This window comes from Brachycentrus maculatus, unplaced genomic scaffold, assembly GCF_059751285.1.
Source record: "Brachycentrus maculatus isolate JH-2025_06_01 unplaced genomic scaffold, ASM5975128v1 h1tg000459l, whole genome shotgun sequence".
In the NCBI taxonomy this organism is placed as follows: Eukaryota; Metazoa; Arthropoda; class Insecta; order Trichoptera; family Brachycentridae; genus Brachycentrus; species Brachycentrus maculatus.
The window spans coordinates 1,598,130-1,669,236 of record NW_028281206.1 but is presented as its reverse complement, the minus strand read 5'-3'; the positions used below and the strand labels follow the sequence as shown (position 1 = coordinate 1,669,236).

General features: G+C 35.3%; 8 protein-coding genes across 9 annotated transcripts in view; 3 read left to right on the top strand and 5 right to left on the bottom strand.

Moving 5' to 3' along the window:
* The window catches only part of LOC148302376 (uncharacterized), a 4,661-nt gene extending 323 nt beyond the window's left edge, over positions 1 to 4,338 (bottom strand). The window contains exons 1-2 of the mRNA XM_088271725.1: positions 4,141 to 4,338; positions 1 to 2,939 (exon numbers count right to left, since the gene is read on the bottom strand). The exon at positions 1 to 2,939 is cut by the window's left edge and continues 323 nt beyond it. Coding sequence (XP_088127851.1) covers positions 609 to 2,939; positions 4,141 to 4,290 — 2,481 coding nt within the window. The 5' untranslated portion in view covers positions 4,291 to 4,338 and the 3' untranslated portion in view covers positions 1 to 608. The remainder of the gene's footprint in view (positions 2,940 to 4,140) is intronic.
* Positions 4,339 to 5,560: 1,222 nt separating this feature from the next.
* LOC148302375 (uncharacterized) lies at positions 5,561 to 14,694 on the bottom strand. The gene is made up of 4 exons (XM_088271730.1): positions 14,344 to 14,694; positions 11,376 to 12,343; positions 10,348 to 10,557; positions 5,561 to 7,647 (listed from the first exon to the last, which is right to left on the bottom strand). Exons 1-4 carry the CDS (start codon positions 14,485 to 14,487, stop codon positions 7,398 to 7,400), a joined length of 1,572 nt encoding a protein of 523 aa, XP_088127856.1. The 5' UTR covers positions 14,488 to 14,694; the 3' UTR covers positions 5,561 to 7,397.
* Positions 14,695 to 15,474: 780 nt separating this feature from the next.
* Positions 15,475 to 20,750, top strand: ScsbetaG (Succinyl-coenzyme A synthetase beta subunit, GDP-forming). The gene is made up of 4 exons (XM_088271793.1): positions 15,475 to 16,299; positions 16,792 to 16,947; positions 18,432 to 18,666; positions 19,724 to 20,750. Exons 1-4 carry the CDS (start codon positions 15,634 to 15,636, stop codon positions 19,915 to 19,917), a joined length of 1,251 nt encoding a protein of 416 aa, XP_088127919.1. The 5' UTR covers positions 15,475 to 15,633; the 3' UTR covers positions 19,918 to 20,750.
* A 4,581-nt stretch (positions 20,751 to 25,331) lies between these two features.
* On the bottom strand, positions 25,332 to 39,037 carry LOC148302373 (mitochondrial-processing peptidase subunit alpha). The gene is made up of 13 exons (XM_088271789.1): positions 38,875 to 39,037; positions 36,854 to 37,101; positions 35,972 to 36,051; positions 35,006 to 35,146; positions 34,116 to 34,253; positions 33,104 to 33,241; positions 32,817 to 32,951; positions 31,596 to 31,668; positions 30,722 to 30,854; positions 30,075 to 30,240; positions 27,850 to 27,982; positions 26,500 to 26,606; positions 25,332 to 25,456 (listed from the first exon to the last, which is right to left on the bottom strand). Exons 1-13 carry the CDS (start codon positions 38,931 to 38,933, stop codon positions 25,397 to 25,399), a joined length of 1,611 nt encoding a protein of 536 aa, XP_088127915.1. The 5' UTR covers positions 38,934 to 39,037; the 3' UTR covers positions 25,332 to 25,396.
* A 906-nt stretch (positions 39,038 to 39,943) lies between these two features.
* Positions 39,944 to 41,906, top strand: Trmt6 (tRNA methyltransferase 6 non-catalytic subunit). Its single transcript, XM_088271737.1, has 2 exons — positions 39,944 to 41,347; positions 41,760 to 41,906. Exons 1-2 carry the CDS (start codon positions 40,061 to 40,063, stop codon positions 41,838 to 41,840), a joined length of 1,368 nt encoding a protein of 455 aa, XP_088127863.1. The 5' UTR covers positions 39,944 to 40,060; the 3' UTR covers positions 41,841 to 41,906.
* Positions 41,907 to 49,986: 8,080 nt separating this feature from the next.
* Positions 49,987 to 66,294, bottom strand: LOC148302371 (RNA-binding protein RO60-like). Its single transcript, XM_088271729.1, has 12 exons — positions 66,076 to 66,294; positions 64,035 to 64,374; positions 63,342 to 63,507; positions 61,373 to 61,534; positions 60,435 to 60,658; positions 58,838 to 59,091; positions 56,785 to 56,906; positions 55,483 to 55,623; positions 54,487 to 54,612; positions 52,773 to 52,915; positions 51,516 to 51,712; positions 49,987 to 50,475 (listed from the first exon to the last, which is right to left on the bottom strand). The coding sequence occupies exons 2-12, from the start codon at positions 64,371 to 64,373 to the stop codon at positions 50,334 to 50,336; spliced, it is 2,016 nt and encodes a 671-aa protein (XP_088127855.1). The 5' UTR covers position 64,374; positions 66,076 to 66,294; the 3' UTR covers positions 49,987 to 50,333.
* A 1,005-nt stretch (positions 66,295 to 67,299) lies between these two features.
* The window catches only part of Nup54 (nuclear pore complex protein Nup54), a 26,114-nt gene continuing 22,306 nt past the window's right edge, over positions 67,300 to 71,107 (top strand). For both annotated transcript variants that reach the window (XM_088271709.1, XM_088271710.1), the window contains exon 1: positions 67,300 to 67,468. In XM_088271709.1, the coding sequence (XP_088127835.1) occupies positions 67,402 to 67,468 (67 nt within the window). In that variant the 5' untranslated portion in view covers positions 67,300 to 67,401. The remainder of the gene's footprint in view (positions 67,469 to 71,107) is intronic.
* Positions 68,068 to 71,107, bottom strand: part of LOC148302370 (uncharacterized) — a 6,198-nt gene continuing 3,158 nt past the window's right edge. Inside the window, exons 2-3 of the mRNA XM_088271732.1 lie at positions 70,923 to 71,107; positions 68,068 to 69,622 (exon numbers count right to left, since the gene is read on the bottom strand). The exon at positions 70,923 to 71,107 is cut by the window's right edge and continues 279 nt beyond it. Coding sequence (XP_088127858.1) covers positions 69,246 to 69,622; positions 70,923 to 71,107 — 562 coding nt within the window. The 3' untranslated portion in view covers positions 68,068 to 69,245. The remainder of the gene's footprint in view (positions 69,623 to 70,922) is intronic.

Below are 71,107 nucleotides of genomic sequence, written 5' to 3'. Positions count from 1 at the left end.
CTCTACATATTAGTAAACCGCAATGATTCGTTGTTTGCAAAACCCATGTTTCAAAAACAGATGGCACAAAATTAATCACCCTCTAGGAAGATGTTATAATTTTTGCAAATGGCGTCCTACGTTAATTATATTTTTAACGTAAGACGCCACACGTTAATTGTTTTTGTGTCACCCTGTACATCTAAAAAAAAGAGTCATCGGGATACTGTCAGTATCGCCAACTTGAGGATGCTATTGAACCTTTTATTTGCCTGTGTGATCGCCAAAATGAGACGTAAAACTAGTTACAGTTAAAGCAGTGACATTGCAGCATCCCTTATATAAAACAATAACTTTTCTGAGTACCCTTTGGTGTCAATTTAGCCAATAAACTTTGCATACTATGTATAATGCAGCTAACCAGGAGTCTGTAAAGCAATTAGGGATCATAAACTGTCCGCACAAAAGCCAGGGGCTACTTGGCTACATTTCTTCGAAGGTGGGGCGTGGCCACAACATGATTAAATATACTGCGCACAATAAAGAATTCCACAACCTTTTTGGTTCAATCAATACATGAAACAATCACTTTGTTTTATGATAAACATCTAACTGGTTCGCCCAATTTGTCACGTATCATCTGGATTCAGGAACGTGAATTCATCATTATCTAATACATAAAATACTCCTCCGTTATCATCAGTAAACACCTGGACTCCGTTTAAATTCAAAGGGTCATTTGTGACATCGCCTCCGTTTGAATCTTCTTCAATGATGATGTAACTCTCCTCTTCATCGTCTTGCAAGTTATCCAGTCCTATATTGTTCAAGACATCGACGGAGACGACCGAATTGGAGTTTGTGGCACCGTCCTCTAAAATCTGTATGCTATTGTTCACATTGTTATTTGCAGGATTCAGTTTTGTGAATTTCGGGGTGACTTTGGTTCTGGAAACTTTCGGGACGATGTCCGATGGTGGTTTGTCGGAAAAACGGTTCTTGTTGTGCATTTTGAGATGTCTCGTGAGCTTCACTCTGGTCGGGAAGCCCTTCCCGCAGACGTCGCACACGTACGGTTTGAAGTTGGTGTGGGTTCGCATGTGAATTGTCAAATGTCCCGATTCGTAGAACGCCTTATCGCATTCCTCGCACTTGAATTTCTTGGTTTTGAAGTGGTAGAGAAGATGGCGTCTTCGCTCCGCATTGCTGTAAAATGCCTTGGTGCAAAAGTTGCAGGGGAATCGACGGATACCGGAATGCGATTGGATGTGACGCTTCAACTGTGTGTTGGAGAAGAAGGCTTTATCGCATTCGTCGCAGTTAAACGTCGATCCTTGGATGTGACGCTTCCGATGCATTTTCAACGTGACGATATTAGAAAAAGTTTTGTTGCAAGTCGTACAGACTAATGGCACCGAACTAACGTGACTCCTCTCGTGACTCAGTAGTTCGTGCTTCTTCTTGAATATCGTTCCGCAGTAAAAGCACGGATGCTGTTCGCTGGCGGCCTTAGCGTGATTCGCCATATGTTCTTGCAACTTATCTGTCTTGGCGAAGGTTTTATAACACATCGTGCAGTGGAACGGCTTCAGAGACAAATGCTTCCGCTGATGCGTTACGAATAGATATCTATCGTTGAAGTTTTCGTGACAGAATTCGCATTTGAACAACGGTTCGTTCTGCGGGATTCCGATGGCTGGGATTTTCCCGAATGAGAAGTGATGGTCCGAATGAGCCACCAGGACGTTCATGTCGCACTCCCGGAACTCCATGAGGCAGAGATGGCACAGGTAGGTTTTAAACTTGAGCAGTTCATTTTCCGTTTTGCCGTCGATGATCTGAGAATGGTTTTCGGGGTCGAGTTCGATGGAATAGATCACGGTGATTCTCGGAGCGATTTCCTCTTGATTAAGAGCCCGAGTGTACACATCTCTGTCTTTGGAATGCAGTTTGGCGAATATAATATCCGGGGTTTTGCTGTCCGATTTCTCTACATCGTTCGATGCTTTAGTTTTATCAGAAGGCGGTACAGATTGATCTCTAGTATTTTCCACAGGCATTGTACCGGTAGGGTTAGTTTGTTCGAACGAACCGTTCTCTAAATCAATCAACTCTTCTTTCATCAAGAAAGTGACACCTCGACTGGCCAGCTTCTCCATCAACCGATCCGGGTCTATTTCCGTCTCGCAATCGTTCTTCCCATTCTTATCTTTGATATTCTTTATTTCTTCCTTGAGCTTCTTAAAATCGATGCTCTGCGACGTTTTCAAGAACTTTGTGATGTCGTCAAAGCCGTTCTGAGATTCTTCTTCAGTCTCCAAGACTTGGAAAATGTCGTGAAGCGCTTCGGAATTATCCGGATTATTATCGGAGAAGGAGATGTTGTAAATCTTAGTGTCCGCAGAGCCATCGTGCAATTTGATGTTGAAATTATCGGAGATATTATCGGCGCCCGATAAAACGGAGTTCATGTCTTTGGAAAGTAGATTAATCTGCTGCGGGTCTTCTTGGGAAAGAGCGATGGACATGTAGTTCTCGTTGGTTTTATAGACGTCCGGATCTTCGTTGATGTTGGAATAGTTGATGTGGTTGACATTGATGTATCCATCTTGCGGATTGACGAGAAGATCCGCGTTTGAAATTCCGGAAACGAGATGGTCTTTGAATAAAGAACTGAGAGAGGTAGTGACCTGATCTTTGGAATTGTCTTTGCTCTTTGCGTGGGATATTTTGGTGGGCGATTTGTCTTTAGTTTTGGGTGTTGCGTAGACGGTCTCCGCTGCAGAGGTGCCGGCAGTGTCTTGTGCGTAGCTGGTGGCTGTGTCGTTTGGATCTATACCGACACATTGACACAGGACGTAGTAAGAGTTCTCGATCTGCTCCCGGAATTTGATAAACTTATCGAGCTTGTCCTGGCAGCTGTGACACACCAGCCCAGGAAGACCATCATCTGGTAAAACCTGAAAAAAAAACAAAATCAACAATCAATAAGTATTTTTCCATACACTTACGTGTAAAATTGAATGTTGTGTAGTGTAGTTTAAACTAAACATGATTTATTTTTTTAATTTCACAATCGCAGATAACAAAAGTCCTGATTTTTTTTTACCCTTATCTGCACCGCATTGGATCGACGTGAAATATGATAATATGGAATAGACTATGTGGGAAATGAAATGGAGAAAAGGAATAGAAGGTAAGAATAGCAGCGATGACTGGGCACTCCGGGTTGAACACGCATTCGTACAATCTTGCGTGTATACAACCCCGAGTGCAACACAAATGTGAATGAGTTCCTTGAGGTTAATGAAGATGGTTGCAATGAAATACAATCAAAGCTGGAATTTTAATTGTGTTGGGAACAGGAGGGATAATCCAGTATGGGCCAATCAGGAACTTCTCAGCAAATGCTCATTGCTGGGAGGAAACATGTAAAACTCCTCAGGAGAAGGCGGACTGTTGACTGTCGTCAGCAGACCTTCCGTTCCACTAGAAGAGGGTTTGACATTTTGTGTCCTAGCTTGGTTTATGGTACCAATGTCCTTCACTGGTATCATATATGATATAAGTAGTGAAGTAAAGTCAAACCTGGATATAAGAGAGCCAAAGGGACCGAGATATTTATATTTCTCTTATGAAGGGGTCTCTCTTAGGGGCTAATAGAGGGTTAATATAATAGAACATTCAGCCAGCTCTCCTTTAAAGAGGTTACTCTTATATCCAGGTTCGGCTATAGTCGTATGGTATACCATTAAATCATAATTAGCAGACATTTTGGGATGTAAAAATAACATAGTTGATATGAGGGAACCATTTTCAACAACAACAAAAACACATATTTTATTCTTTATTAAATTTTGGTTGCACGAGATATTTTTGAGAAATTGATTATGTTACTTATGTCGTTCGTGTTTCCAAAAAAATAATTTAAATATTTGTTGTACAACTATATAAACGAAATCAAATAATATTTACAACAACAAAAAAACAGCAAAAATACAATTACAAGAAAAGATCAATTTTAACAAGCCGAACTAACGATCAATACTCTGATAAGACAATTTAATTAACGTTTTTATTAACGCCGCTAAAGATTAAGAGAAATAAACACATTTAAATAATAATAAATGGCAATTTTTAAAAATAACCTCATTTAATTACCTGTACTGATGCTAGGGATAAAATGCGTTCGCTCAGTAAAGATTGGCCGTTGACGTCGTAAATACTGGTCATTTCGCCATTTTGGCCCAAGCAGAGTCGGCAGACATTATCAAAATTTATATCTAGTATAATATCCAACAATTTCGCCATGAAATTAATTGACAGAAGCGAAGCTAAGGAAAGCAAACGAAACGTCAACAAAATGTTTATTTCTAAAAACTCATAGATATTGAAAGGCAGTTTTGTCATAGACATTAGGAAAAGTAGAAGTCGAACTAAAAGTGTGACGTATAAAGTGACGGTTTTAGATCGTAAAGAAAACAAAAGGGGCCTCTAATGATTTCTGTAGCCCTTCATAAATGTATTTTGATGCATTCCATACATAAATTAAGACAGGCGTCGTGGCGTAGACGCTCGACTGCGAAACTGGCGTCGCGTGTTCGATTCCCGCCAATTTCAAAATAAATTCAAGAAAGATCTATTTTTAATTGGTCTGGGTGTTTGTGATTTTTATTTCACATTTACCTTCCCTGTCCTACCTACAAACAAGCCTCTCAAAGTAGAAACTTTGCGGGTTATTCCTTTAAAAATATAAATAAAATAAAAACATCCTTTCACAGTGAAGCGCCCTTCATTCACAGTGAACAATTCATTCACAATACATTCACATTTCACATTCACAATTCATTCACAATTCATTCAACAATTCATTCACAGTGAAGCGCCCTTGAGGTATTTTTTTACGAAAATGGCGCTATATAAGTTATCCAATTTTATTATTATTATTATTATTATCCTTATGAGAAAAGGACAGTAAGCAATCTATTTAGACTGGCAAAATATTTTGAATTTAAATTTAGCGTTTCAGACTTGAATGAAATAAAAATCAAGGTGAAGACAGTATTTATTTAGAATAGTTGTCAAATTATAATTACTGATCTTATTTTTAACATGTATGGTTTATAATTACTATCTACAGTTGGTACTTTGCTGTCGCCATTCATTTTAAATATCACTCAATAATCTATTATTATTATTATAACCCTTATCCGCACCTAATGGTGCATAGGGCACTGCATCAAATTGACGCAGTGTTATCTTGATCATTACTTACATGAAGGCAAGGTGATCACTCTTGTGCTTCAGGAACCAGTCCAGGGTAATATTAAATAAATATTACAGTGTTAAATCACTAATATTTATTTTCACCCCCCCCTGGGAATCGAACCCGGGACCTCCAGCACGGTAGCTAAACACGCTGACCATTACACCACGGAGGCGGACTTAATAATGAAAGAAATTATTTTTAATAATTCAAAACAATATTTCTCTCAATTAGGTTATGGACATCAGGCTTAGACACAGGTGTGCGTAGCTATGCAAAGTGAATATGGAAGGGTTGAATAGAAAATACAACACAACAATTATACAATATTTTTATTATGAACTGCACAAAACATCCAATCATGTGTGACACAAGTGTAACATGTACAAAGACATAACAAATAAATTAATAAAAGTTTTACATTCTTACTTAAAATGCAAATTAAAATGCAAAAAATCATTCCATGATTTTTCCTTATCTTCTACTGTTAAAAAATGTATTATAAATGCTTCATTATTTTTATTATATATATGACTCCATACGCTGTTCAACCATTCGGGGACTAGTTTGACTTTCACTCAACAGATCATATACTTATTACAATATATTACACATCTACCTTACGCTGTTCTACAATCAAGGGAGTATGTTGATTTTTATTTCTCTCTAATGATTCACCTGTATATTATGAATTACGTGATTAGTCAAATGGATATCCATAATTTGTTCAAAGAGGTAAAAAAAATGCTCTTTCCAAACTTTTCATACACAAACACTGGATTTAATCTCCAAAGGATTGTAATCAAGATTTTTATAGGTATCTCAGTAGAGATGAAGAGGGCAGAATGTTGAATGTTACCACAGTACATAAAGTGATCTCTCTAACTAGCCAGTGATAAGCCGTAATACCTCTAAATGCCTGGATTTTCAAATCCCCTTTTCAAATAAAATTAACAGAGGTTAAGATATCCAGAGTAATCTTGATTTCATATGTATTTAGTAATGCATATAAAATAATAATATAAGTAGCATCATTTTCGTAAAATATTATCTCAAAAGCGCTTTGATTGAAACTGTAAAATAATTCAATTAAAGGAAAATAAAATAATTTAATCTTGATAAATATAGGTCATCTGAATATAATGGTATATAACGGTGGTGGAAGATGATTCCATGCTATTGGGTAAACACAGTGCCGTGCACAGTTTTTAACGAGTTTTTAATCAGGGCAGGCAGTAGGGTTGGGTAAGGATAAGGCATAGTAGGCACTGGTCGTGTTTCTATATGGAACGCGAGTAATCCAGGGTAGGCACTGCTTTTCTGCCTATATAGAATGCACGCCTCTGTGTGCACAGTAAAACAGTAAAAGCACTCTATCCAAATTTAGAGCACTGGCTGTTGTTGTAGCCAATATGTCTATCAGCTAATTTGTCTAGAATGGGCAGCCCTTTTTAGATACTTTGGAGGTGTATTATGCATTGATTCATATGCATATAAGCAGAGTTTACTTTGTACCCAGTGTAGTTATGAGGTAAATTATAAACAAAACGCTTGTTTTTCACCACCTGAGTATTATGTATACTGTTACGACTAGTTTCGGATGCTATAGATGTATCTACGGGATCGAATATATTTTTTTTCTATATAATTTTTACTTAGTAAATACCACTATTCCTTTAAATCTATTGTAACACGTGTTTCGATGCATTATGCATTTTTTTTGCATAAAATAACTGCCAAATCAATTGATGAAATTATTAAATATCAACAGTTTATATTCAGACCTGTAGATGGAAGCATCTGTGGCTTCCGAAACTGGTAAAAAAACAAGCATGTTATTTATAATTTAATCGTATCTTACCACAAAGTGAATCCGGAAACAAAAAATAATATTATTTTGAGAAATAACAAAACTTCGTTTTTTAATCCACTCACATTCATCAAAAAACAAGGTCTTTTAATTTCTCAAAATAATATATCAATATGATCCACAAAGTTAATGCTTTCAATATTCAAAACAAAAAATAATATAGTCGTGAGGTAGCGAAATGATGTGACTGAATTTAGAGATTCCAAAAACAGTCATATTGCAACGTTGGATGACGATTACAGTCGGGTTATTTTTTATACCCTAATACTTTCAAATTTATGATTACTGGTCCATATGCTCCGGAATCATATCCACGATGAAAAGCTGTTGCTGTTCGGCAGAGTTGACAATGATCCCGTCGATCCTGTGTTCATCCAATGCGGAGGCGTCCAGCCCTTCTTCTTGCTTCACGGAACTCACCAGCTGATCGAAGGCGCCCTGAGGCGCGTGCAAGTTGGCCCCTGACTCGCAATTTGTCAAGTGCTTTGTTAGGGAATTCTTCACGTAGTAGCCTTTTTGGCAAATATGGCATCTGTAATACAAAGGTACAATAAATTTGAGAAATTCAATTACTGCTCTTAACGCATTGTTTACGGGAAACGCTTAAAAGCGTATTTTACATAATGTTAGTGGAGAGCGGGAGACGCTTATAAGCGTTCTATTTGCTTACTTTTGGTAGAGTGGGAGACACCAAAAAACATTGTACAGATGGGAATTAGGTTGGCAGTTGAGTCACTTGTGATTAGTATCCGTGCCTATTTAGTATACTAATTAGGGTCAGGGTTGATAAAAAACCCGTAATGTTAATATAAATAGTGTACCTTGATTTTACAACATTTTGAGTGTGTCCAAATACTTATTCACAAAATCTGGATTATCTCCAATTACAGGAGTTATTTTCATATTATTTTTTAACATCTCATCAAAGATGAAGAAGATAAAAAGCTTCTTTTCATCCCACCAATAGATGTCTCTAGTGAAGTTCTAGTGATTCAAGAACAAGGTTTCTAAATTGGTTCATATATATAGAACTTCCAAGAATTTGAGTAGTGTGGTTGTCAATAATGGGTAGAATTGGTGAATGTTACACGTGTGTAAAGTGATCACTTAAACCAGCCGATGACGGTCGTCAGCCCCGTAAATGCCCAGACTTCCATATTCTTCTTCATCTTTGATGAGATGTTAAAAAATAATACCTTGATTTTACCTGTCATAGGTAAATTATTTTACCTATGAAAGGTAAAATCATGTTTTTATTTAAGAACAGTTTTTTAACTGTGATAGCAGTGACATCTGTTGAATGTAACAGCAACACACGCAATACTAAACATTTATTATGGCAAACAGCATCCTTCTTGACAGATGCTCTCATGTAAATAAAACTGTGAATGCACATGTACATATTTGTATGTTTCTAAATAAATAAGGTGAATAACAGCATATTGAAATTCCGATCTGTGATGCGAGTTCATTGCGATCCGAAAATGCCATCCAAATTAAAGGGAAAAGTCTACCAATCAGTTGTCAGACCCGCATTTCTGTACGGCAGCAAATGCTGGACGAATTATAGCACCTTCTCTAGGCACCTAGAATCCGCTGAAATGCGAATGGTCAGATGGTCAGCGGGAGTGTCCCTTAGAGATAAAAGAAAGAGTTCACGCATTCGTGGAAGCCTGGCTGTAACAGGCATCAATAGTAAGGTAGAGGAAAGGCAATTGAGATGGTATGGGCACATAGGACGCAGAGAACCCGAGCATGTCGTAAACCAGGCAATAGAAATGGATCTTGCTCAAAAGATATCTAGAAGAAGACAAAAAAATTCATGAATGCTGCAAACAGAGAACATGGTTCAAAGCATGGCCTAGGTGACGTTGTCCATGACAGAAGGACCTACAACCTGAGGACGAGGAGAGCTGACCTCAGCAGAGTACAAAGACGATAAGTTAGGATATAGCCAGGAAGAAGAAGAGACTCTTTTATTTGTCATCAATTTTCATTTGTATTTCATCTTACAACGGTGGTAAGCCCACTGTAAATGTCCAGACTTATATATTCTTCTTCATCTATGTTGAGATGTCAAAAATAGTGTGAATATACCGTTATATATACTGCTCAATGAAAAAGTTTTTTTCATCTCACCAATAGATGTCTGTAGTGAAGCTCTTATGATTCAAGAACAACATTTCGGAATTGGTTCATAAATATAGAACTTCCAAGAATTTGAGTAGTGTGCTTGTCAATAATGGCAAGAATTGGTGAATGTTACACGTGTGTAAAGTGATCATTTGAACCAGCCTATGACGGTCATCAGCCCCGTAAATACTCAGACTTCCATATTCTTCTTCATCTTTCATCAACTGAAAACTGACAATTATTGATTTATGACGTTGTTGAAAGGAGTGAGCGATATGAGATACCATTTTTCCCACCTACTCACATAACTATGAATATTTTACAGTTTCAAGTTTAGTACATATCTATCCCTGAAGACGCAAGGTGCTTGTCAAAACCGGTTGTAGAAAATAACCAAGTGGTTAAAAACTACCATTACTTTATTAGCGTATTTTACGAAAATTACAATATGTAAATTATCCAAATTTATGATTATTATTATTATTATCGACCCATGCGTAACATCTTTCTAAAATTTTAAATTTTCCTCATTGAGATTGTTTGATTCTCATCGTTTTTATATTACCGTTTTGTACTTTATAGAAAGCGATTATTCATATGTGTGTTAATTAAATCAAGATATACAAAGAGTTCGGATACGTCCATAGAAATTTTCTTTAAGAACAATAGATTTTGCTTCCCATGCAAACCCCTTTCCTGGAGATGATCCAGATTTGTGGACAAGTATTTGGACACACTTAAAATACATCTTTGACACCAGCTCCTGCAGGTCTTCTCCGCTATCGGCAAGAAGCACAGCATCAAAGGGCATATTATGAAAAGACGATAAGTTGGGAGTAGCCAGGAAGAAGAATAACAGCAAATTGAAATTTTGGGTACAAGGGCGCATCGTGCACCTTGTGCGTGAAGTCGGGCTGCTGGTGCGTGCTATGTTTTCATTTAGTAGTAAATTGCAATCTCTGAGGAGATAGTGGACGTGTGTGCCCGTGATCAGTGCCGTGTACTGTGGTACACGGCACTGAACGTGTACCCACACTGCAAATTGAAATTTTACGTACCAGGGCGCCATGAGGAGCGAGAGTAAGAGATATGAACTCACTTGTACGGGTACTCGTGCACCTTGTGCGTGAAGTCGGGCTGCTGGTGCGTGACGAGGTGGCCGCGCTCGTGCCTCACGAGAGCCGCGCGGGAGAAGTAGGCGCTCGGGCACGCGGCGCAGCGGAAGCACTTCTCCCCCGTGTGGATGTTGCTGTGGCGGTCCAACTCACTCCGGCTGAAGTAGCTCTTTGGGCAGATGTTGCATTTGAACCTGGAATAAGATTGAAATGAGGATATCACAATTACATAAATGCATACTTTAGTACAGTCTTGCTGACTAACTGAACTAACTAAATACTAATCCCTTTCACTGCCTATACCGGGGTACTTCTAGAAAATTTGGTGGTGGATTCACAAACTTGTATATATTTAGATTGGCAGTGACAGGGAAATTGAAAGCTTTTAAATGTAAATTCACAGTAAAATCGGGGTACAATTTTGTTTCACATTTTCAATAAATTTCGCAACTTACATCTGACATCTCAACATAGATGAAGAAGAATATGGAAGTCTGGGCATTTACGGGGCTTATGACTATCATAGGCTGGTTTATGTGATCACTTTACACGTGTAACATTCGCCAATTCTACCCATGATTGACAACCACACTACTCAAATTCTTGGAAGTGTTATATATATGATCCAATTTCGAAACATTGTACTTGAATCACTAGAATTTCAATAGAGACATCTATTACTGAGATGAAAGAAGCTTTTTATTGATCAGAAACTCTTTCATTTGTATGTGAGGTCTAAATACTGGATTATAATCACATACATGAGAAACGCCAAAAAATATCCTTATTATTTTAGCTTATAATTTGACCGGCTAATTTATTTACAACATTTTGAGTGTGTCCAAATACTTGTTCACGAATCTGGATTATCTCCAATTATAGGAGTTATTTTTCAAATTTTACTAAATGTCAAAAAAAATATGAAAAATAACTGCTATAATTGGAGATAATCCAGATTTGGACACACTCAAAATGTTATAAAGCAAAGATCAGTTATAAAATAATTGCTTACTTTGGTTGAATGCAATGCTTCCTGACATGAGCAGCCAACGTTAATCTATTCTTACATATGAGTTTACATATCGGACAGTTGAATTGCATTCCCGCATCTTGGTGAATAATCTCGTGAGCTCTTAAATCAGATTTTCTTTTAAACCCCACGGCGCAAATGGAACAAATAAACCTCTTATCTCCGTGTATCGGCAAATGTTGCCGCAAGGAAGAATTGGAATAGAAAGCCAGATCACACCCTTCGTAATGGCATAAGAACGGCTTCAATTTGAGATGCTCTCTTTGGTGTGTTAAAAAACTGAATCTGTATCCAAATTGTTTGTTACAGACTCTGCATACGATATTTCTTTCTCCCAGCTTGTAATAAGGTTCCAAATCAGTCCCTGTCAAATGGTTGTCCACGTGTTCCTTTAAATGGTTGGTGTTGCTGCATTTTTGTAAACAGAGTAGGCACTGATTTCGCCTACTCGCCGTGAGCATGGACGGGTATTCTTTCATTTTGACAAACGGCGAAATTGTTTTTTTCTTCTCAGTATATCTATGGGCATGTTTTTTATGATTTATCTTTGGCAAAGCTGTATTGTTTTCGTTTGGTTCCTGCACAAATGGCTGAATGGATTCGATTTTATTAAAGTCTGTGACATCATTCTCGTCGTGTAGAAGGAAAATGTTTATATTGGGATCCATCTGTTCCAGTGTGTTTGAAACTATGTAGTCTCTCTCCGCGTTTGTTGCGTATTCCGTTTGCTTGCTTTTTGAAAGGCCATTTTTATAGTCGACGTTATCAGATTCGAAACTCGTGTCCAAAGTTTCTACGTTGTATTTGTTTTCCATTTCATTTTCGTCGTTTAGATTATTCGTGAGGGCTTTCTGAGTTCGTAAAATCATTTCGCGAAAATCGAAACAAAACTCTATTTTGAATCGACATCTGTGGCATATCTTTGAAGGGAAGCTGTCACCGGGATCAATCTAGAAATAAAAATACAGCAAACATTAATAAACCCAATGAATTATACAAAACAGAAGGCATATATTGCTAGTTGTTTAGACACGTGTCTGGGAAACTGTCATGTGTGAATGTCGTCTTGAAGAGAAGGGCCACATCGACAACCCCTACATAAAGTACTCTATCTGAAAATCTGTTACTTTACAGGAGAGAGCTTAGAAGATTATTTCAATGTTTTTTTTATTATTAATATTCTTTCATTTTTATCTGAAATTCTAAACCAGTATTATACATTCAAAACACGATAAAATAATGTATTAAATCATTTTAAAACTTTAACCTTTGTCAAAATTAAGTAGTTAGCGTTTTAGGAGTTTAGTTCATTTCGAAAATTCAATGTAGATAGCGTCTTATACGCCTGAAAACTAGGCGTAATTTATTTTATATTTTTTTGGTTTGTTTATATTTGTAGATAACGGTCATTTCGCTCACTCCTTTCAAGAACGTCATAAATCAAACTTGATTTTTCAGGAGAACGTTTTTAAAGTTTAAAAATATAATACAATGTATTAAAAATAAATATCAAGCCACTTATTGAACTTTTTACTGTCCAACAGATCTTTTTAGGTAAAACCTGAAGGTGTTTTCTCCATTTGAAAAATATTAAGTATATTTAAAAAAATATTTAAACAATACCTTTTCATCAAAATGCAAAAACAACACTTTCTGCCCTGTAGCGAGTAAATATTAAGTTAAAAATATGCCTCTTTTGCTGGGATAAAGTACATTTTTTGGGCATTCCGAAATCATGTACAACTGAAAATTGACGATTTTCGATTTGTGACGTTCTTGAAAGGAGTGAGCGATTTGATAACATACACCAAATATCTCAAAATGGACAAAAATGTAGTTAGAGGACTTTATGTAGGGCTCATCAACATGTTCATTGGTTGCGTGTTAAATGACGGCTGCTTGAGCATCCTTTCAGACCTTTCCAGCATTGACATTCCATTTCCCACTAACATCTAAACCTTATTAACCTCCCCTAACAAACTTGTAAATTAAATCATTTGTAAATTTCTAAAAATAAATTGTATAAATTTGTAAAGGTGTATATCAAATGTAAAATAACTAGTCAATATAAATAACATAACAAATAAAACTAACCCCACTAGCACAAATACTAATATTTTAAATACAAATGTCAAAAGTGTAAATAAAAAATAACTCAACACTGGTTAGAACACCCTAAAAGAGTGAAAAGTCATAAAAAAGAAGGTATATATTTTGTTTATGTTTAGGTAAAACTGTGTAGCGAGTGTTTTTGCCTAGAATTTTCCATGAATTACATTTTTTTTCAAACCCTTATCCACACCCCGATGGTGCATAGGGCACTGCATTATATAAACGCAGTGTTATCTTGATCGTTAACACACGAAGGAAAGGTGATCAGCCTTCCGCTTCAGGTACCAGTCCAGGATAATATTAAATAAATATTAGAGTGAAAGAATCAGTTATATTTATTTGACCCCCCCTGGGAATCGAACCCGGGACCGCCAGAACGATAGCCGAGCGTGCTGACCATTACACTACGGAGGCGGACAATTACATGAAATTATAGTTACTTTAAACATAAAGAGTAAATCCACTCACGAGTAGGCATAGGCTATGAAACTTAAAAAGTTGAAGCCTGAGTAGGGTCATGATAAGCGGTGTTGCATAAGCCGTAGCTAGATTTCAGAGTCACTTGGACGATAGGTAATTCAAAGTAAAACTGTGCATACTTTTTGGATTCCTTACCAGGTAAAAGTAAGATTAAAGTTATCACTAGCACTTAAAATATAGGCCTTATCTGTTAGCTGCCACATCGGCTGTTGCATCAATTCAATGCACTACCTTTTGCATCATTAGTCGTAGATACGTGTATAATAATAGTAAAAATATGCATTTTTAAGCAACTAAAAACATTGTAAAAAAGGAAAACGGATTATAGCTCGAGTATTATATATTTTAATACACCAACCTTTATATCGGCAAAGCACTCAATTTGAGAGGACACTAAACTTTTATCTTCACCAGAAAATATCGAAGAAAGAGCCCCATTTGACTGAAGACAAAATCTGCACACGGAATTAAAATCTACAACTAATATAACGTCCTCCGACATTTTGGAATTAAAAATGTGCTCCAGTGTATAAAATTAAAATATATCAGATATACACTACTTTAGGAGCACACAATATTTTGACTGAGACTTATTTTTTACTTAAATTAATGAAGACCGACAAAATGACAAGCCGTCAAACAAATTTGATGAAAATTGGCCCATGTTCATAGACGATGAATTTGACAGCAGAAAGTTTTATTTTTCTATGGTACCGCTGTATTGCCATATCCATGCTATACAAAATATCTCGTAGCAAATAAAAAGGATTGGCAGTTTATAATGGAGTCCTGGTTCCAACCCTAGCGTATGGAAGAGAAGCAGGGAGTTGGTAAAAGAAGGATGAAAGTTGTCTGAACGCGGTTGAAATTCAATCTCTCAGGCGAATGGAAAACGATGAAGGATGTTCGAATGGTGAAATAAAGAATGAATGCAAGGCTGAGATGAGCAATATCGTTAAATTTAAGAAAAGTGTGTAGAGATGGTTGAGGCATGTACATACGAATGAGTAAAGAAAGGATAGTAAAACAAATTTCTGAAGCGAATATGGTTGGTAATAAAATCAGAGAAAGACAGAGGAAAACTTGGCGCGATCGAGTATTTCTAATACTTACAATGGTCAGGTCAGGAGTCACAATAATCGGTGGGTATGTACGAGGAGATCCACGAATGTGCAGATTGTTTCCAAAAACAGATTGGATTGGCGTTTTATTCTCTCTGCCTATCCTCATGGGGAAGAGGTGTGATGGTTAGTTAGTTTGTGACGTTATATATGGGCTAGTTTTCCTTTATGCAAGTTTTTTAACAGTAGTTATATTCCATAAAATTTCATAAACGTCTAACAAAATAATTTAATCTGAACACACTGAAGCGTAAGACTGAAGAATTTGTGAAATAACTACGATCAAAATAATACTGCATCAATCGATCCGCGAAATGGAAAAAAAAACTGGAAATTGTTCAAATGTTATTGCAACACTGAAATTTGTTACTTGTCAAAAAGTACGTGCGTGTACGGAATTCCAAAGTCCGTCCAGTAACAATAAAAATAATAATTTCTGACTGATAACAGAACAGATAACCTGTTTGGTTTTTGTTTTATTGAACTGCATTAGTTTTGCTTTAGTTTACAATAGAAACTCCACCGAAATGGCGGCGATGAGGAACTCCTTCGTAAAAACCAACTTCCTTAAGTGCTTGGCGCCGAGACTTGTACCGGTTAGGAATCTTAACCTCCAAGAGTATCAGAGCAAGTCCCTGCTCCAACAACACTCAGTCAACATCCAAAAATTCCGACTTCTGGACGAAACATTCGACACCTCGGCGCTCAAAGACTTCAAAGCGGCGGAATACGTTATCAAGGCGCAAGTCCTCGCGGGCGGGCGAGGAAAAGGACATTTCGACAATGGTTTCAAAGGCGGAGTGCATCTCACGAAGAATTTCGACGAAGTTTTCAACCTGGCCAAGAAAATGGTGGGAAATAGGTTGATCACAAAACAAACCCCGAAAGACGGTATCGTAGTTCACAAAGTAATGGTCGCGGAAAGTGTTGATATCAAACGTGAAACTTATATTTGCATTTTGATGGACAGAGAACACAATGGACCCGTGCTTGTAGCATCTCCCGCGGGCGGAATGGACATTGAAGCAGTCGCAGAAAAAACTCCAGAATTGATCAAAACGGTCGCTATAGACATTTTTGAAGGTATTTCGGACGCCACAGCGGATGATGTGGCAGCCTTCTTGAAGTTTGACGGCCCCCTGAGGAAAAAGTGTGCAGACGAAATCAAGAAGCTCTGGCAACTATTTTTGAAGGTAATTTATCATTGACAACAAAAAAATGCTTATTTGTTGTAACTGCAGACAGTTGGTAGAATTCCACATTGAATTGTTGGGTAATATATCCAAAATTAAACACGGTTATTGGATTGAATTCTACTTTTATTTACATATATATATATATATATATATGATAATATGTGACGCATTTCGTCTTACAAAGACATTATCAAACACGCATGTGCGGCAGTCCGGTTTTAAAAAATGAAAGCGACTTAGACAGTTTAGCGCGATCGAATTTACGCGCAACGGGTTCACACACCGATCCGAAGAAAGATGGACAAAAACACAAGCCAATCATCCGTTTTATATACTAACTGATGTGCCGGATGGTAAAATTCCATGTAATCCGTGTAGTGCACAAACACCCTTACTCTTACCTCTAAAATAGAGGCTTTTTGGGTTATTCCTTTAAAATAAAAATAAAACTAACATTTTGTAAAATTATTTGTTTGTTCTTACTCCCAGGTGGATGCTGTCCAGCTGGAAATCAACCCTCTTGTGGAGACTGCAGATAGCCAGGTTATATCGGTGGATGCCAAGATTAATTTCGATGACAATGCCAAGTTCCGACAGAAGGACATATTCGCTATGGATGACACTTCCGAGAGTGACCCAAGAGAGGTAACAAGAAGTGTAAAAAATATTAGTATTTGCAAGATTTGTGATTATTACAGTGTCATATTTACCATTATGCATTAAATAATTCAGAATCTCACAAACAAAAATGAGCGCTATTTTATTTGTGTCAACTTCAACAGATAGCGCTTCAAACACACATCGCTCACTCCTTTCAAAAACGTCATAAATCAAAAAACTTGATTTTTCAGGAGAACGTTTTTAAAGTTTAAAAATATAATACAATGTATTAAAAATACATATCAAGCCACTTATTGAACTTTTTACTGTGCAACAGATCTGTTTAGGTAAACCCTGAAGGTTTTTTCATCATTTGAAAAATATTTAGTATATTCAAAAAAATAATTAAACCTTTTCTTCAAAATGCAAAAACAGCACTTTCTGCCCTGTAGCAGGTAAACATTAAGTTAAAAATATGCCGCTTTTGCTGGGATAAAGTACATTTTCTGGCCATTCCGAAAACATGCACAACTGAAAATTTATGATTTTAGATATATGATGTTCTTGAAAGGAGTGAGCAACATGTAAAACATACCTAAAATTCAAGAAAAAGAAAGATTTATATTTTGTAACAGCCGTCAATTTGTCAATTAAAAATAATCAATAGTTTGTAACACCAGGTTTATTCCCAATATAAGCGCCATACGATTTTATATATGATCTACATTAGTCTCGATCCAGGGAAGAAGTGCGGGTTGCCAACGGTTGTTTTCCAGTACACATGCTCCATGCAACCTGGCGGGTATCCATTGGCTGTCATCATTCCCCACTCCTTGACATCAATGTTGCCATGTTACAATTTAATTCATCTGGGTGTTTCTGATCAACCTTCCATAAGTATCCTATGTAAGGTTTTGTGGGTTAATCCTTTAAAAGAAAACAGACATTTTTTTAAATATCGCGAGTAGAGTAGAGGTAGAGGATTTACTGTATTGATCGTCCAAAAATTACGCATGATCTGAAGCAGGGTACCAAAAGACCCCAGTGATTTGATTTTCTTCACTATACAAACCACGTTTAAAACCAGTTCTTGCGATAATGTCTTACAAATTAAATTGTTGAGTAATATATCCAAAATTAAACAAAGTTTATTCGGCTGAATTCTACATTTATTTATGTATATTTTAATACGTGACGCGTTTCATCTTCTTAGGACATTATCAAACACTGACTAAAATTATTTACAAAATGTCCTTACATACTGACAATAATTGCTATTATTAGGTCTAGGAGTACTCCTATTCCTAATATACATAAATAAATGTAGAATTCAAGCATTTGGTTGTTTATTTAAACCTTGTTTAATTTTGGATATATGACCCAACAATTCAATATGGAATTCTACCAACTGTCTGCAGTTACAATAAATATCTTACAAATTATCTCGTATTGAAAGTCGCAATTTGTCAACTGAATTTTTGTCAACTGAATTTTTGTCAACTGAATTTTTGTCAACTGAATTTTTGTAGGTGGAGGCGGCCAAGTATAATCTCAACTACATCGGCATGGACGGCAACATCGGGTGTCTGGTGAACGGAGCGGGGCTGGCCATGGCCACCATGGACATCATCACCCTGAACGGCGGCAGGCCCGCCAACTTCCTGGACGTGGGTGGCTCCGTAGGCGAGGCGCAGGTCAAGGCTGCCTTTGAACTCCTCACCTCTGACCCCAAGGTCAAGGCCATCCTCGTCAATGTCTTTGGAGGTAATTTATTTTAAATCAATTTTAGTTTATAATTTTTTTTCCCTTTATTAACGGCTGTAGCCAATTTGTACATAGTATATTACATGTATACTTTATGATAAAATAATGTTTTCTCTTTTTAAGTATATATTATTGGTTCGAAAATTACTTATCGAAACAAGGACAAACATATACATGTTGGCCAATGCTTTTGAAAGTATAGATTTATAAAGTTTGTACTTTCTCAGCATTTCTTCTCCATGTTATAATGGATAAATTTAAACATTGTGTTTCACTCTCCCTCGCTGCTCGCTGATAGTGTGTGAAGGAGACGTGTATTTACCAGTGCTTACTATTTGTTATTTTATGTTTAAGACTTTTTGTTTCTCTATTAGTGTATTTTTATATTAGATATTGTATATATGTATTATGTTAAAGGCATTAGCCGTTCAATAAATATATTATATAAAACAAAATAAAAATATACAAAAAACAAGAAATTATGCATTAGCCTGAAATATTGTAATTATTACTGCTTTTTAGTAAGGATGTGACATATTCCAGATATCGATGTGGTCTGCGAAATCATTGCCGAGGTTTTGCATTCGGTGTAAAGAAGTATGTATTGAACTGGGACATTGTCCGGCTGTTATTACAATAAAATATATGACGGTTTCTCATGTTTCTTACATAGTACCATTTTCAAAAGTAAATTTTAAGAACATTTTCAACAACAAAAACTGAACATATGGCAAGAGCCATATTCAATAAATATGCTCAATGTCTGGGGCTGCTTTACTCGACAAAAACCAAGTGTCGCCTCTTTAACGCCTGCATCCTAACAGTGCTGCTGTACAGATGTGAGTCGTGGCACCTTACCCAAACTCAAAAAACTGGAAAGTTTTGTGACTTTGTCAGGAATGAGGACGTGAGGAGAAGAACCCGACAGCCCCTCATGCTGGAAGTCCTGAAGAAGAGAAGGTGGACACGGTTGGGACATGTCATTAGGATGCCACCCGATAGCATTAACCCTGCATATCTCCAATCTCCAAGATTTTAAGATGGTTTAATTTTTCAGGGATTGTGAACTGCGCCACGATAGCGCGCGGCATCATCGGCGCCTGCCGCAGCATGGAGCTGCGCATCCCGCTGGTGGTGCGGCTGGAGGGCACCAACGTGCTGGAGGCGAGGAGCCTGCTGCGGGACTCACGCTTGCCCATCCTGGAGGCCGGGGACCTGGACAAGGCGGCCGCGCTTGCCGTCAACCACTGACAACCAACAAATCCCCAGAGTGGTGCATTAATCTCTAGATCTTGTAGACAACAATTGTACGTTCCTATGTCTTAACCTTCATTTAGTCACCATGGAGACATCTAGCAGGTCTTTATGTAGATAACGTGCCGATCAGTGCCATAGCTAGGGAGAAAGGGGAATCCTTTCGCTGACTTCTAGATATAATATATCAAGGCAAGAGTGTTTTTTTGTATCTTTATTTTAGTGTTGGGATGTCCCGTGGATAGTGTCACGGACTCTCGAGTCGAGTTTCTGGGTTCGAACCCACTCCACCACGATTTGATACCTATTTTTAACAATGAGGCTCACAGAAATAGTGTGAAATTGAAGTGTTTTTGTAAATAGTAAAAACACAAATATTTCTCTTTTAGAAAAATACAAAAAGAGTGAAATTGGCAAACATGGAATTACAGTAGAACCTCTCTTGTCCGCCCTTGGCTGATCCAACACTCCAGTTGATCAGACTGCTCCAATTGACTTTAACTAATTTTCTTTCCTTTAGTATTAGTTTAGTATTTTCTTTTACTATGGGCTGGCTACTTTCAATTTTTATATGTATGTACATATTATTGTTTCGGCATTCACTTTGTGGTAAGACACTTGTTTTTTTACCATTTGAGTATTATATTATTACGATTAGTTTCGGAAGCAACTGATGCTTCCATCTATGTGTTAGAATATAAACTTATATTCAAACCTGTAGATGGAAGCATTTGTAGCTTCCCAAACTAGTCGTAATAATATAATACTCAATTGGTAAAACAACTAGCGTTTTATATATAATTAAGTATTATAATTTTGGTTTTAAAAAATAATAATAACAGGTTTTGTGCGGCTTATTGCAATGTTTTTAGTGTGAAGAACAATACATAGTCATTTCTGAGTCCAGAGAAATAATTAATTTCATTGTAAATCTGTGTTTTTCTATATTTTTTGATAATCTTACCATTTTTGCATTTTGACCATATCCTATAGTCCTAAAAGTGACGGATTAGCGAGATTCTACTGTAATTAGTTCCTGTTTGGCATCAAATTTGTCTCTGTGACTAGATGAGGTTTAGAATACTAAAAAGACAATATTTAACTAATAGGTGGCATACATGCCAACTTACCAAGGTATATATTGTGTTCCATTAAATAGTCTCTTGAGATGATTCCTTTAGAATGTAGAATTCACGGCCACTTGAAGACTTACGGTTTTAGTTGTTCATCGATTAAAAAAGTATCGTAATAAAGATAAAATCATATCTTATATCAATATCCTATGGTGGTCTACGAACAACACTTTTGTAGTGTACTTAATATTAAATCATCTGTTTACACATTTTTTAAAGGCTGCTGTGTACCGACATTAAACATGTGAAATTAAACGATACATTTATGTGTACTTAGTCTTATGTTTGACATTCATAAGTTGTCTAAAAAGGGTAAAAATGACTTTGCACAAGATAATATTATAAAAAATAGTGTAAAATTAATCCAAAATTAAACATTAATTTTATTGATAACATCATGAATAATTGATTTTTATTCTTATAAATATTGTTAGTAAAAAGATACAGTTCCATACCTGTGCATGTACCAATTTATTATTTCAAAGCCATTTTTATAATAAAAAAGTAATATGCAAAATAAAATAAAAAACTTGAAAACACCAAAATAAGAAGTATTTTTAGGGTGAAATTAACACATTGTTTGCGGGAAACGCTTTAAAGTGTCTTTTACGTACTGTTTACTAAGTTTATGTAAAAGGCGCTCTACTTGAGAGCGAGAGACGCTTATAAGCATTCTATTTGCTTACTTTTGGTACAGCGCAAGACGCCAATTTTTTTTGTACAGATCGGACATGAGTTTGCGGTTACTTGTGATTTGTATACTAATTAGGGTCAAGGTTGATGAAAAAAATACATGCAAACAATGTGTTAGTAAAAAAAATAAAAGCTGCGTGATATATCTTATTTGAAAAAAGACTTAGTAATTGTTAAAGACAAATTGGCTCTCAGACGTTCATTATGTACTTATCTTGTTTTGTCATTTAAAATGTTGCCGCAAAACTGCTAAATCTTTTCTTAGAAGGTTTTTTTAAAAACTTGGCAGTTTTGCATACCTCACCAGCAAAATAAGCAAGTTTCTATTGTTATATATGTAGAAACCGCCGTAGTCCGCCTCCGTAGTGTAATGGTCAGCACGCTAGGCTACCATGCTGGAGGTCCCGGGTTCGATTCCCAAGAGGGTCAAAATAAATATTCGTGATTTTTCAGTCTAATATTTATTTAATATGACCCTGGACTGGACCCTGAAGTCAGCACGCTGGAGGTCCCGGGTTCGATTCCCAAGAGGGTCAAAATAAATATTTGTGATTTTTCAGTCTAATATTTATTTAATATGACCCTGGACTGGACCCTGAAGCGGAAGGCTAATCACCTTTCCTTTGTGTATTTAATGATCAAGATAACACTGCTTCTATATGATGCAGTGCCCTATGCACCATTGGGTGCGGATAAGGGTTAGAAGAAGAAGAAGAAGAAACCATATCCCACTATTGCATTTTGAAATGTATTTTACATTTAAATGACTAATTTCATACATGATGCATTTTGTATTGTTATGTTGTTGATATTTACTCTGCTAGTTTTGTACATAATCTCATTTGTCTGAAATGTTTTTATTGTATATTTTATAGTTATAGAAAATACATAGATATTTTTATTAAAAAAACTGTTTTATTTCAATAAAAAAAATTGATGAGTTACTAACTTACTAACCATCATGCTACTTTCTGAAGAAGTAGGCAGAGAGAATAGTATGCCACATTACTCTGTTTGCAAAAAATCTTCCCTTGTATCTCCTCCTCCTCATATATACCCGCCAATTATTCCGATTCCTGACTTGATCATTTTTAAATATTTTAAATACTCAATCGTGCCATGTTTTCCTCGGTATACCTCTGCCCCTATTTCCAAACTACATTTGCGTCATATATTTGTTTTACATTGTATATTTTATGGATTTATCCTCATAGTTTGAGGGATACATTTTCGCATTTTTCGAGATGTTGGTACAGTCGAACAAAGATATAAGAGAGCCCATCTCCTATATATATGTTTTCTCTTACACAGAGTCAAAATGACAGGCCCAAACCAGCCATCTTTTGAACAGGTTTCTCCCATGTCCAGGGCTCTAATATCCAAGTTTGACTGTAGCAAGCAGCTACTGCACACTCGGCAAGGTGTTAACGTGGAGACTGACCAGAGCATTTGGTCGTAACGTAACACGTTACGATGCGAGCATTCAGGCAGTCAGTACAGCGAGCCGAGCGCTCCATCCATAGTTTCGGATGCTCGCTGATGTTACGATGAAAGAAACACAATTGACTAATTTAAATAATATTTATTTATCAGTTAGGAATGACAATACAAACATTTCATTGAACACAGTCCAATAACATAAAACAAACATAAAAATATACATAATAGACTATCAGTCCCGCAGTTTGACAATTCGAAGCATCACAGGGGTCAGGCTATGCACATCAATTTTAGATTGTAAATCCGAGAGTGCAAAATTGTTTATTTAATAACTTTTTATTAAATATTTACAATTTTACTGTCCACCTCCGTAGTGCTGTGGTCAGCGCGTCTGGCTACCGTGCTGGAGGTCCCGGGTTCGATTCCCAGGGGGGTCAAAACAAATATGAGTGATTTTTACTCTCATATTTATTTATTCAACCTGGACAAGAAGTGCAGGGCTGTTCGCCTTGCCTTCCTCCAATTAACGATCTAGATAACACTGGGTCGCTACGATACAGTGTCCTATGCGCCATGGGGTGCGGATAAGGGTTAAAAGAAGAAATATTTACAAAAAATCATGGTTGCAAATGTAGAAATGTGTATGTAGAAAGGCACCCTGTGATCCCAAGCCCCCAAAATAAACATAATAATATTGGTAATATCAGAACATATTTCTGAACAGTTTATTTCCACACATCTAACTAATTATGCAGGATCTGCAAAAAAGGTTAGAGATGAGAAATACATTATAAAAATATAGCCTACGAACAATTGTAGTGCTACAAAGGTATGCTATGATCAAATGTAGCATTTGATTGTATTAAGTTGTATTACATGCTACAAACAGCAACTTCGTACAATATACGAACACTATAATTGTAGCATATCTTCATATAGAAAGTGCTGTACACTGTGTGAATATCACTGACAAAAGGGGAACATGAGTCATTAAAACTTAGAGTTCACCATCATTAACGTACATAGAAAAAAATAATAAATTTATTTATATACATTTTATAAAAATTATTCAAACTCATAAAAAAATCATCTACATTTGAAAACAATTTTTTTTACCATTTTACTGTTACGTAAAAAATAACTAACTACATGGAAAACGTTTTTTTTTTGCAGATAGGACTTTATTGCTTTGTGGTATCAGTGACACGGTAATTAATAAATGATTCAATTGGCAACAGAAATAAAAAATATTTCAGAAACGAATTTACACAAAAACATAAGTGCACATCTTACTGTAATTACAAAAAAAAGTTTGTGTAACATCATAAATTGAATTTGTAATTCCATACTGGGTATACATGCGGCGTGATTATAATATTTGTTCATTTTTAATTTGATTTCACTTGAATTATTTCCTATTACAATTGTGGTATTTACCAAGTGAAATTAAATTAAAAATGAATAGATATTACTACAAAGTGACTGAATCAATTAACCCTAGATTACGGGACATTTGTAGAATTTACGATGGACATCCAATCTGTGCTGAGCACTGAACCCACACATCGCTCACTCCTTTCAAGAAAGTCATAAATAAAAAATCGTCAATTTTCAGTTGTGCATGTTTTCGGAATGCCCAGAAAATGTACTACATATATCCCAGCAAAAGAGGCATATTTTTAATTTAATATTTACCCGCTACAGGGCAAAAAGTGTTGTTTTTGCATTTTGAAGAAAAGTTGTTATTCAATTATTTTTTTAAATGTACTAAATATTTTTCAAATGGAGAAAAAACATTCAGGTTTTACCTAAAAAGATCTGTTGTACAGTAAAAAATTTAATAAATGGCTTGATATTTATTTTTAATACATTATATTATATTTTTAAACATTAAAAACATTCTCCTGAAAAATCAAGTTTTTTGATTTATGACGTTCTTGAAAGGAGTATATTTGTTTTTTACCGATATTTTATATTTGTATATTATATAAAGTTGTCAAAAAACATGATGCACTTATTTTTAAAATGTGTTTCGTAAACGTTTTTGGTAAAATGTGAGTTTTTCTTATCATTGTACATTTGACAATAATTCCGTATTGAGGTACATTGAACAAGTCCCGTGGTCTAGGGTTGATGATAATAATATTTGTTGTTTTTTTTAGCAAAACATAGAGATTAAGAAAGTACCAATATATTGGTGTTGAAGTAATCTATCTGAAGAGAGACAGTCGGCTTGCAGAACGAGGAGAGTGCGAAATTCCATTTTGAATCTAGAAAAATGAAAGAAATACACATTTTTTTATAAAATTTAAGAGTAAGGAGCCTATTTGTCATTGTATTATTATATTATTTTAGCACTAACTTGGAGATTTCCCATTTTATAACTTAAAAATAAACTTTGTTACAAAATCACTATAAAATATATACACTCCGGCTTCTATGAATGCGTGAACTCTTTAATTTGCCTCTAACACGTTAAACGCCATGGGCGGCACTGGTGACCTCGATCAAGGGCTATATTCAAAATGCTTTAACTATGGAATCTATTGTCAAATAAACAAAAAAATACATTTTATTATTAAAATACGTAAATTACCAAAAACTTTTTGTGAATTTCAAAATTTACTAATTTTAGGGTTGGCATTTAACATGTTAAGGGACACTTAAACATTCGCATTTTAGCAGTTTCTAGTTGTCTAGAGTAGGTGTCCATCATTCGGAGCCATAGAGGAGTATCCAATACCAATTATATGTGTCCAATAGTAAAATAATAAACCAACACTTGAAAATGTTAATCCAATTACATATACGTTTCAGCTAGTAAAATAAAATTCCAACACTTGGAAATGTGGAGCCAATTACATGTATCCACATAAAAAAATAAAATAATAATAAAACCCTTTTCCGCACCCCAATGGTGCATAGGGCACTGCGTCATATAAACGCAGTGTTATCTTGATCGTTTACACATGAAGGAAAGGTGATCAGCCCTCCGCTCCAGGTACAAGTCTAAAAAAAAATCTAAAAAAGTCTAGAAAAATAAAGCATACAAATAGAGTGTGGGAATGTGATTAAGTGGTTGTGTGAATTTAATGAGAAAGCTAGTGTTTTTGGCTAGATGAATTACATGAAATTATGGTTTCAAAAAACTTTCAACATTAAGAGTCAATCCACTCACAAGTAGGTATAGGTTATAAAGTTTAAAAAGCTGAAGTCATTTGGTAGTTACGTTAGGTAATTCAAAAGTGGGTATGTGGATGCCAATTTGAGATGTATATTTGTGATTATGAAAAAGCTGTTAAAGGACACTCACATGATCGAAGGATGGCATCGCAGCCAGTTTCCCGCGGGCAGCTACACTGGGAGTGGAAGAGAGAAGTCTTCTCGCTACACGTTTCACATCTTCCGCTGTTATTTCATCTAAATTAGAAAAAGAAACATTACGCTGATACGTTTATAGAATCTGTATATTTATATTCACAGTGAAAATCTATTAACCTGTTAACCAGGCAGTCCGCTGTCCAATAACGCAACTTGTAACAGGCGCGAATACTGATTCACTCCGTGTCTTAAATTCATGTCGAGACATGTATGGATGACTAGTACCTTTGTTGTTTGATAAGTATACGTCCATATATACAATATAATACACATATATTTCAAGGACGTATTCATATGTCCTACCCGTACCCGATATTGTTTACGTTTGAAGTATTTATGCGTCCCGCCCGGTTAACAGGTTAAAATTTCATACATAATTCTGGAATTTTTTTAAATAGTCATCACTACAAAGATTTTTCGTACAAATCTTTACACAATTAAAAAAACACTGGCCAATGTCTGTACATGACAGATTCTTCAGTTCTTTGGACACGATGCATGTGGCAACGAGGATAGCCTGGAACGACCGGTTGTGATCCCCCTGGAGGGGAAGAGAGAAAGAGGAAGATCCCCCACAACGATGTACCGATCATGTTAAGGCAGCAGCAGGCACCTCGGTGGTTGGAGCGCTACGTGCAGTGCAGTCATAATTAGAGAAGAGTCATTGCTTCCACAAGGGTCACAATCCTCTGTAATGAGGACTAAGTTGGAGAAGAGGAAGAAGAAGAAGCATATTACTTTGAATTTTGTAAGGAATGTGGGTATGTTGGTGACATATTGATGACAGCAACATAGCCGCAATCATGGGCATGCCCACAAAGTCTGGCTAGCGGCATTCTAGATTCGTTTCTCCTAGAAAGCAGTCACTCACTTAGAACTACCTAGTTCTTCTTTCTGTGCCACTTCTAATGAAGATCGGTGATCATCATGGCTATCTTCAATTTAGATGCTGCAGCACGGAACAGAGATTTGGTGCTTCTGCCAAACCATTGTGGTAGGTTTTTCAGCCATGATGTCCTTCGGCGTCCTTGAGTTCTTCGCCCCTCAATCTTTCCTTGTATGATTAGGTGGAGAAGAGGATATTTTTCATTTCTCATGACGTGTCCGAAGTACATCAACTTTCTCTGCTTGATAAAAAACCAAAGTCAATGTACTAGTGAGTTATCACTAGTACATTGATTTTGGTACTGATCATCTTCCACCACCTTATTACACAAATTTACATAAAAAAAATATGGGCGAAGTCTAAACTAAATATGTAGTAAGATGATGAACAACTAACCGATGGCGTTGATGAAGAACTTGGGTGTCTTGCGTGCCCCGGTAGCCAGAACCTGTCTGCCAATATCCTCAAACACGACCGGTCTGGACTCAAGATTCATTAGCAACATGGACTGCAGCTGGGTCTTGGCTCTCTGCAATGAACAAAATATTTATTTCATTAAACATTGTCGCGTGGAAGTGGAACATGGAGTTGGCAAAAGAAGGATGAAAGTAGACTGAATGCAGTCGAAATGCGATCTCTCAGAAGAATGTGCGACAAAACGCTGTACGATAGATGTTCGAATAGTGAAATAAGGAAGGAATGCGAAGCTGAGATAAGCATTATCGATAAAATTAAGAAAGGTGTGTTGAGATGGTTTGGACATGTAGAACGAATGAATGAGGAAAGAGCGGTAAAACAAATTTATGAAGCGAATGTAATTGGAAAAATGAGCAGAGGAGGGCCGAAAAAAAAAAGCACAATCAGGTATGCCAAATACTTGAAGGTGGTCAGGTTAGGTCGTAATAATCGGCGGGTATGTATGAGGAGATGCATGAACGTGGAAGAGGTGAAGAATGGTTGCAAAGACAGAGTGACGTGGAAGAGGTGAAGAATGGCATCAAAGACAGAGTGGTGTGGCATTCTATTCTCTCTGCCTAAGCAATAAGCGGCGAGATGGTTAGTTAGACAGTTAACATTATCGCGCTAATTGTTATGAAGCAATGTCTTCCGACCAACCAAAAACAAACTACATAGTTATATTGGCCAAAGTCTGCATCTAATACAGCTGTTTGAAATATGTGGGTGTTTAGCTTTCCCCAATAGGTTTTTATTTATTTATTGTAACTGCAAAGAGTTGGTAGAATTCCATTTAAAATTTTTGGGTAATATATCCAAAATTATATGTACACGGTTATTGGATTGAATTCTACTTTTATTTATTTTTACATATTGTAGTCGTACAGGAGAAAGTGACCAACTAACAAAACGTAAAATGTTCAGGAGGGCCATTTAAGTCATTTTTGCTTGGCAAGAAAATAAACATCAATGCAGTTAGTCATTTTTATTAAGTCAATATATTATTCTACCAAGTTTAAAATCCTTTGGTATTTTTCTCAGGGCAATATTAAGCTAGTATGATATCAAATAGTCAATGATCACGTTTTTGTAGAAAAATCACTTGGTCTCTTTCTCCTGTATGACTACGCTATATGATAATATGTGACGCGTTTCGTCTTATTGAAACATTATCAAACCAAACCATTTGATAATGCCTCAATAAGAGAAATGTCACTTATTATCATATACATATCGCTCACTCCTTTCAAGAACGTCATAAATCAAAAAACTTGATTTTTCAGGAGAACGTTTTTAAAGTTTAAAAATATAATACAATGTATTAAAAATAAATATAAAGCCACTTATTGAACTTTTTACTGTGCAACAGATCTTTTGAGATGAAACCTGAAGGTTTTTTCTCCATTTGAAAAATATTTATTTTATTTAAAAAAATTAATTAAACAATACATTTTCTTCAAAATGCAAAAACAACACTTTCTGCCCTGTAGCGGGTAAATATTATGCTTAAAATATGCCGCTTTTGCTGGGATATAGTACATTTTCTGGGTATTCTGAAAACATGCACAACTGAAAATTGACGAATTTTGATTTATGACGTTCTTGAAAGGAGTGAGCGATATATGTAAATAAAAGTAGAATTCAATCCAATAACCTTGTTTAATGTTGGATATATTACCCAAAAATTTATTTAAAAAAAATGTTTTTTATTTGCTATAACTGATTTCAGTGCACCATTCGCTTTGTTCCCAGCATTCACTCTCCTTTCTATATCTTTATCGATCTTTTCTTCTCTAGAAAACATACTACCTGAATATACGAAATCATCTACCTGATCCAAAATTTCTCCATTTGCCAATATTTTACAACCACATCTCTTTCAAAAACCATGACTTTGGATTTGCTAACATTCATTGGTAAATCACTTTCCTTCACTAGGATTTGCAACAGGAATATTAAATAATTACTTTATTGTGTATTTATTAAAATGTAAATTGATGAAAAAAAGGTGGATATTTTGATATATTAGTGTTGTGGGGAATATTACAGAGTTGCAGGTTTATACAAAAAAATTGGATGGCAATCAAGATAGATTCTGTTTTTCTTTTTGTTTGTGGAAGGAAAAAATTGCCAGTTTGCTGAATGATTTAATAAAAAGTTCCTACCCTGAGTTCCTGCTCGTTGCATTCGCCGCTCATGGCAACAATTTCTCTCAACAGAACGTCTACGGTGTCGCCGATCCTCATAGGAGGGGAGGAGGCGTGTATGCAGAACAGGCCAGTGTCGCCGTAAGCGTGATTGTAAGCTGTCGCGTTATACATCCAGTGGTACCTATACAGGAAAAAAATATAGTGTACACTAATCGCTCAGTGTTTGCTTGGTTTTCATTTTATAAAAAATTTCGAATATTAAAAAAAATTAACAACCAACGGGTTATCACCTGTTAATCTGGCAAAAATTGTTACAAATTAAAAGGGAAACTAAAATACCAAGCACATAGATTTATTTAATACATTGTATCCAAACAATGTATTAAATAAAATAAAATAAATTAAAATAAATTAAAATAACATAATTTTTTTATTGATTTCTTTGAAAATTTATTGAGTTCATGCAAATATACTTAATGTTATTAAAATACATTTACTTTAGAAAAATATTTTTTCAAAGTGTTTTTTCTTTAATAAAGAAATTCTCTGAAATCATTACTATATCATTACATAATACCTTCTACGTTAGGGATAATTAAAATAAAAGTCAAATTCAATATCTTCAATTTTACGCAATTTTAAATGAGTTTTCACTGCAGTACCTGTTTAACACATTTGTGTAAAGCCGGGTGTACATCCCCTTTCCGGGACCTCCGGCTGAGAAGGATCCTCCGCCTCCCATCATCATGTTGAGGACACACATAGCGATGAAGTCAGAATCCTGATGTGAACATCCTGCCGACAAATATTTGCAATAAAACCAACAGCTAAACGTTCACACGCCCTCAAAATTTAGTTAGTGTATGAACAGTATGTATTTAACTATAGAGAACTAAGTTAGCTAAGCTAAACCATATCCGCTCCCTATGTGGAGCGTATGGAGTCCACAAACTGTCTCCAGGCTTTTCTGCCGGGTGCTAGCTTCCTTGCATCCATCCAAGTCAGGACAGTCACCAAAAGTTCAGACAAGAGCCGGTAACGAATTGTTAGCAGTGGCCTTCCTGGGCGGCGCGAACCTGATGCCTTGTAAAAGAGGCAAGCTTGATGGTGGCTCTCAGGAAGCGTGCAGTTTTGACCAAGATTTGCTGCGTCCTACGCCTTATCTCTTCATTTCTCACAAAGTCAAACTGTCGCACTCCTAAAATTCTTCGCAGACCTATTCTCAGAGCTTAGTATACGGCTGCTCTGGGCCTTTGTAAGGTGCCATGTTTCACGGCCATATAAGAGAACAGGAGCAATGCAGGCTTTGTATAGGTGGCATTTGGTCTTCACCGAGCATAAATATGATCTCCAGACAACCTTCAAACTGTTAATTTAACACCCAATTAATACTGTCATTTGTTTTTAAGGGGAGATACAAGAATCTGAAAACTAGGGATACACTGTTCTTACTCTGGCTGGGTTAGTGACGTAGATATATCAATTGCCAAGATAGATCTATATCAAAGGAATGCTTATTAAAGAAAATAAAATCACCTTCAAGACCTATGACAATATGAGAGAGTTCTGGTAAGTCTGATCCCGGGTATAGTGGAATTTCGCAATCTTCCTGAAATAAGAAAATATTATGCATTGTATTTTTGAAAAAGTATGCAGTAAATATTCCGTATAACAAACTCCTATTGATAAATAATTTTATGGCTAAATCACTACACAAACCATTGATATGTTATTTTATTTATTTATTTATATTTTATCATACACAAAATTACAAACAACAATAATGTGCCCTCCCTGAGTTTTACCGAGCCGAGGGCACATTTAACGACTTATTTTATAAAACTATATGAAAGAAAATCATCTATTCAAGTGTTACTTGATAAATACCATTATTTCCTATACTCAAAATAGTAGTATTTGCCAAGTAAAATGTAAATTAATAATGGATAGATATTACCACAAAGTGACTACCGAAACAATTAATGAGATGAAAGAAAATTGTTTATGACATGCAACCATATACAACATGGCCCAATGATGCAATCTATTTCAGATCTACCCACTTCCATTATCCACTTATGAATAGCCCTTTTATATTTAGTTTATATTTTAAATGAGTTTATGGATAATGGAACCAGGTTATCCAACCTAATTGCATAATAAACAAATTTCAACCAAAAGAGATTTTAGATTCTGTTTGATGTGTTTTGGATCTATGTACGTTTCCATAAAGTGTGTTAATTGTGATGATTGCTTTGCTGGGAGGTAGATTACATATATCAACAACTGGGCGGATAACAGAAATAGTTATCCCAGTTGGTGATGTATGCGATCTAACTCCAGGTAAAAATTTCAAGGGATGCTGATCATTCACAGCGTGTATGACCGGAACGCCCCTGGTTTGTACTTAAAAAAAAATAATTATTTAATATATTTTTAATTAATGTTTTACTTAGTAAATATGTATGTACCACTATTTCTTAAAATCTACTGTGACACAAAGTAAAACATTAATTAAAAATGGATAGATTTTACCACAAAGTGACTGCCGAATCAATTATTGAAATTATTTAGTATAGTTACAAAAGTTTTTGACATTTCTACTTATACAATATTAAAATTAATAATGCTGTTCTCTCCAATTAAGAGACAAAGCTCTTGTGCTTGGAGAGGGATTTGCACTTTGTGCAAACTTAAATTACATCTTGTACAAACTTACATTTTGTATAAACTTAAATTCACTCTAATAAAGGCTACCTGTACAATGCCTCCAGTGTATGTTGCGGCTGATTGATCCGGCTGAGGACTTCCATCGTCGGGGAGGCTGTCCCACGCAGCCGGAGAGTCCACAAAGTGCTTCTGTACCTGTTCTACAAGAGCGTCATGTTCCACCTGGAAGAGAAATAAATATATACATAAAGTATAACATCTAGAAAACTGTCAAGCTAATTCGATTTTCAAGTGAACTTAAACATGTTAAAAATATGCTTTCTATTTTATATCTTTTCCATTTATTTAACCTGAAAAAACAATGGATAACTTACACCAACTCCCGCAATAACCATCCGACTAGGGGTGAAGTGTCTCCGCAAGTATGACACCAGGCAGTCCCTGGTGATGGTGGAAATGTTGCTCTCCGGACAGATCTTTGGCAAGCCGAGCGTGTTATCCCGGAACGCAGCCTGTAAAAAGGGAAAGGATCAGTCGACACAATCTCTTCAATTACTGGTACTATAGACTCAAACATTTAAGACCCAGTAATCAATAGCCCGCAACTTAATTTTCTATAAACTCAGGCAATATTCCACGTAATTGAGTTTTTTCTCAAAACACCGTTTTTGTATTGAAAAACTTTTTTTTCGATATAAATGTATCGTTTTGAAAGGTGAGGATCCTATTAAGCAAAAAAAAAATTACAATACATCGTTGGTATCCTGGCAAAAAACCATAACTCTAAAATTCCTGCTGAATAACCCCTGTTATTAGAAGCTTTTAGCCTGAATAAAATACCCATTATTAAACTTAAAGTTGAATTTAATTTCAAAACCACATATATGTGTATGATATTTCCTACTACTTAATGTATTTTGCCAGTTTATAGAATGTTGAATGTTGACTCTGGCCAATATCTGTACCCGACGGATTCTCCAGTTCTTTGGACACGTTGCGCGTGGCAACGAGGATAGCCTGGAACGACTAGTTGTGATCGGTAGCCTGGAGGGAAAGAGAGGGAGAGGAAGATCCCCCACACGATGGACCGATCAAATTAAGGCAGCAGCAGGCACCTCAGTGGTTGGAGCGCTACGTGCAGCACAGTCAAGGGATAACTGGAGAAGAGTCATTGCTTCTGCAAGGGTCACAACCCTCAGCAATGAGGATTAAGACAGAGAAGAAGAATGTTGAAAACTTTATAATATGCATCTTTAAGTCAAAATGTATACATACTACCCACGATGTATTCTAAAAAAATAATGAGGTCTGACTAATGTCTTACAGGCCGAATCTTATAATCTGAAGAAGCTCCAAGATAATGAATGGTGTGAAGGGAAGAATTACCGCATGTATCATGTCCATGAGCAAGGGTTCCTGTTCCGGCCTCATGGCGAGGGTCTGCAGCTCAAATCCAACAGTCTGTCTCGCCAGTTCCACCTCCTCCTCGCTGAGAGTGGGCCGTAGAGCCACCTCACCCAAAACCTGCATGATTAGACACAATATTCAGAATATTCCATACATGTATTCCTTAACCAGTTCCCAATTTAGCCCGAGCGTGACTCGGGCAAAGAGCTTGTGTTGGATTGACGAGTCCGAGTGCTGCTCGCGCAAATCGTGTTCCAACTTGTTGGTATTAATTTGCCTGAGCCAAATATATTTATGTATTTGTTTTTATTGACTAACCCGAACAGTGTTCGGGCAGTGTTGTTTAAACTTCTTGGTGACAAGTTTTCTCGCCAAAATTCAAGTTTTAAGTGTTTAATTGATTACATATTTAGTTGAATGAGAAAGAATTATTCATGTGAATCAACCAATAAATAGACAGTCCGTACTCGGTTATAAATAAAATAAAATAAACTAGCTAACTAGGCGTCATACTGCTGGGGTTAGAATGCCAAAGCACTCTATCTTTGCGAAAATGACAATTTGTCTATCTATGGATATATATTTTTTTTGTAGTAGTACTTAATAGATAAAGAAAGTGTGAACATAGATAGAGTGCACATAAATAGATGGAATTATTACTGTTTTCATTACGTACTTATAAGACTTTATATGTGAATCAACCAATAAAAAGATAGTCTGGTACTAGGCTCAAAATATTATCTATGGATTTGTAGAACTAAATCATAGATAAATAAAACAAAAGTGTATCCATAGATATCGTGAAGAGAGATAGATGGAATCATTAATGTTTTCATTACTTAGTCATAAGATGAGCAGGGATTACTTACCTTGGTGACGGCAGACAGTCCGCGACTGTCGGCGCTGGTGGCGAGGACGAAGGTGTCGCGGGAAGACTGGCAATCACATATCCCTCCGTGCTTCTCCAACACGTTCAGTAATTTCTCCTTGTCACTGTACTCCTGGGTCGCCTGGATGATATAATTTAATGGTCAATGGTAGCAATTAATTTTGTGTGCAAATGTGTACGCCTTTTATGTTTTTACAAAAATTGAAAAAGAACCAAACAAGTGCGATACAAAGTGTTTTATTGTTGGCAACAAAGTGTTTTATTAAAGTCTATATATACACTTTAGCATATATTCAAATCAATTCTAGAAACATTTTTGCCACTCTGAAGCTTATATCGTAGAAATAAGCTTTTGAAAGTCTTTAACAGCTTCTTGAGGTGAATTAAAATCGATGTCCGTGCATCTTTTGTTTGACAGTGGTGTTTGTCAGGTGATAAATCGGGGGAATACGGGCAATAAAACATCAATTTGATATTTTTCTCCTTCAAATATTCAGTTGTTTGACTTTATGGGAGCAGGCATTGTCGTGATAAAGAATGCTGCGACGTTTTGTGTTGTTTTTCCTTATTTTATCCAAGACTGTTGGCAAACAAATTAAAGTTTACCATTCAACATTAACAGTTTTTCGATTCGCTAAAGGAATGGTTTCGATCTGTCTGGTACAACCGAAGAAATAAGCGATTATTTTCTTGAAAGTGCTGCGTGAATGAACAACTTTTGTGAGATTGGGTTCATCGTCAAACACCCAAACAGTAGACTGTTGTTTGCTTTCAGGTTCATACGAATATATCCATATTTTGTCTGTTGTTGCAATATTGTATACGGATTTTGAAAGTCCTCAGTCGATTCTTTTTAACATTTCTTGACACTTATCATCAAGAGCGATGAAGTATATACTATACTATATGTGACTAATGTGGATAGATAAGAAAAAAGATTACTTACACCAAATGCTAATTTTTCCAAGAAATGTGCCACGCCACTGGGATATGCCACTTCATACCTTGAACCTGAGTCTATAACAACTGCAATCAAAGAAGAAAAAATCATCATTTTAAAATCTATTGGGATACGTGTTTCGGTACGTTCAACATAATTATTAAACAATATAAGTGAAGCTTAGCCTAAATTTGAGAGTTCTGCCCTTGTGTTACACAGTGCATTGACCACTCAATCCAGCCGATGATAGATCTTGAACCCTGTATGTATCCAGACTTCCTTATTGTCTTTTCCAAAAAAAAGTTGTATTTGTCAAAATACATACTAACCTCCCCCCCTTACATGAAAATTAATTTGTTAAAATTATATGTATAAATTTGTATAAAATATGTAAAATAACTCACACATTAAACTAAAATTTAAAAAAAAACACCTTATCTGCACGCGATGGCGCATAGGGCACTGCATCAAATATAAACACAGTGTTATCTTGATCATAAACACATAAAGGAAGGGTCATCAGCCTTCCGCTTTAGGTACAGTCCGGTGTAATATTAAATAAATATTATAGTGAAATAATTACTTATATTTATTTAAACCCCCTCCCATCTGGGAATCGATCTAGGGACCTCTAGAACGGTAGCCGAGCTTGCTGACCATGACACTATGTAGGCGGACAAAAATAATAGTCACTAACAGGAATACCATTATTTCAAAAATAAATATAAAAAGTGTAAATAAAGTGTAAGTAGACACTGGCTAGAATACTCTAGTACAGCAAAAAGCCATAAAAAGAATGAGGTGCTAAATATTCTATGTGTGGTGTGATGTATAAATAACTAGCTCTCTCAGACTATGTCAGAAGATTGCTTAGAAGAAAATACACACCGCCGACAGTGCAGAACTGGCCGAACCTCCTCTCGGAGGCGATCCTCAGGCCGTTGGGGAGCGTGGTGACCCGCGTCCTGCTGCTGTCCTGGGAGAGGGGGTCTGCGTACACGGCCTCGGGCAGTCCCGGGATGGGCAGCGAGAGCGGCGGCAGCGGGGTCACTATCTCCTGGGAGGGCACGTTCACCTCGCCGCCGGAGCTGTGCGACTTGCTGAACTGGCGACGGGCCCATCGCACCGAGTTTACACTGAAAGGGCAATGAATACATGTTAGTTTGTAAGATTATAAAAAATTATATAAAATTCTTAACCATTTTTTGGTCAGCCCTGATCTCCTAAATCAAATAAAGCTTAGCGTGCATCAAAGAGGTACTAGGGAAAAATCTGTATTTGCAGTATTTGTACATAATGCAAACTATGCCATGTTCTCTCCGATTCCGCGGCTTCACGTGTTAGCCAATGCTTTTGAAAGTATAGATTTATTTAATATATTATTATCCACCTGGAAGTCTGTACTTTCTCAGCATTTCTTCTCCATGTTATAATGGTAAATTTAAACGTCGTGTTTCACTCTCTCTTGCTGCTTGCTGATAGTGTGTGAAGGAGACGTGTATTTACCAGTGCTTACTATTTGTTATTTTATGTTTCAGACTTTTTGTTTCTGTATTAGTGTAATCATTAGTGTATTTTTATATAAGTTACTGTATATATGTATTATGTTAAAAGCTTTAGCCGTTCAATTAATAAATAAGTAAATTATTATGTACGGATTTACTCTCGCCGAGCGGCCACCCCAACGGAGCAGCTCCACAGACTGAGCGAGAAAAGGGGGCGTGGCATCCACTACTTACGCTGAGGCCAATAGGGACAAAGTACAGAGTGATGATTGTCGCGCGCGCAGGTCTTAGGAAGACCGTCAGCGGAGTAACTACAGAAGCGTTATTTTATAAATAGGGCATTATTTTCAAAATAAAAATCATTCCATCTTGGACGACCAAACCCTGCGTTTTATTTCTCCGCCCACTCTATTCTTCGCTTCCCTACTGGACTGGATTCGCCCCTGGACTTGACCTTCGCTTCGACCACGGAATACGAACCAGATCTACCATCGACCATGGACCTTGAAAATATTTTTAGAAATAATCTCTACATACACCGCCGGACCAGAACTTTTGGGATTCACGCCTCCAGAAGCGAAGCGCTACAGAAGACATGACCACACCTATTACAGTCTTAAGTGTGTGTTTTAGCACCACATAATACATTTAAAATAACCAACCTGTTCTAACCTACCACCAAAAAAGTTTTTTTACTTATTTCTTGAATGTTTTTCGCAGATACTTTGTGGCACATTTTATAAACTTTATAAAATTAAACAACTTTGTTTTAACCACTTTTTTACTATTAGTAGGTAGGTTGAAGTGTACTAGTAATAAAAAAGTGGCTAAAACAAAGTTTTTTAATTTTATAAAGTTTGTAAAATTTGCCACAAAGTATCTGCGAAAAACATTCAAGAAATAAGTAATATAACTTTATAAAGTTTGTATTACTTATATTCAGACCGTTTTTAATTTTATGACAACCAAATGGAAATAAGTTACCTAAAGGTAATTCATAATGGCATTTCACGAAGATAATTAATAATAATATGAATTTTGTTTAAATTCATGGATTAATATTTGTATTTATTGCCAAGGTTTTATCTTTGGGTTCGAATGTTATATTCCACAATTGAATATCAAATTCAAAACATTTTAGAATTACTTGTGTATTTTGAACAAAATATTTCATCAAACCAGTGAAATGTCTATATGTTAAGAGGTGATCAAGTACGAAAATATTATTATACCGAAATATTTTGGAGCAAACTAAAGGTTAATTAACTATATTATGGTGAAGATGTGTAATAAGAAACTTTCAAAATACTTTAGTATTTGATAATTCAAGAAAACAATTCTTCTTAAGTTGGATTTTTACAAGGAAATTAAAAAAATTACATCATATAGATTAAATTATCTTACCCATTATTCGATTTCAAAATTCTACCACCTATAGCACGTAAATCGATTAACAACGCCATAAGTGTAGTAAAAATGCACTGAGATTTAATGAAAGATTTTTAATAATTTTTCTTAAAAACCTCTGAACATAACCAAAAAATCGCACTTCAATATATTTTTATATGCATAGAAAACAAAAAACATAGAAAAGTGTTTAATGCCAGATGTTTTTTGGGTTACAAAAGGCAAAAATATGCGTATACGGTACTTGACTAAACATGTTTTTTTTTTTTTTAAAGTAATCTCACTCACTGGTTAGTTAATTAATCGTTTGTTAACCATATACGTAAATATTTATAGAGATGGCATCAACAACTTTATTTCGATTTCGAAAATAAGAAAAAGCATCGATTTTTAAAAAAATAATAATCTACTTGATACTATATGTGAGCAATCTGGATGGGCAATAAAACAATAATTCTTTTATAATTAGATTATCCTGTAAATTGCACAATACGCATTTATCACAATAAATTGCTGTTCTTTAGAGAAAGTAAGAATAAAACAGAATTTAATCAATTAATCAGTATGATTTTTTTTTAGGCATAACAGACTATTTAAAAACGAAAATATCTAGCACGTAAATATTGTTTTTGATTGTCAAAAGATATTTGGCTGATTGGCAAAAAAAGTGTTTTTTTAGCTATTTTTATTTGATTCCATTCACATGACGATAGATAGAGAATGGTCCAGCGATCCAGATTATATTATATTTGTATTAGAATTCATGACAAAAATAAATAAATAAACGAAAAAGGACATAATTCCTATCTATGTAAGAAAGGAAATGGAGAAGAAATATTCGGTGGAAACAAAAATATCAACTATGGATAGGACACTCAGGGTTGCATACTCAACTAAGTTGTGTAACTTATGAACTTCTAATATTTACGTTTCCCTTTAGAGGAAATGAGGTATTTTTCTTACTTTTGTTCAAATACAAATATTTATAAAATATCGATATGTCGCACATAATCGATCTATGGAAAATTCAATGAATCGCAACGCTAAACATTTAGAAATTTGACATTCATTTTGTTTACCATGCTTTTCGGAGTTTGAAGTTTCTAAAAGTGGGGTTAGAAATTAAGTGGTTTGCTTTGATAGTATTTATTAAAACGTTAACCGTGATTTTTCAAGTTGTAAAATGGATTCCGATCCAGACATCATAACTCCTGGAAAATATATAATTATTCAGCGACAAGAATACACGAAACTACACAAATTTGGCAATTCTTCGTCGTGCGCGAGTCTTGGCAAAGAACAAATTGAATTGGCGAATATTGAGAACTGCAACTTTTTTACTACATTTAAGATGATTCCAAAAGGCAAGGGAAAGAACAGATTATGCAGTTTAGAAAAAACCGACTGCTCAACCCTTAGTTTGAAAGATAACTTGAATATTTCAGAGTCAGGAACAGATAACAGAAATATAACTGATGACGGCCGCTCTCAAAAACTTACAACCGAAGAAATAATGGCACTCAGGGATAAATCTTTAAGTTCAACAGACATCGTCAGCACACTTATATCAAACTCAAATACTTTCCATGCTAAAACGGAGTTCTCTCAAGATAAATATTTAAAAAAGAAGGAAAAAAAATATTTCGAGTTTGTTCAGATTAGAAAACCGTCCATAAGGCTTATCGCCGATATCATGTACAGACAGGATCCTGGCAAAATATTGGGGATCCGATGTGATACACTATCTCAAATTTTGTCATACGCAAATACAAGCAGTATTGGAAATCATTTGCTGTATGATTCCGGAAGTAATGGATTAATGTCTGCAGCTATTTCGAATTCTATCGGAGCACAATCTGAAGGGATTTTAATACATATGCATCCTGGAAATTGTGCCCAAAAACAGGCACTCCTCGGAATGAATTTTAAGCAAGAACAACTAGATCGGTGCATTTCTGTTAATCTGTATTCTGTTTTGAGACATTTCTACCAAAACGGAACTCAAAAAGATGCTGAACAAAATCAAACCATAGAAAAAACTGTGGAAAATGTTACCGCAGAAAAAAATAATTCAGTTGACACTGATTTTGAAAGTAGAAAAAGAAAATTGTCAGGCGATGAAAGTGAAGTCAGCAATAAGGTAATGAAAATTGAAGACAATGATGAATGTAAGGACAATAACGACATGGAAAATGATGACAATGGTGTTGTGAAAAGACAGCCGAAATGGGAATTGGAGAATGAGAGAGCGTGCGTTTCACTTAGAAATAAAGTAGACTCCCTCGTTATTGTTTCCAAAGAGCACCCTATGAGTTTATTCAAAGAATTGTTGCCATTTGTTAAGTACAGCAGGCCATTTGTAGTGTATAATAATTATCAGGAACCATTGCAGGAATGTTACATCGCAATGAGAAAGCTGAACAATGTCACAGGACTGAAGTTGACTAGTTCCTGGATGAGAAGCTATCAGGTATACTAAGATTTTTTTCTTACTGGTTAAAATATTATAAAAAGTTCAAATGATTTATATGAATATTGCTGTTTGTTGCCAATAATTAGTCAATTTTGATATTTGCCTCCATGCTGAATGCAACACTTGCCCCCAGTACATATGATAAGAGTCTGTTGGACGTCTTTTGTGGACACCTGATGGCATTAGTGACAACTAGACGTGGCATGGGGCCGAGGTCTAAGTCAGGGTTTTTTTTTTGAATTACCTAACGTCCAAGTGACTCTGAAATCTAGCTACGGCTTATGCAACACCGTTTATCATGTCCCTACTCAGACTTCAATTTTATAAGTTTCATAGCCTATGCGTACTTGTGAGTGGATTTACTCACATTGTTGTTCAATTTTTATAAACTCTTTTATATTTGCTTTAGGTGTTGCCAGAGAGAACTCATCCTGACGTCATGATGCAGGGGAACAGTGGATTTATACTATCGGGGTGGATTGTTCAGTAGCTATTTTATATATTTTTAAAATTAAATAAAGTAAAAATTAAGTCTTTTTTATTATTTGATTACCTTCCATACGTTCAGCTTTAAGGTACATATATTAGTTTCTCAATTCTGCAATGAGGAATGTAGGGGTGAACATTAAGGGCAAGGTTTCTTCAATAATTTATGACATGAAAATAATGAAACAACTTTTCGTTAAGATGTATTTAATGAAAATAATTCACATAATACATTATGATTCTTACAACAAAATAAGGTAATGGGGTCTTGATTAAGAAAACAAAACAAAACTGCAAAAAAATCTCAATTTACCATTTGTAATAATTTCTTCCTCTGACTACTAAATGCAGCCAAGTAGTGCATATAAACTCGATCATTAATTAAATGAAGGCAGCGTGATCAGCCCTGCGCTCCAGATTCTAGGATAAAGGAGCAGGTGCAGATGACGTAAGTGAAGAAGCTCAGGTAGAAGTATGTTATTTCTATTTAAGGAATCCATAACAAATAGTAGGTACTATAACAGAAGAGACTCAAGTAGCGGATGGGACATGTTGCAAGAAAGGACCCCCTAAAATTCTGAGATGGAGACCTTGGGAGAATAAAAAAGGTATTGGAAGACTTAATAAAAGATGGTCTGATGACATAGCCGCTGTGGGGGGTAGAAATTGACTGCTAGAAGACAGTCTGAACAGACTGAAAAAAATGGTAGGATACGGAAGAGGTCTATATTCAGTAGTGAAGGACAGAAGGCTAAAGAAGAAGAAAAGGAGATTAGCAATAATGGGTAGGGACTCGGGCTTGCATACCCGTAATTGTACTAGCTTGTGTACGTTGTACACTGCTATTTGCTTGAGGAATTACCAATCAATAAATCTCCAATAGATAACATTGCGTTCATCATTTGTGGCCATATTAATTGATGGCAGAATTATGGAAATATAATAACAATATAGATTTAACCTTTCCGGGAGTATGGATGAGAGAAAGTCGGACATCAATTATTGTACTCCCGGAAAGGTTAATATTTTTACAAAATAAATTAATTAGGGTGCTGATTTTTATACCAATGATAGCTAGGGTGCTGATTTTTATACCAATGATAGCTATTTTTATATCAAGAGGTTGCAAAGATACCTAATTATAGAACTGTCAGTATCTCTTATGGTACATCTTTCAAAGTAGGACCTCGAAAGATAGGTACCTACTTTTTTTTTATAGGAATAACCCGGAAAGCATCTATTTTTAGAGGCTTGTCTGCAGGTAGGATAGTAAGGATAGGGAAGGTAAATGCGAAAAATACATCAAAAATGCCAGTTTCGCAGTCGAGCGTCAACCCAACTACGCCACGGCGCCTGTCCTGTATTTATGATGGAGCTTAATCATATTCATTAGTTTTTTCATCAAAAAATATACATCAATTCTGGTATCTCCCTTTTTATATAAAATTAATAAAAAAAGATCATATTGAAAAGCCTATGCGCAAAAGATAGAATGAACATGCAACAAGAAATCGAATCAATTGCCCCATTACAAGTTTAAATAAAACGTAAAGTAAAAATATCGCTTATTTCAGATCTAACATCATTAAAAACAAACAATTATATATTAAGAAAGGATCAGTGTTGTCATTAAAACATCAAGACTTTTTAACTGAATATAAATATGATATGGGTAGAGCAAAACAATAATTTTTAATATGAGTAAAGAACATCAAATAAATAAATCACTTTGAATTTGATCATTCAAATGGCATCACAATATAAGAACTTGCTTATTTCCAGTGACAAAACGATTACAGTTGCATATCTACAATAGTATTGAAGTTTGTTCATATTGACTTCTACGTTTGAAATATTTTGAGTGTGCCTAAAATATTTGGACACTTTCAAATTTTATATCATTTTTGTTGCAAAATGTTGGATCGTCTCCACTTTGGAGTTATTCATATCAAGATAGATACATTTTATTGATATCTCCAAATACAGTGAAACCTATATCCATCGTTCCTCGAATACTCATTTTTCCCGGATGTGTCGTTTATTTCTTCTACCCCGGATTCATTTCATACAAAAATAGATCGCATTGATCGTTTCTCTATCATCATTTTATCGCATTCATCGTTTGAATTACGCTACAAATTTGATATTTTTGACTATAAAAATTTAAAACAGTAATCAATTGTCTTTTTTTTTTTAAATTAACCATTTTAAATACTTATTAATTGGTTTTATTGTCAATTCGCATGATACCCATTTCCGTTTTTTTGTATTTTTTTCTGAAATCACTATTTTTGTGCAAATTTGCAAAAAAGTACACTCGAGTATGTCATACAAATTGTTTTCCCGCATTCATAGTTTATTTCGATAGATCCCTTGAAAAACGATAGATAGAGGTTTCACTGTATATGCAGAAATCTATGAAAAAAAAAATATATATATATATATATATATTAAACTGATAGAACGGAATAGAGACTGACAATTAAAGGTGTGGCACTGCATATGTGATACCTTCATGAGGAAATAGCTGTTGCTTAAGCTAAAATATATCCTAAGAATTGTAAACTGAACAGCATGCAAAAGTACAAATCGTTTCATCACTACCTAAAATTAGCGGCGAGATGCGTAAATCAGAGGTCTCCAATTTGGTCATAGTTTAAACACGCAAAAAATAACCGATTTTTCTTTTTCTCTCTTATTCATCCTTTCTGATGGTAAAATGGCCCATTAAATGGAGATATTTTCAATAAAGTTACTTATTGTTTCGGCATTCACTTTGTGATAAGACGTGATTAACACGTTGACTGCCACGGCAATTTACAGAATTCCGGCCTTAAAAACTGATTCATTCAAATTTTCTTTTACTTCTTGATTTTTAATATTTTTTTTAAATTATATTTTCTATTCTCAATATTATTAATATTTAAAGCATTTACTTTGTGGTTAGTCATTTTTACTTATTTATTTTTTTACAATTTTGTGTAGTTTTGAGTGTGTAAATGGTGCTATGGTGGTGAAGGGTAGTATTGTTTGCATGCTGTGATTGTCCTGACGAAGAGACGGGTACGTCTCGAAACCGGTAGACGTAAAAATCTCGGTGAGTGGTTATATACTAATTATATTTTCTGTTCATTTATTAATAAATTTTCTGTTCATGTAAGCCAGCATTGATTTTTTGTTCTCTTCCCACGTGCCATCTATCCATATTAGCACTGATATACTAGGAATTTAATCAAAGCTGCACGAATATGGCAAGTAAACACAGTACGAGATAACTCCTAGTCGGCGTCCTAGCAATGAACGCAATCTACGAGTTATCTCGTAGTTGACAGTCAACGTATTAAATTATAAATAAAACAATTGTTTTCTACCACTTACTCGAGTGGTAATTTTTTTTTACGTAAAGATTTAAATCGTTTTCAAAATACAGAAATTTGAATTTGACTGTTATTCAATGGCGTAAGTGAAGAATATTTTTACAATGATTAAGGAAACACTTGTTTTTATACCACTAAAAAAAAAAAAAACATGTGTCCTTAACCTTTTAACCGCGTCAACTTGGTTCCTGAGAGACGCCCATACGCGGCGGTATTTCGCTGATTTTAAAATGATTACTTTTATCATGTATTTAGTTAAGAAACTATTTATTTTCCTAAAAAAAAACGTTCAATGGGATTCATTCTGCCTTTTTGGTACTCTATAATACATTTGTGTCACATAATTCTTGAAATATATCGTAATATAAACAAATAAGATCGTAACATAAATAAATCAAAGCACGCATCGTGTGTCACTCTTACCCACTGGCGATGCGTAGCGTCGAGAGAGAGACAGATATAGGGCATGATTATGGCCGGACTAATTACCGACCGCAAGAAAAATCAGGGATCTGTTCTTTATTTATCTTTGTGATGTTACAAATTATTAGTCAGATATTTCAACAGATGTCATAAGGCCAAGGATTGACATATTATTTTATCCAAAGTTCCACACCATGAAAAAATCCCTTCAAGTTGAACTGAGGTTCGAAACTTGGAGCAAAGTAAAAACACATACGGTTATGTCAGCCGCGTATGGGGCATGTTTTATTAAAACACATACGGTTATGCGAGCCGCGTGGATCCGGTTAATCATTGTAACATGTCTTACCACAAAGTCAATGCCGAAACAACAAAAAAACACAAGTGTTTCCTTAATCATTGTAACATGTCTTACCACAAAGTTAATGCCGAAACAATAAATAAAAGAATATTTGGTTGGATTTGGTAACTTTTAGCTAGGAGGGGTGGTATCGGAGTGATAAATACTGATGTACCCAAGTAGGAACACCGTGATTGTAGAAGGATTATACAAGTTTTTTTTAGCTAAACAGCCTCCACATTACACATCTCGCCCTAAAGTACGCTTATACATAAACAACATAACATAATGACTTAAAACATAGTTATTTTTTTAACAATAGTTATTACTATATTAGCATAGCCTATATAAAATAAAGTATTATCATGTACTTTAATATGTTAATATGCGAAGCTTATTTGGTTTTGATAAAATGTATTTGATAAAAAAATATTTGCCCGTTTCATCGCCTAAATAGTAGGCCAGTTTTTTTTTATGGTTTTTCAAGTTTAATTGGACATCACATTGGAAATGTACACTTCAGCCATATTTTTTCAAAATGTTTTATTAACAAAAACACGAAAAATATAAGCATTTGTCATTTATCAAGAGAGAAAATTTCCACTTAAAAATACGCTAGGTATTATTTTAGACTAATCAATATGCATTAACAATTATGTACCTTAATATAAGAGCTCATAAAGGTTATATTCACCGGGCCGGGTCGCCGATATATGGAAAGATGTAGATGTTATATTTTTAGGTATACAAAAAAAAGGCACCTTAAAGTGCCTTTTTTTACTATGAAAATATTTTTGAAATATGTTTTATATATTCTATATTACTTTTGGACTTCTGATTTAATACAGTGGAACCTCTCATAGCAAGCATAATTTGTTCCAGAATCTTACTGGTTAAGCGAAACATTTTAATTTTTTTTTATTTATTGATTTGGCATTTAATCTGTAGAACTCTATTTTAATTTGTTTTAATTTTAAATCAAACACGGATTTTTTTTGAGTCTACTAAGTTGTATTTTATTAACAAAAACACATGAAAAATTTATACTGTGACAATTGTTTCGCCTTGTTAGGGCCTTATCAAACGAATGTCAATAAAAAAAAAAAAAAAAAAAACATTTTTTGTTTAAATTAGTACGGAAGTCCCGGCTAACAAGTGAATGTCGTATAAAGGGACTTTCTCTGTAACCCGTTATGCGAAATGTCGCCCATTAAAGGAGAAACTTTTTCAAATTTCTTTTGCTCATAATGAAAATTACTAGCTTTGAGATGTGCTCGTTAGGAGAGGTTCCACTATATTTAATTTTTTTTAAACTCAAAAAAATACATACTTATTATTTGCTTAGTCAAATTAATGGACTTTAAAGATGGCCATTTTACACTGTAATCCAATACATAATGATACATAGATATATTTAATCTCATAATTGTTTAAAAACTTCTTCTAATTTTAAACTTATTTTCTTTAAAAAGTTTAAAATTAATTTTAAAACAATTATTTTTCACTCACAGTAATTTGTAAATCACCCTTAAAGACCCCTATCATTGAATTTTTTTTTAAATAAGAAAAAAAAAACTATATATTAACATATCTCAATAGATTTGATAACAATTTTATGCAATCGATGGGATAAAGTTCCTCATTTAAATTTTTTTTTTTTTTAAATATTTTACTATGTAAAAATAACAAAGATAACAATTTGAAGATGCCAGTACGGTTAATTGGAATACAAACAAAAACTACCAACCTAATTAAAATTATTTTTCTTAAGTTCCTACTTACTGACTGATATTCTTTTTTTTTAATTTTTTCATTTGTAAATATGTATTTTTCGTCAACGCCAGCACTGAGCGCCTTTTAAAATTATCATTATTATATATTATGTGCTAAATGCTAAGCATAAAAATACCTCTCATTATGTATAAAAATATTAGAATAGAGTTAGATCACAATGTTACAGTTAAAATAAAATGCGTATCTGATACCCGATGTATGTTGAATAAGGAAACCAAAAAACTAGATGTTTTTTCTCAAAACAAGATACATATTTACCCAAAATATTGAATGATAAGGAGAGTGTTGAATAATTAGTCCTTTTTGTTTACTCTAAAAACCAAAGTTGGACAAATCTTTTAACAACTCTAAAAAAATTGTATTCTAACGATATATACAAATATTTGAATACTTGATATTCATATTCGAAAATAGGAATCAAGTTATAATAGAGCGGGAATCGAATCTTAGTCCATTTGACTCCAGTCTACAACTCATCAGTTTTTTGATATGATTAAAATTATTGATTTTTCTCTTATATTAACGCAGAATTTGAAAAAAAAAACAAAGATTCATATATTATTAGATTAAAACCAATATTTTTAGCTTTTCCACTTTATTTTTATTTGACCAGCGACCGGGTTTCGTCGTTACCGACATCATCAGACCAGTCTGATGATGTCGGTAACGACGAAACCCGGTCGCTGGTCAAATAAAAATAAAGTGGAAAAGCTAAAAATATTGGTTCTAATCTAATAATATATCAAAATGGAATTCCATCACGAAGTGTCAGTGGATAATATAAATCTATTACAAAGATTCATGTTTGACTTAGAAACATTTTGCTGCCTAGTACAGACATATTTCTGTAGAAACAGTTTTGGTAGGTTGTAGTATATTTTACTACTATACTGGAACACTTAGACATTGTACACGTGACAAATGATTGTCACGCGTGTGAACACCTGTCGGCAATTCTGGAGATGTAAATATCTCATGATGAGTCCCAAAACGAATGGTTCTATGAATGAGCTGGGAGTTATGCACATATCGCTCACTCCTTTCAAGAACGTCATAAATCAAAATACTTGATTTTTCAGGAGAACGTTTTTAAGGTTCAAGAATATAAAACAATGTATTAAAAATAAGTATCAAGCCACTTATTGAACTTTTAACTGCGCAGCAGATCTTTTTAGGTAAAACCTGAAGGTTTTTTCTCCATTTGAAAAATATTTAGTATTTTTAAAAAAATAATTAAATAATACCTTTTCTTCAAAATGCAAAAACAACACTTTCTGCCCTGTAGCGGGTAAATATTGAATTAAAAATATGCCTCTTTTGCTGGGATATAGAACATTTTCTGGGCATTCTGAAAACATGCACAACTGAAAATTGACAATTTTTTATTTATGACGTTCTTGAAAGGAGTGCATTCCTATTGTAAACCTGCGACTGCTAGACAACATACGTGAGGGGCCTTACATGACATTCACATGAGTTCAACAGAATATTTATTTTATTAGCAAACAGATTATTATTTTTAAAAGATCACAAGAAAATCAGTACTATTCTTATTGAAATATGTAAAGAATTAAGAGAGACATAAAGGATTAAACTATCTACATTTTAAATATGATCAAATTGTGCTGTCCTAAAGTTTGATGTCATTCTTCTTCTTTTAACCCTTATCTGCACCTAATGGTGCATAGGGCACTGCATTGTGTTGACGCAGTGTTATCTTGATCGTTGATGTCATTACTGAATCAAAAAAAGTTCCCTCACAAATTCCTAATAACAACAGCGCATATGATTTGGTGCTTTGTAGTATTAGATACAAAACCATTATAATTATTTTATTTAAAAGTATTTTTATATTTTAAAAACTAAAATATCAAAGGGCAAAAAGAAAGAAATCCTTTTCTTAGCAACCAAAAATTGATTATTCAAAATATTATAAATATAAAAAATAGTGGTCTTATTTTGACTATGTGCATTATAAAGACTTGTATTTTTTCCACTATGATACATAAAATAAGGCAGTGATATTTTTTGTCTCATAAAATTTAGTGTTACCAACACTGCCTTATACTAAAGGCCTCAAACTGAATTCAAGATGGCGGCCAAAGAAAGAAACCAACTTTATCTATGGAAAGAACAATTTTTTCTTTCAGCACACATTTTGAAGGGAAGAAAATAGTTGCCATTTTTTTTCTTCACAAGTAGGTACTGTGATCTTATTCGAGGGCTGTCAGTGATCATGTATATTAAATTATTTGATATCTTAAGAAAAAAATAACCTATTCAAGAGTTAAAAATATATTCTTATAGATTAATTTCCTCTTAATAAAATGCTTTTTTCATACCGTGGATTATTTTTCTTCCTCAACTGCTCCAGAAATTGGGTTTTATTTGATTTTTTCTGGTACAACTTGACAATAATTGGAAACATTATATGGACCAAACGGTTGCAGTGAGCGTTGGCTATATCTACGGTGATCAGAGAGTCGTTTGAATGCGTCTAGCGCCGTTTCGTGAGGGCTGTTCAGTGTTCCGTCTTGCGGAAATAACATTTGAAGAGCGTCTATTATAACTTGTCATGCGCGTCGCCCGCAAACGCGTGTATCAGGTCGGGTATGTGCTGGTCAAAGCCAAAGATGTCCATGATCCGCTTCTTGTTGTTATCCGTTCTCAGGTTGGACAAACGACCAAGAGATATGTTGACCAATCTAAAAAAATAGAAAACAGAGTTTAAGCGAACTAAAATAAAATTCAGGTGGTAATTGATGACCTCCGCAGAGATTTTGTAAAGAACTTCATGTTGGCAGCTGTCAAGATGGGATTGCTGTACGAGGGTAGGTACCTGCTGGGAATTTCCCTAGCCCAACCCTGTATCACCGAGAGTCTTGTTGCAACAGCCACTTCAGAGAGTGATTATTATATATTATACATTACAATATAACTATATATATTACAATACTTTTATGTATGGGATCGAAAGAAGGGGGACACCGTAGGCACAAAAACACGCTTAGAGTGTCAGAAATGAAGGACTCTAAGAAACATATCTGGGAAGAGTCTACGAGACAGAATAAGGAACGTCAGGATAAGGGAAATATGCGAGATCGAAGATGTCATTAGGTGGGGAAGGCAACGAAGGAGACAATGGTATGTGAGGAGAATGGAACAATACAGCCTCCCCCACATTGCACTGTAGGGCTAACCCCGAGGTAGACGACTCCCAGGCAGACCAACAAAGAGATGGATCAACAGCTGGGAATCGACATCGCATGATTAAAAACAGGTCACAAGGCCTACATCAAGCAGAAGAAGAAGACTTTTATATAATAAGTAATTATATTACGGAGGAACACACAAATTCTGAGCCCGTATCTATTATACTTTACATTGATATTCTCATTTTATGAATACCAATAAGGAACTCCTACCAACCATCAATCAGAGAAAGCTGATGTACTTCGGACACGTCATGAGAAATGAAAAATATCATCTTCTCCACCTAATCATACAAGGAAAGATTGAAGGGTGAAGAACTCAAGGACGCCGAAGGACATCATGGCTGAAAAACCTACGACAATGGTTTGGCAGAAGCACCAAATCTCTGTTCCGAGCTGCAGCATCAAAATTGAAGATAGCCATGATGATCGCCGATCTTCGTTAGAAGTGGCACAGAAAGAAGAAGAAGATTCTCATTTTTGGAGTCGAGTTGTAGTAAATACATATCACCTAGAAGGAAAGGTCAACATACCCGGCTTGAGGGTTGAGCTTCTCCTGGTATTCGCAGAGTGCGGGGTGCGGGTTGGCCCCCTCCTCCCTCTTGTGCTTGGGAAGCCGCGTGGTCACGGCCACCGTCCTGACGATATTCACGAACAGGTCGAAGCGCTCCCCCTGAGCGGCCGCCCACTCCAGCGGGGCCGACAGCGACGGGACTCCAAGGGACACGGCCTACAAGAACAGAGACGAACAGTATTGTTTTATTTTATTTTTAAATATTGCAAGCTGTCCCACCGCATTCCCAGATCTGATACAGAAGCATCTAGGCTTCCTGACAGACCTTCTCTTGCAAATATTTTTTTTAAAAACTAACTTTGTATAAAATGTGAAACAAAATTGTATCCCAGTTTTACTGTGAATTTACATTTAAAAGCTTTCAATATCCCTGTCACTGCCAATCAAAATAAATACAAGTTTGTAAATCCACCACCAAATTTTCTAGAAGTGCCCCGGTGTAGGCAGTAACAGGGATTAGTATTTTGTTAGTCCAATTAGTCAGCTAGATCCGATTCCGAACCGACGTTGATTTTATTTCTAAAAGCGAGAGTTATATTACTGTTTCTTCTTGCTGGAAATAAGCTTCTATCATATCTTTCCATTCCCTTTAGTCTGTTGCTGTTTGTAGCCAGTTTCTACTCCCCACAGCAGCTATGTTGTCGAACCATATTTTTTGTAAAATAAAAAAAAGAACCAATTCAGAAACATTGTTATTAAATCACTAGAACTTCACTAGAATTATAAGCTTAAATAATAAAAATGAAAATGATATTTTCTAGCGTTTCTCATGTATGTGATTATAATCCAGGATTCGGTCCTCACATACTGATATAAAATTTTCTGCTCGATAAAAAGCTTCTTTTCATCTCACCAATAGATGTCTCTAGTGAAGTTCTAGTGATTCAATAACAATGTTTCTGAATTGGTTCATACATATAGAATTTCCAAGAATTTGAGTAGTGTGGTTGTCAATAATGGGTTGAATGTTACACGTGTGTAAAACTTGGCACAATTAGGTATGTCAAATACTTGAAAGCAGCCGGATCAGGAGTCGTAATAATCATCGGGTATGTATAATTAGATGCATGAATGTAGAAAAGGCGAAGAATGTTTGCAAAGACAGAGTCGTGTGGCGTTCGATTCTCTCTGCCTACCCCTGCGGCGTGATGGTTAGTTAGTTATGTTACACGTGTGTAAAGTGATCACTTAAAAAAAAAGATCTCATTCAACTGACCTTCATCTTGAGCAAGGCCTCCGGAGCGCTGAGCAGAGTGCTGTCCTCCTTTTCTAGAGAGACGCACTCGATGCCTTCATCCGTGAAGACGGCCACCGTCACGTCGGCCACGTGGGAACAGAAGTACAGCGCCAGGAGCACGGCTATCCAACAAAATAATAACAGATTTCTTAGATAATTTATTGAGATTAATGAGAGATAATCAAATAAATTATCTGGTCAAATTATAAGCTTAATAATAAAAATGAAAATGGTATTTTCTGGCGTTTCTCATGTGTGTGATTATAATCCACAATTCGGACCTCACATACTAATATAAGAGTTTCTGCTTAATGAAAAGCTTCTTTACATCTCACCAATAGATGTCTCTAGTGAAGTTCTAGTGATTCAAGAACAAGGTTTCTAAATTGGTTCATATATATAGAACTTCCAAGAATTTGAGTAGTGTGGTTGTCAATAATGGGTAGAATTGGTGAATGTTACACGTGTGTAAAGTGATCACTTAAACCAGCCTATGACGGTCGTCAGCCCCGTAAATGCCCAGACTTCCATATTCTTTTTAATCTTTGATGATATCGCTCACTCCTTTCAAGAACGTCATAAATCAAAAAACTTGATTTTTCAGGAGAACATTTTTAAATTTTAAAAATATAATACATACAATGTATTAAAAATAAACATCGAGCCACTTATTAAATTTTTTACTGTGCAACAGATCTTTTAAGGTAAAACTTGAAGGTATTTCTCCATTTGAAAAATATTTAGTATACATATTTAAAAAAAAAATTAAACAGTACATTTTATTCAAAATACAAAAACAACACTTTCTGCCCTGTAGCGGGTAAATATTAAGTTAAAAATATGCCACTTTTGCTGGGATGTAGTACATTTTCTGGACATTCAGAAAACACGCATAACTAAAAATTGACGATTTTTTATTTATGACGTTCTTGAAAGGAGTGAGCGATATGTCAAAAAATAATATGATTTCTTAGACCTTCGCTTATAGTCAAAATATAACACTATGATGCCATGAAAGACAAACGGTTGACAACACTGCTTATTTGACATAGACAAAAAGTAAGGAATAAGATAAAACTCAATTTTAAATTTTATAAAACAAAACAACTTTGTTTTAATCAACTTTTATTGGTACACTTTTTCCAACCGGTTTCATCAATAACCTTGTTATCATCAGGGTTTATGCACTAATTCTAAAACATTGAAATACTCATAGTTAGGTTATAGTTAATTACCCTTCCCTTACGATACCAAAAACTTCCACGCACTCCGTACACCATATGAAAATGTGATTTAAAAAATCAGTTTATTTAATTTAAATTTTTTCTATTTTAAATATGTACTCAAATGATGATTTCATTTGCAAATTTTTCCATGTATCCAAATCCCTGTTCACAAATCTGGGTTTCTCTACTTTTTTTTTTACATTTGGACATTTCAACATAGATGAAGAAGGCTATGGAAGTCTGGATATTTGCAGGGCTTTCAGAGGCTTATCTGCAGGTAGGTTAGTAAATAGAGAAGATAAATGTGAAAAATACATCACAAACACCCAAAACAAATGAAAATAAATCTTTGTTGAATTTATTTTGCACTTATTTAGAACCCGCCAGTTTTGCAGCTGAGCGTCTACCCAACTACGCCACGACGTGTGAATATTGTAAATATATAAGGCATGTTGTTTTCCCGTCACCTGCATTTCCCGGACTGGTGTGATTATTCCAGAAGCACACATTTCTGTCCACAACCTTAATCTTGAGGGCCTCCACCAGCTCATCAGTTAGGATGACGTCTCCCTTCCATCGGCAGCGTTGGAAATCTATAAATAAAAAAAACTTGATACAGAAATAGAAATTCAAATACAAAATTTAGTTATGTTGGAAGATATGCATTATTTTCAAGTCCATATACTTAGTATAGGTTAGGACTCGCAGGGTCCGCATTTAAAAGTACAAAGGCTGTCCGGAGATCGGATTTATACTCGGGGAAGATCAAATGCCGCCTATACAATGCCTGCATTGCTCCTGTTCTCTTATACGGCTGTGAAACATGGCACCTTACGAGGACCCAGAGCAGCCGTGTACTTAGCTTTGAGAATAGGTGTCTGCGAAGAAGCTTTGCTGTAGGATGTTATAGAACTAATACTGGCTTCTTTTCCCCTAGACCAAACATGCTCAGAGAATATCACCAAGTATCAAAAGACAGCTCGGTAGATGTGTTTCTACAGCAGACAGCTAAACAAAAAACATATTATCCTCTAACTCCTCGACAGATGTAACTAACTTGCCGGCAATGCCTTGTCTCTCTGTACCATGTATTATATATCATCTACATCAGTGTTCTTCAAACTTTTTCTATTCAAGGTACACCTACCAAATTGAGAAATATCGGAGGTGCATATTTACCATATTATGGTAACATATTTAACATATTGTATTTAATGCGAAATGTGAGCCTACTTGACTGAGCATAGGTAATCAAAATTTGGAGCAATTGTGTTATTTTCACAAAACTAGACGTTTTTTCCGCAGCACACCAACTAATCGCCACGGCACACCAGTGTGCCGCCGCAAACACTTTGCGGAACAATGATCTGAATATCTTTCTATTGGGGTAAGTTTATTACCCATTGATTGGTTATAAAATAAAGAAATTAGTTTTAGCATTAATTATTGAATATGTCGGTTACCTTTAAACATGTGCGGTCTCATATCCATGGTGATGAGGTATCTCCCCCTGATGCGTTCTTCCGCGGGTTTGGGTGTCAGGCTTCTCAACAGCAACGCCTTCAGGGCGGCTGTCACTTGCGGATTCGGTGCCATAAATTCACCTTAAAAAAATAAATATTTTTAAAATTATTAATACTTATGAAAAATTTTATTGCTGCCATCCGTTTATTATTTTTTACCCTTATTGTGCTAGAAATAGCGCATTTTGAACATAAATGTTTCAATTGAATTCTCACACTTCTGAATAAAGCATCCAATTTAATTTTTTTTTTAAATTATTATTTTTGCAGAGAAAAAATTTTCTGTCTCTCTGAAAAAGTCTCTGCAAAAAATTTTTTTTGCAGAGACCCACCAAGCCACCTTGTGTGTCTTGTCGGTGGAGTTCTTTGCTTTGATTATGGCTTCATTTCTTGCAGAATCATAGCATAAGGGCAAACAGTAGCTGTGACGCTTCTTTTAACACACAAAGGACGGGAAGGGTATTTTTACCTTCTGCGCCGGCCTCATTTCAAAGGAAGAAAAGAAGGAATTACATATTTAATGTTTTTATATGCATATTATGTACCAATCTCTTTGTTAAGGTTTTAATTATATGTACATAATCATCAAATCCCGTCGCCAGCGGTCCGCAGGCGTATAAAACTTTCTTCTTCTTTTTCCATGATCGCTCCCTAGGTGGAGCATATGGCCAACACGATTCATCTCCAAGCCACTTTGTCACGAGCCATACCATTGGCTTCCTCCCAGGTCAGTCCGGCATCTCGAAATTCCGCTAAGAACAGTCGGTGAATGGTCGTCAGCGGCCTTCTAGGAGTATAAAACACCCATCCGAAATGTATTAACGTTTGCACTTGAATTGAAATCCCTGTCGATCACACAGAGCTCATCTGTTAACTGTTCCATAAAGAAAGAATACGAGTTAGATGGGCCATTTTTAGGGTTTTCCCATAATTTTCATTCTCTTTCTCATCTTCTTTTTTCAAAATTTTCTGATTAAGATCGATCTAATTCCTTCTGATTCTTGATTGGGAAATCCACAACTGGCGCCAACCGGCCTAATTGTGAATCTATTTACAACATTTTGAGTGTGTCCAAATACTTGTTCACAAAATCTGGATTATCTCCAATTACAGGAATTATTTTCATATTACTTTTTTCTTCTTCATCTTTGATGAGATATCAAAAAATTATATAATTGTGAATCGGTGTAAATCGAGGTTTACATAACCAATCCAATAGTTATCTAACCTAACCTTACCTACCTTTTCGCTTGACTTGTTCCCATTTCTTCTGGTTGCGCTCGGTAACACGAGAGTTGAGGCACAGCGCCATCTTGTCCTCCTTAGCTTTGGTCAAGTGAGGAACCTTTACTGTGTTTATACGTCTGAAAAATTACACAATAATGTAAGTGAAAGCACCCTACCTAATAAAGAATACGTCATTTGAGAGAGATTATTCCAAAATACACACCAAGTCCAACAAAAATTCATTTTTAAATCGAGCCTGCGATATCGTAGTCATACAGGAGAAAGTGACCAACTGCAGTTTTTACAAAAACGTGATTATTAACTATTTGACATCTTACTAGCTTAATACTGCCCTGAAAAAATCCCAGAGCGATTTTAAACTTGCTTGAGCTTGAGTACACTATACCAGGAAAAAGTATGTATTAGTTTTTGTATAATGAAGATTTTAAAATCCTGTAAGTATTTGGGTGAGAATTTTCAGTAATTTTTCCTCCATTAAATTATTTATACAAAGAAGAACTAAGAAAAAGAAGAAAGATTTGCTGGTGATACTGGTGCAATTCCACGGGAATAGTATGGGGGGCACAGATCACTTTATCTCAATATTAAAGAAGACAGAGCACCAGAATCAAACTTTAGGATACATTTCTGAATCTGAGTCAGAATAATACTTCTTTACTTTTTGTATATTTAATTTTTAAAAAATTATGTTAATTTAAAAAAAAATGTTACGTAACCAGCTAATTTATATTCCAAAAAAAAGTCTTTTCTTTATATAAATTAATAAAATAAAATGGAAAAATAAATAAAAATAAAATAATTTTTTTACTGGAAAAAGTGACCAACTGCTTTAAGTAATTTTAAAAACTTTAGGATAAAAATTTTCAAAAATATTAATTACTCATTTCAATATTAGCAAATATCTCTTTTGACACAAAAATAATCACAATCGTGAATACATTATTTCTTTGTTTTTAATTGATGACAAAAGTGTAAAAACGGTTAAATGGCCCTCCTGAACATTTTACGTTTTGTCAGTTGGTCACTTTCTCCTGTACGACTACGATATGTGCAATGAAATGCTTAATGAAATAGAGATCAATAATGTATCTTTTGATACGTTTACAAGAAATATTGTTGATGTCTATTAGACCAGTTGATAAAGAAATGTTCTATATAGTTATACTTTTATGACAGTTTATTTAATTTGTTTTTATTTTTAGATTACTTAGGTGGAAACCTATAATTGGTTTTGTTATTTTTTTTGTATTTTATCATATTATGTTATTTTTGTCGAAATATTCTGTTGGTTTTCCAATAAAAAATAAAAAATAAAAATAATAAAAATCTTTTTTTCTATTTGTATGACATGGCATGTTGCAGGAGCCTGGGTCAGGACCTATCCGACACCGGAACCGTGTTAGTTCATAAGGAACCCTCACGAGAAGTGGTCTTTATTCTTTATATAACATTTATGACATGTAAGTAGTTTAAAACAGCTTGATGAAATGATGTGTCGCAGTTAATGTGTTCTTTTATTCTTATTTATGTAAATGGTACAATAGTACCGTATATATAAAAATAAAAAAAAATTCTGTTACATAGGCAACACATCGCTCACTCCTTTCAAGTATAAATCAAAAATTGTCAATTTTCAGTTGTGCATGTTTTCGGAATGCCCAGAAAATATGCTATATCCCAGCAAAACAGGCATATTTTTAACTTAATATTTACCCGCTACAGGGCAGAAAGTGTTGTTTTTGCATTTTGAAGAAAAGGTATTGTTTAATTATGTTTTTAAATAAACTAAATATTTTTCAAATGGTGAAAAAACCTTCAGGTTTTACCTACATTATATTATATTTTTAAACTTTAAAAACGTTCTACTGAAAAATCAAGTATTTTGATTTATGACGTTCTTGAAAGGAGTGAGCGACATATTGCACTATGGTTTTAGCTAGAAACCTGTAGACACTTGGACAATTTATTTTAAATTTGTAGTTAGCAGCAGTAACCAGTTGTCCTGAAAGGGTTAAACATGACTCAAGTCAAAAAGTAAAATTCTCACTTGCATCCGGCTTCGTAGTCGCACAGGACAATGTACGCGAGCAGCGGTGGTGCCGCGGGGGCAGCGTTCAGCACCCGCACCAGCGCGTCGCTCGCGTCCCCGTTCCGGGAGCCGAAGGACCTCACGGCCTCCGCCAGGCAGCTGCCCTCGGGCAGGCTGGCCGCGTGCCCGCTGATCAGCAGCCCGTTGTGCAGCCTCTGCACGGCGGGGAGCACCTCTTCGATGGGGAGCCTCTCCAGCAGGGTGTTCCACACCTGCAAATAGTCGAGGTAATAATTTTCAATGATCGCGTAAGCTTTAAATGTATTTATTCAACTTCAAGAAATCCAAGAAATCAAATATTTTTGTTGGGGTAGATTTATTTAACCCATCCGCATATCGCTAACTCCTTTCAACAACGTCATATATATCAAAAATTGACAATTTTCAGTTATGCATATTTTCGGAATGCATAGAAAATGTACTATATTCCGAGAAAAGCGTGTTTAACATAATATTTATCCGCTACAGAAAGTGTTATTTTTGCATTTTGAAGAAAACGTATTGTTTAATTATTTTTTTAAATATACTAAATATTTTTCAAATGGAGAAAAAACATTCAGGTGTTAGCTAAAAAGATCTGTTGCACAGTAAAAAGTTCAATAAGTGGCTTGATATTTATTTTTAATACATTTGATTATATTTTTAAACATTAAAAACGATCTCCTGAAAAATCAAGTTTTTTGATATTTGATGTTGTTGAAAGGAGTGAGCGATATCAGTTTTTTTTTTCAAAATGTGTTTACAAAAATACTAATCGAATGTATCCCCGAAAGTAAAAAAGAAGCCCGGCCCGGAGGGGAGGTGACAGGGTTTGTCAAACAATGACGCGCTAATATTTAGCACTTGATAAAATGAGAACAAAAATAGAAATAATTTTTTAATGTAGAAAAAGATAGCACGCACTAAACAGATTGATTTTTGTGGTGTAAATAAGCCCGACAAATCATAAATAGATATCAAGTATCTAGATCAGAAATGTGATAAGTTGACAAGAAAACTTGAAAAAATAACTCGATAAAACATTAGACCTGGGATGTAAAGCTTTGATTTGAACTGATTTTAGTTGGTATTTCAATCAAAAGGATAATTCTATACTTACAGAGACATCTTTGGTCAAATGTCGTCAATAATTTTGTATAAAAATTATAAGAAACAATGCATTACAAAAAGCTTTCTTTATTGATTTGTAGATATCACACTCAAGTATCTTTATAATATAAAGTACCACGGATGGAGGTGTGATTTAAGCTGCGGCTGATATGCGAATGTAAAATATTAGCCGCCAATGGCGGCCGGTAAGCCAATGGGTTAATGATATGTACTTTACTTTGGTAAGCAACTGACCCAATGTTGTGGTAGGACAGATTTCTGTTTTGGATGTTCCATTTTTCCAGGGTGAGTGGGCGTTCGGATTACAGAGGTGGTCAGATTATAGAGGTCCTGCTATATATGCATCTACACTTGGTAAGAATAAACAATGGAATACTAACTGATGAAAAACTAATCTTCCATCGCTCCATGAAATTCATGAGGTAGAAAAAGGCAATAAACTTACAGAGGCGTTTAATTTCCCCGCAAGAACGCAGTCGGCCAGAGTCTTCTGCGTAACGAAGGCGTTGTCTTTGACTATGGTCTGCAATCGGTCAATGTCGGTGCAGGTCTTCAATTCCCGACAGGTGCGCAAGGTTCCCAGCACCTCGGAGGCCATCTCCTCTTTGCCGTACTTCTCTTCGGTCGCCTCCAGTCCGACGCTCGCAAAAGAGAGAATGGTTTTCAAGGCTGGAATCAAATGAAACATTTCAAATAATTAAGATTAAAATAAAATAGGATGGCAGTCTGGGTTAAGTGATCTCTTTACACACGTGCAACATTCACCATTCTACCCATGATTGATGAAGAGGCATATTTTCAACTCAATATTTACCCGCTACAGGGCAGAAAATGTTGTTTTTGCATTTTGAAGAAAAGGTTTAATTATTTTTTAAATATACAAAATATTTTTTAGGTAATACTTGAAAAAACCTTCAAGTATTACCTAAAAAGATCTTTTGCACAGTAAAAAGTTCAATAAGTGGCTTGATATTTATTTTTAATAAATTGTATTATATTTTGAAATTTTAAAAACATTCTCCTGAAAAATCAAGTTTTTTTTATATATGATGTTCTTGAAAGGAGTGAGCGATATGATTTATTACAGTCTCACAGACAAAGCGATTCTATAGGAAAGATACATTGTATGGGAAGTCTTTTTATCTCATAGTCTAATAATAAAATAAAATCCTTATCCGTACCTCAATGGTGCATAGGGCACTACGACATATAAACGCAGAGTTATCTTGATCGTTTACACATGAAGGAAAGGTGATCAGGCATTTATTTGACCCCCCCTGGGAATCGAACCCGGGACCTCCAGAACGGGAGCCGAGCGTGCTGACCATTACACTACGGAGGTGGACGTTTTAGTCTAATTGCTGCAATTATCAGTTAACTCACGTATGAAGGAGTCGGGTAGCTTGACGCCGTGCGCCAGCCTCAGCACGTCTCTGTGGGTCCAGCCGTGAGCTCCCTTGGAGTGGCCAACCATCAGGGCCAGTCGGGGGGGAGGGACGGACTTGTACCAGGAGGAAACCAGGCGTCTCCAGCCCGCACCGGTTCCTGTTCATTTCAACACAACTTTTAGCTTTTTATAATAATACATTACATCACTCTCCTCGTAATTCATCGTTCACTTTGTGTAATTCTTCACTTCAAACCTTTATCCATACCCAATGGTGCATATAAGCCATAAAATATTATCCAGATCCATTTTTTTGTGTTCATTTGTTGCCTTACAAAATTCTCCTTGCCTGTTATGTACAAGGATTTATAGCATATTCAGTTCATATATCTTATATGAATGTGAATTATAGTGAATGTGTATGTTCATAATAAATTCACAGTAAAATCGGGATACAATTTTATATTGTTTCACATTTTCAATAAATTTCGCAACTTAGTTAAAAAAAAAATTGCTTAGTAAGAGCAGATCTGTCAGGAAGCCTAGATGCTTCTGCATCAGAACTGGGCATGCGGTGGGACAGCTTTCAATACAGTTCATAATAAATGAATAAGGTTGATCCCTAAAAACAATAGATACATTAAAAGCTGTCCCACCGCATGCCCAGATCTGATACAGAAGCGTCTAGGCTTCCTGACAGTCTTTATGCTGCTCTTGCAAAGCAATTTTTTTTTGTTGAACTAAGTTGCGAAATTTATTGAAAATGTGAAACAATATAAAATTGTATCCCGATTTTACTGTGAATTTACATTTAAAAGTTTTCAATATACCTGTCACTGCCAATCTAAATAAATACAAGTTTGTAAATCCGTCACCAAATTTTCTAGAAGTACCACGGTGTAGGCAGTGAAAGGGATTAGTATTTAGATCAATTAGTCAGCCAGATCCGATTCCGACCCGACATTGGCCGGTACACATATGCCCATAACCCCGACCAGCACAGCACACTGACACGGAATAGTGCAAAGACATTTACAGAGAATGGTCAGTCATCGCATTCCCACTCAACCATTATACATCGACACTCTATTACGGGTAAAGAAAAGATACAATGGATTCAATATCTTGACCGAAGACGGAGAAGAAGCAGAGGTGTATATCAGTGGCGGTCTGTGACATTTTGTAGAACGGATGCTGGACATCAAATGTTTATACTCCTACTTACTACGTACTAGATATCAAATATGCACATCTAGACGCCATCTCCATAAATCCATAAATCAATAATTACAGATACAAAACATGATCAATTCATTTTTATTTATTTAAATTATAAAGTAAATCGCAGGTTGATAATATTCAATAAAAATTTGACTTCAGTATTCAAGCTTAAAAGCAGCAGACTGTCAAAGCAACGCGCGCACTAAGAACAATCCAATAAAGTATGTGATTCTGTTCATTATACATATTGGTATTAAAGACGTTTTTTGTATGTTGGATGCTGTCATTAATATTGTACAGTTGATAGTGATGTTGGCTTGCGGGTCTCAGTGCGCATGCGCGGAAAGAACTCAAGTTCTGACGCGTTTTGCACGCGGATTACAAATCGCATCCAGTATTGCTTGTTTACGTGCTTTTTACGCGTTTCACAGTATTTGAGAATGTATGTGTATTTAGACTCGCCCGCGATCTTTGTATCGTGTCGCTCGTTGCGCGTACGCTGAGACGGGAAGATATATGGATGTTGTTTTATGATAATAATATTTATATGATTTTGTATGACAGCGCTGTTTTTGTAAAAAAATATGGTCGCTGTAGAAATATCAAAATATTTAAATTGCAGTATTGCTGTTTCAGGATAGAAGTTTAAATCTTTTTACTCTAAAATGCAAGGGATGCGGAACATCCATAGCATGTACGGACGGACCGCGCTTGGTGTATATGTACAGTTTTGATGAGATTTACCTGTCTTCAGTTTGGCCAAGTGGTGTATGAGGAGGAAGAAGTCGTCGCTGTTTGAGAGAAGGCCGGTCGCCTCGGAATACAGAAGGGTTTTGGTCGCATCAGACTGGGCCGACTTGATGGCCAGGGCGAGAGCGAATAGGCACGGCTCCACGCGACAACTCTTGCCCTGGGAATAGCAGTAGCTGTTTTATTTTTAATATATTTTTTAAGGGTAAGATAAGCATTATCGATAAAATTAAGAAAGGTGAGTTGAGATGGGCGTGTGAATCAAATGAGGGAAAGGGGATAGTATCAGTATAAAGAAATGTAGAAAAGAAGTATAAAAAAATGTATCAAGCGAATGTGGTTAGTTACAGAAGCAGAGAAAGACTGAGGAAAACTTGTCATGATAAGAAGCATATATATTTTTTAAAAAAATTATTTTTTTTCTTCACTCATTCGATTAATATGCCCAAACTGTAACAAAATGGTAAAAATGGTAACGAATTTATCAAGCGAATGTGGTTGGTATTAGAAGCGATCACTTAAACCAGCCTATGACGGTCGTCAGCCCCGTAAATGTCCAGACTTATAGACATATTCTTCTTCATCTTTGATGAGATGTCAAAAAATAATATGAAAATTCAAGATAGCCATGATGATCGCTGATCTTCGTTAGAAGTGGCACAGGAAGAAGAAGAAGTTCTATTTTACCTTCACAAATTTGATAGCTTCGATCAACTGTTTAACTTGATCTAAGTCAGCCGCCATCTCCGCAACGCAGGTGACCTTTTCAGCGTCGTAATATCTGGCCGGATTCCACACCCCCGCCACGTAGAGCCCGTCCTCGTTGCCAGTGTATAGGAAACGGTAGAGCCTGACGATGGCCGGCATCGGGTCCCTCTTGACCACTCGCTTGTTCCTCCGCTTCTTCTTGGCCGGGGGCATTCCGGCGGGTTCGGCGTCCTCTTCTTCGGTCGTCGCCGGATCGGTTTTCGGCGCTTCTAGATTATTCGGTTCCATCGCCTCCAACATTTCTGTTGGTGGTGACATTCTGCGAAACAAATTTTTGTTTTAAGTTTTACTCGGTATATACCACTATTTCTAAAAATCTATTGTCACACGTGTTTCAATGATCTATTCCGTTTTCACATATCGCTCACTCCTTTCAAGAACATCATTAATTAAAAAACTTGATTTTTGAGGAGAACGTTTTTAAAGTTTAAAAATAAAATACAATGTATTAAAAATAAATATCAAGCCACTTATTGAACTTTTCACTGTGCAACAGATCTTTTTAGGGAAAACCTGAAGGTTTTTTCTCCATTTGAAAAATAATTAATATATTTAAAAAAATAATTAAACAGTACCTTTTCTTCAAAATACAAAAACAACTCTTTCTGCCCTGTAGCGGGTAAATAATAAGTTAAAAATATGCCTCTTTTGCTGGGATATAGTACAGTTTCTGGGCATTCCGAAAACATGCACAACTGAAAATTGACGATTTTTTATTTATGACGTTCTTGAAAGGAGTGAGCGATATGTACTATATAATTTGAAATTAGCGCATATTATACTGGTTGCCACATAAGAATGCCAAATTAACACTTAAGAAATCATTTGTGCTATATGCAAGTATGTAAATGTAGAAGTAAAATCACGCGTTTCGATTGGCTGCAAGTCTGTTTGTATAGTGACCATGTCGCTCACTCCTTCAACAACATCATATATAAAAAATCGTCAATTTTAAGTTGTGCATGTTTTCGGAATGCCAAGAAAATGTACTATATCCCAGCAAAAGCGGTACATTTTAAGCTTAATATTTAACCGCTACAGGGCAGAAAGTGTTGTTTTTGCATTTTGAAGAAAAGGTATTGTTTAATCTTTTTTTTAAATATACTAAATATTTTTCAGATGGAGAAAAAACATTCAGGTTTTACCTAAAAAGATCTGTTGCACAGTAAAAAGTTCAATAAGTGGCTTGATATTTATTTTGAATACATTTTATTATATTTTTTAACTTTAAAAACGATCTCCTGAAAAATCAAGTTTTTGATATTTGACGTTGTTGAAAGGAGTGAGCGATGTCTGTAGTTTCCAAGTTGAGACAAGGAAGGGATTTTGTAGAGTTGTCGCCAGTTAAGAATGTTAAGAGTTTGGCATTCTTAACGTGCGACAACTCTACTACATACCATATAACAAAAAAAATCGCAAATACTTGTTTTTCGACTTACACGAAAATCTTTGAAAAGAATTAATCACGTCAGTAGGGGACTTACTGTAGTTAAAAATTCTCTTAATTGATTAATTAAAAACATTTAAAAAATCATAAAAACTGGAAAATTTAGTTAATTGACGCATTGCAATAATGCATTATTTCATAATCAAAAATAATAATAAAAAACCCGCCTTTTTTACAAATAAAATCCTCATTAAAACTTATCAGGCAAACGGTAAATATCGTTGACATTAAATCCTTGGTACTGTACGTATTAAGTCACTAAAAAATATTCGCAAATACGTAAATCGATGGTTGTCAAAGCAATTAATCCATTTGTACAATAGAAACCAACCTACATAGAAACTCTAGAACTAAAATTAAGTATGACACAGACCTGGAACTTTTCGTGTAAAGAATTAAATATGTATAAATATACTGTCATTTGAAATACAGTTACATTCCTTATAGGGTTAGTCGATTTGAATTTCCGAATAAATAAATTGAACACGTTACAAAATATGACAATGGTCTTACCTGTCAAGTATTTGATGTGAAACTTAACACAAAGGTTTCCAAGCAAACAAACAGCCTGTTTGAAACTACAGATTTACTATTTTCATTCGAAAACTAGCTTATTAAATCAGTTATCAAATAATAATAGCAATACAAAACACCACAAGTGAATCATTTGTGATTTTAGATTCCACAGATGCGCAGACAAAACTACAGTACATAATAGAAATTTTTCCGAAGGAAAATCGAATGTTACAAGCACAAAAAAACTATTAATTTATTAATTAAGTAACTAAAAATGGGGCGAATGCATTTCAAAAATAAATAAAAAAATGTCTGTTTTGAAAACATTCACAATATTACTTATTTTTATATTTGTCGGTGAAATTTGATAAAAATGTAATGAAAAACTTCTTACAATGATTAAAGAAAACTTGTTTTTAACACCTTAGGTTTTATTAAAGACTACATGTTTCAGAAGTTAAACTTCCATCATTCAGGTCTGTATAATAACTAAAATATAAAATTGCTCTATAAATAAGGAAAGGGAAAAGTTAGGGGGAGGGGGTTAGTCAAGGGGCGGAATTTGAAAACAAAAGGAAAAAAATGCTGAAACAATAAATAAAAAAAAACTTCTTATTCTTTAATGAGATTCAAAAATATTCCAAACAATTTATAACATGCCATTCATAAAAAAAAACTCTCCATGAAGTAAATAAATTGTACATTTTCATTATTATTCTAGTATATTATGTAGTTTTTTTTAAAGAAGTTTGAGAAAATAACATACAAGCGTTTGCAGATTTCATATGTTGATGTTGTTTTCAGAATATTCAGTTTTTTCTTCTTCCTCTTTCAAGTATTTAACATATGTACCTAGTCATGCCAGAAAACGTAAATACTTGAAAGCGGTCAGGTCCGGAGTCAAAATAATTGGTGGGTATATGAGGAAATGGATGAATGTGGAAGAGGCGAATAATGTTTGTAAAGTCAGAGTGGTGTGGCGTTCTATTCTCTCTGCCCACCCCTTCGGTAGTGACGTGATGGTTAGTTTAGTTAGCTGTCTTCTTCCTCATTTACATTTTTACGACTGTCAAATATGAATAAGTCCTAAAGTTTTTTGGGCAGGCTCCTTTTTATGTAAAAATAAAATAAAAATAGAATAATCGGTTTCCATAGATATATTAGGGGCTGATCTTTTTTAGTACACAATCCAACACAATCTTTGATTTTGTATTTCGTGCCGTTTTGTGCGTTTATTTTAGCTGGTTGACAGGTGTTTTTGTTCGTCAGATTCCGTATGGACATAAAAAATAATATCTAATTGCTACGCATTAAATTCCAAGTATGGCTTTTAATTTCGGAGCTACCAGTACATCCACGCCATCCTTGGGATTTGGTAGTGCAGCGAAACGTAAGTATTTTTTTAACTTTCGTAATATTTTAGGTTATACTAGATTTTTGGAGTTTTATAAATCCTATTAACTTGATAACATGTCTTTAAAGGAATGGAAAATAGAAATAATATTATTGTGGGATGTAAACATTAAAAATTATACAATTAAAATGGAAAATCACAAAGTTAGTGCTTCAAATATAAATTATATTAAAAACTTCCAGTTGTTGGATTATCTTCTTCTATTTTGGTAAATTATTTTTTAACCCTCGTGATTATTGTAATAATACTAAATAATCTTCTTCAATCCCTCATCCGCACCCGATGGTGCATAGGGCACTGCATCATTTAAACGCAGTGTTATCTTGATCGTTAACACATGAGGGAAGGGGATCAGCCCTCCTCTTCAGGTACTAGTCCGGGGTAGTATTGAATAAATATTAGAGTGATTTTTTTTTATTTGACCCCCCCACCTGGGAATCGAACCCGGGACCAGTACGGTAGCCGAACGTGATGACCATTACACTACGGAGGCGGATAATACTGTTTTAAAAAATATTTCATAAATCCTTACCTTCTGCTACACTTTTGTGTGCTGTTGAAAATTAAAAGAGCAATTTATTTTTGTTTTCTTTATTTAATAAATTTAAATTAATAACAAATTTATTTCATCACTATACTGAAATATAATTATGAAGCTAACAAATATTTAAGAACTGAGCATAATAATTTATAAAATATCGATTAAAAAAAAACGTAATTAAAAAAACTATAATTGCACCATTGTTTATGAAAACTGCAGCTTCAAGTGTCTTATTACATTGTTTGCGGGAAACGCTTAAAACCGTCTTTTACATACTCTTGGCAGAGAACAGTCTTATAATTGTTCTACCAAGAGGTAGAGTGCGAGATGCCACAAAACATGAACAGACCGGGAATTGGGTTTGCGGTTATTTTTTATTAGGTTAGGTGTGATTAGTATACGACTACAGTCTGTTCACGGTTATTTTACCTCCAGCTTTTTTTTAAACTATTTATTTGGCAGTATTGATAATTTCAAAAATATTAAGTTATTTTACCTCTAAGTTTTTTTTTGCTTTTTTTTTTTAAAATATTTATACTGCCAAATAAATAATAAAAAATAAAAAATTGTGGTGAAATAACTGTGAACAGACTGTAGTAAGTATACTAATTAGGGTCAGGGTTGATGAAAAAACAGCCCGAAAACAATATGTTGAGAATAATTGTAAATAACATGTTATAATAATAAATAAATGAATGTGTAAAAAGACCTGGATGATCTATGAAAAGATATATCGCTCACTCCTTTCAAGAATGTCATAAATCAAAAAAGGTCAATTTTCAGTTGTGCATGTTTTCGGAATGCCCAGAAAATGTACTTTATCCCAGCAAAAGAGGCATATTTTTAACTCAATATTTACCCGCTACAGGACAGAAAGTGTTGTTTTTGCATTTTGAAGAAAAGGTATTGTTTAATTATTTTTTTAAGCATACTAAATATTTTTAAAACTGAGAAAAAAACTTCAGATTGTACCTAAAAAGATCTGTTGCACAGTAAAAAGTTACATAAGTGGCTTGATATTTATTTTTAATGCATAATGTTATATTTTTAAACTCTAAAAACGTTCTCCTGAAAAATCAAGTTTTTTGATTTATGACGTTCTTGAAAGGAGTGAGCGATATGGTCATTTTATTGAATCAAATTGACCATTTCCTATATCTTGAGCACACATTAGTTTCTACATTTTTCACGGCAAACAACATTAGTCGATCATCATTTCTTGGCGTCCTTCTTGATTTCCGCTTTCTTCTTTTGCGGCGTCTGTTGCTCCTCGTCGCAGCCCCCGTAGCCCGCGTTGTCTCGGCTCTGTCCCGCCAGCGGCTTGTCCCCGAACTTGTGCGGCTCGAAGCTCTTCCCCACGACGCTGACGCCCGACCCGGCCTTGGCGGCGGACGCCTTCTTGTAGCGGATGTACAGGAACAGGGCCACGGAGGCGATCACGACCAGCACGGCCAGGATGATGACCAGGATCAGGTAGGGGGTGTTCTTGGATCCGGGGTCTTGGCCCATGTGGCTCTCGTGGATGTCGTGGAAGTCCGGGTCGCCGTCTTCCCTCCAGATGAAATTGCGCACGGTTGTGGCGATGTTATCTGCAAATAAAATCAAAATGAAGTCTTAAATTGAACATCTTCTTCTTAAAAACCCTCATCGGCACCAGATGGTGCAGAGGGCAGTACATCATATAAATGCAGTGTTATTTTCTACTTCTTTTTATAGATCCTCAGGATCTGTCTGTGCCTCTGCCTATCGCTCTTGGGATGTTGACTTTCAGCTATCTCTCCACCTTTTTGGAGGTCTGCCTGGCGGTCTATGTTCTTCAGGGTTTCCTTGAAAGTCGATATGTGGATGTCTGTCTTCTGACATTGTGTTTACATGCTCATTCCAGTATCGCCTTCGTTGTCGTCCCCACCTCACGGTATCTTCTGTCTTACACATGCTCCGGATATCAGTATTATTTTGGTCACTTTGTGCTAAAATCTATTCATTTTTAATTTAAGTTTTACTTAGTAAATATCACTATTTCTGAAATGATGCGGAATGCATCGAAACACGTGTCGCAATGGATTTTAAGAAATAGTAGTATTTACTAAGTAAAACTTGAATTTAAAAAAATTATCTTGATCTTTAACATATGAAGGAAAGGTGATCAGCCCTCCGCTTCAGGTACCAGTCCAGGGTAATATTGAATAAATATGAGAGTGAAATAATCCACCATTGAAAAAATACTGTCCAACTACGCAGTAACTTTACAATATTTTTAGAGTGTACAAATCTTTGTTCACAAATGATGGGTTGTACCGTATTTGGGAGCTTTTTATATCAAGATTCTGATTGATATCTCAACATAGATATTTTAATTTGTTAACATACTTCAGACGGGAAGGTTTTTCTACCCATTAGGTGGATTGATGCTTAACGACGGGAAGGGTATTTTTACCTTCTACGCTGGCCTCATTTCAAAGACAGAAAAGAAGGAAATATTTACATTTTTAATGTTTCCAATGTTTTTATATAAATGTTATATACATGTCCGCCTCCGTAGTGTAATGGTTAGCGTGTTTAGCTACCGTGCTGGAGGTCCCAGGTTCGATTCCCACGGGGGTGAAAATAAATGTTGGTGATTTTACACTGGAATATTTATTTAATATTACCCTGGACTGGTCACTGAAGCGCAGGAGTGATCACCTTGCCTTCTTGTAAGTAACGATCGAGAAAACACTGTGTCAATACGATGCAGTGCCCTATGCACCATTGGGTGCGGATAAGGGTTAGAGACATACATGTATACCAATCTCTTTGTTAAGGTCTTAACGTAACAACTTAACATAGCGTAAAAATACCTATGTGTATTATAGTAAGGGATACAATAAGAAATTTCATTACACTCACCGAAAACAGACTCTCCATTGTATTGCGTTGTCAGTTCTGCGATTTCCGTTGTCTTTTCTTCGACAGCTTGGACAGCCTCGGTCACAAGCGGGATGTTCAAATTCTCGGTCACCGCATTACCGAGGAGCGTGTTGTCTGTTCCCAGAATGTCAAGGATCGCATTGCCGCCAACCCCGTTGGCCGAA

Excerpts from the sequence above, each read along its gene's own strand:
- Trmt6 (XM_088271737.1), top strand. The coding sequence starts at position 40,061 with ATGGATTCCGATCCAGACATCATAACTCCTGGAAAATATATAATTATT. Across the intron at positions 41,348-41,759 it reads CCTGGATGAGAAGCTATCAG|GTGTTGCCAGAGAGAACTCA; the intron begins GTATACTAAGAT and ends TATTTGCTTTAG.
- LOC148302375 (XM_088271730.1), bottom strand. The coding sequence starts at position 14,487 with ATGTCGGAGGACGTTATATTAGTTGTAGATTTTAATTCCGTGTGCAGA. Across the intron at positions 10,558-11,375 it reads AAGCATTGCATTCAACCAAA|GTTCAAATGCAACATCTGCC; the intron begins GTAAGCAATTAT and ends ATCTTATTCCAG. Across the intron at positions 7,648-10,347 it reads GTGCACGAGTACCCGTACAA|ATGCCATATTTGCCAAAAAG; the intron begins GTGAGTTCATAT and ends TTTGTATTACAG.
- LOC148302371 (XM_088271729.1), bottom strand. The coding sequence starts at position 64,373 with ATGTCACCACCAACAGAAATGTTGGAGGCGATGGAACCGAATAATCTA. Across the intron at positions 59,092-60,434 it reads CGGGGAAATTAAACGCCTCT|GTGTGGAACACCCTGCTGGA; the intron begins GTAAGTTTATTG and ends GACTATTTGCAG. Across the intron at positions 52,916-54,486 it reads CACCAGTCCGGGAAATGCAG|CCGTGCTCCTGGCGCTGTAC; the intron begins GTGACGGGAAAA and ends TTTGTTGGATAG.
- ScsbetaG (XM_088271793.1), top strand. The coding sequence starts at position 15,634 with ATGGCGGCGATGAGGAACTCCTTCGTAAAAACCAACTTCCTTAAGTGC. Across the intron at positions 16,948-18,431 it reads CCGAGAGTGACCCAAGAGAG|GTGGAGGCGGCCAAGTATAA; the intron begins GTAACAAGAAGT and ends GAATTTTTGTAG. Across the intron at positions 18,667-19,723 it reads CCTCGTCAATGTCTTTGGAG|GGATTGTGAACTGCGCCACG; the intron begins GTAATTTATTTT and ends TTAATTTTTCAG.
- LOC148302373 (XM_088271789.1), bottom strand. The coding sequence starts at position 38,933 with ATGGCGTTGTTAATCGATTTACGTGCTATAGGTGGTAGAATTTTGAAA. Across the intron at positions 34,254-35,005 it reads GACTGTCTGCCGTCACCAAG|GTTTTGGGTGAGGTGGCTCT; the intron begins GTAAGTAATCCC and ends CTAATCATGCAG. Across the intron at positions 31,669-32,816 it reads ACACTGGAGGCATTGTACAG|GAAGATTGCGAAATTCCACT; the intron begins GTAGCCTTTATT and ends TTCTTATTTCAG.